This window comes from Pan paniscus, chromosome 21 (assembly GCF_029289425.2).
Source record: "Pan paniscus chromosome 21, NHGRI_mPanPan1-v2.0_pri, whole genome shotgun sequence".
NCBI lineage: Eukaryota > Metazoa > Chordata > Mammalia > Primates > Hominidae > Pan > Pan paniscus.
In genome coordinates, this window is record NC_073270.2 from 52,198,287 (window position 1) to 52,262,084 (window position 63,798).

Consider the following 63,798-nt stretch of genomic DNA (forward strand, 5'->3'; position numbering starts at 1 on the left):
TTGGATGATGACTTTTACACTAAAATTAACACATACTGAAGAGATAAAAAGTTCTCAAAGTTTACACACGTATAGGAATACAAACTGAATACAATTTTTAAATAAAAGATGATTACTTTTCAAATTATTTAAAGGGAAGCCTACTTTCAAACACCCTAGGAACAAGCCACTCAACACTATGTAAACTCAGAAGAGCTCTGAAAGAGTATTTTTCCACCAGCAAACCAAAACACACACCAATTGGCAGTAGACAGAGGCAGGTCTTCTGACTAAGAAATGGATATTATACAAATGTATATTTACAGCATAATTTTACTTCATGTGAATAACTGCTAAAGCATGACACCAGGCCGGGTGCTGTGGCTCACGCCTGTAATCCCAGCACTTTGGGAGGTCGAGGCGGGCTGATCACGAGGTCAGGAGATTGAGACCATCCTGGCTAACACAGAGAAACCCCGTCTCTACTAAAAATACAAAAAATTAGCTGGGCTTGGTGGCAGGTGCCTGTAGTCCCCACTACTGGGGAGGCTGAGGCAGGAGAATGGCATGAACCCGGGAGGCGGATCTTGCAGTGAGCCGAGATCATGCCACTGCACTCTAGCCTGGGCCACAGAGCTAGACTCCGTCTCAAAAAAAAAAGCATGACACCATATGAAGTAATGGTAAATAATTAAAAGCTTATTTAATGAATAACATAATAAATTGAAACTAAGAAATGCAAAACTAAAATGGTAATAGAAAAATAAAGAATTTAATAAAACACTGTTAGAAGAATTACAAAATACTCTTCTGAATACCTGCTATGAAATTATCTATACCCATGAAGAATAGGCATTTTCCATATTAAATTGGTGCATTGTGGTCATACTCCATAAAGATACTGAAAAGCATCATCCGTAAAAATATTTTTTTGTTTTACCTGGGAAATGTACTTCTTACAAAAGGGCGGCTGCAAAATACAGAGACTTTGGCAACTGTTAGTCCAAACTGTACCATTTTGTAAGCCCCCTGCCATTTCGCAGACCTTGGTCAAAGTGAAACACTCCACGGGGGTTCGGGTCATGAGAAATATTCTTACCATACCCTGCCGGGCAAGGGCCCAACTGAAGAGACATCCCTATCATATCCTGCTGAACAAAGGTCCAAGGAACATCTTATCACATCCCACTGGAAAAAGGGCCAAACTGCTTGACCACAGGTACATCTTATCAATATCCTGCCAGGCAGCAAGCCAGATGGCCCAGACCCCTCCTGCCCATACCTATAAGTACCCCAGCCTGTAAGTGGTGGTAGACTCTGGCTTTAAGCTGATCCCCCAACTCTGCAGGTTTTTGCAATATGCCTGTGTTGCTGTTGAGCCCCACTCTCTCTGTGTGTCTTTCTTTAACCCTCACCTTCCCTTCAAAACCAAACAGCAACAATTACTTGTTTTTTTCTTAAAGTTAAAGAATGAGTGGGATCCAAGGAACAAAATGGTAGACCAGGAGCAGGTCCAAGTTATTTTCAGGAAACAGAGCAACAAAGCACAAAGGCAAAATTTCCAATAGAAATTCTTTTAATAACTTAGCTTGTCTCAGGGATTACCATCTCCTCCCCTTTAGTAGAAAAGTGTGACTTATTACTGTAGGCCAATTACTCCACTACAGTGAACACCTTAGAATGTAGTTTTGAATCACATCACATCTTCTACTACCTGAAAGATCAGAAGTGGAATTACGCAAATACCCACAAAAACAAACACAAAAAACTCAACAACAAAACACCTCGAATGGGGACAAAGGTTTTTCAAAAAGTGCCTGGACTAGAAAGCCTAGATTGTAAACAGTAAATACAATTCTGTATCCAAGCCCCAGTTTGTGTTAATATGTAGGATAACCAGATAGTTTTAACTCTATGGCTAACCCCATTTCTTTCTTTATATAGACAGGCAGAGCTAGCACTGCTATATTAACAACTACCAATATACTGCTTTGTCCTTTAAAATCTATCTGCCACAGAAGTCTTAAACCACTAAACCAAGTTTCTCTACTAAGGCTAAGAATACTGCATCTATGCAGGGATGAGAGGCTTATCACATACTCACACTCACACACACCAAGCTCTAGGGAGTCAACTTGCAACTCTGCATTGATTTTATGCCCCTCTATCTTTTATTTACATTCTTTCTCAATTTTCCTATCATTCAAAACATGGTAGGGCCGGGCACGGTGGCTCACGCTTGTAATCCCAGCACTTTGGGAGGTCGAGGTGGGAGGATCAGCTGAGGTCAGGAGTTCAAGACCAGCCTGGCCAACATGGCGAAACCCTGTCTCTACCAAAAATACAAAAATTAGCCAGGCATGGTAGTGCATGCCTGTAGTCCCAGCTACTCGGGAGGCTGAGGCAGGAGAATCCCTTGAACCTAGGAGGGGGAGGTTGCAGTGAGCCGAGATCGTGTGACTGTACTCCAGCCAGGGAGCCTGGGTGGCAGAGTGAGACTCCATCTAAAACAAACAAACAACAAACAAAACACACAGTAGAAATCTCAACACATTCACACCTGGTTCTGGTTACCCAGTAGTATTACTTGTGTACAATTAAGCAAGACACCAAAACCACAGAGCAAGTGGACAGGGTGGGAATTACAGGGTAGGGAACAGATCTAAAAACACAGATGTGCAGATTTCAGCAGAAACGTCAAGGATCCACGTCCTGTGTTGGAGCAGAAGGCTCCTTAGAAGCGCACATCCCTTCACCCATCACTCCTATCCTTGGACCCCAAAGCAGGGCCGCAGCTTTTACTTTCAAACCCAGGGTCCTCAAAATGAGCGTGCGAAGTCCATAAACACAATCTGGTTGAAAACAGATGACACAACACACCTACACGAACTGTCTGACTGTTAAATTCATGTTACAAAACACTAACTTCAGGATTTATTTTTGAAACTTTTTTCCACAGAGAAAATAACACACTCCTTGGGGAAAGGTCACAGATTGAGAAGACAGGCCCTAGGTAAAAATTATTAAGACAGCACCTGGAGTTGATAGGCCTGCCTAGGAGAGAAACACGGGCACTGTCACACCACCACAGGGGACTGCTGCTGTCTGAGGTCAGCAGGCCAGTTCACATGCCACGCAAGGTGGCTACTGAGCCAAGTCATAAAAATCTTCCAGGTCATCATGGAACAAGTCCCACTCATTTTCAAAGTCTGTCAGTTCATCGTCCCCATCTGCCAAAAGCATAAGCAACATCTCACCCAGCTCAAAGGTGACAACCTCTTCTTCATTGTTGTCAAAGGGGTCATTGTTCTCTCTTTCCTCAATGAGCTCCGAGAAGTGGTTCCTTCACTGGGCCCAGTATCTGTTTGCCTGTCTCTGTGTATCCTTTCTGTGGCCATCAGGGAATACCTGCTTGTAAAAACACATCCCCCAAGATGGGCAGCTCCCCTGTCCTTCATCAAAATCCCTGCACGCCTGGCTGCTCATTGCCTCCTTGACTTTCTGGATGAGTTTCTGCTTCTCTTCTTTCTCCCGCCTGGTACTCACTGGGAATGACAAAGTTAGATGTGATCCGGCATTCTGGGTAGGACACTATGATCTTGCTCTCAAATAGCTTAGTGCCCTTCCACTTGTGAATATACTTGAGACAGTAGGCGTGGCTGCAGCTGGAGAGGATCCCAAAGCCACGCTCACTGGGGCTGGCTTTCTCACAGACCACCTCCATGCAGATCCCACACATCGTATCCTTGCTGCACTGCACAGCAAGTGAGAGCTCCGTTTCCTTCTCATGGGCCTCAGGACAAGACTTTTATATGCTGTGGTCTCTGGGCAGCATCCATTGGAGGTAGGACCTGCAGCTTACATGATCACATGACTCTCTGTGGAGATACACACAGTTCTACCCATTTCCATCTCTCCCACTGCAGCCTAGGGGCAAAGCGGCTTCTTTGTTATCACAGCTGTTTGCTCTTTCTCTGATTCTCCCTTGGTCACTGCAGAAAGGGGCAGTACAGCTGCAGTAGAGTTGCCCAGGAACAAACTCAACAGCATCTACCCAGTCCTCTGAACCCACTCCTACAGTTGCAAAGTTTGAGTCTGACTCAGCTTCGCCTGTATTCATTTCCACAAGCGGTCCAACTATGAATGAGAGACTTGAGGAAGCAGCAAGGGATGATTTTGTAGTTAGATCTGTAGCGGTTGCTTGTTCGTTTCAGTGGCTTGCTGTGTTCACATCTGCAGCGGCCTCCATAAACACAGTACCGTCGCTGAAAATACTTGCCCACTACGCCATGTGGACTGTCAGAGAGGGAATGCAAGTAGCGACAGTTATGTCCTTCCTTACAAATCCCATGCACAAAATACCAGCAGGTGACCTGTTTAGTTCAGCTGTTGCTGCAGCTACTGCCACTCCTTCTTCCCGTCCCCAGGGATGGGGGTGGTGACTGTGGGATGGGTTCGGGATAGCTGCTGCTGCAGGTCCTGCTCCTGATATTGTGGCTGTTGTTCTGGGAGCTGCAGCCTCCACTGTTACTGTTTATCCCACATACCTATTTTTGGTAAAATTAACTGATCCCATGGTTAAGATGATATGTAGGCCAATATACTTTTATATCAATTGTTTCTTTTCTGCCGATGATGATATGATAATAATAACTTTAAAACAGTAAGATCCAGCCAGCACGGTGGCTCAGGCCTGTAATCCCAGTGCTTTGGGAAGCCAAGGCAGCAGGATCACTTGAGACCAGGAGTTTGAGACCATCCTGGGCAACATAATATAACCCCATCTCTAAAAAAACAAAACAAACAAACAAACAAAAAACACTAGAAAAAATTAGCTGGGCATGGTGGTGCACACCTGTAGTCCCAGCTACTTGGGAAGCTGAGGTAGGAGGATCACGTGAGTCTGAGTGGTCAAGGCTGTAGTGAGCTATGATCGTGCCACTGCACTCCAGCCTGTCCCAGCACTTTGGGAGGCTGAGGTGGGTGGATCATGAGGTCAGGAGATTGAGAACATCCTGGCTAACACGGTGAAACCCCGTCTCTACTAAAATACAGAAGAAATTAGCCGGGCGTGGTGGCGAGCGCCTGTAGTCCCAGCTACTCGGGAACCTGAGGCGGGAGAATGGCATGTATCCAGGAGGTGGAGCTTGCAGTGAGCCAAGATCGTGCCACTTACTCCAGCCTGAGCGACAGAGCGAAACTGCGTCTAAAAAAAAAAAAAAAAATTAGAATATGAAAAAGATGGAATTTCTGGGGAAGAGGGGGAATTCATGTTAGGAAACTAGAGGTGTTGATGGGAGAGAGGAAGAGTATCCGTCTAGCACATATACCCTATAAATTTCATGTAGACTTTTGGCTCAACATTTTTAACAGTAAACCAATAGGAATATAGAGATAATATAAAAAAATTTTCTTATCTAATCTCTAGGTAAGAATACCAAGCCATCAAAGGCAGTGGCCACAAAAGAAATGACTGCCAAATTTTACTCTAAACAAATTTAAAATCTTGCTTTTAGATAAAAACAAGTAAAAACACACTTAGAAAATACATTTGTTAAGTATATGAAAGAAACGGTTTGTTGACTTCATTTAATTATCTCTTACACATTTATAAGAAGATTACACTACCATAAAAATGATCTATGAATATGAAGGGTAAGTAATAAAAGGGAAATGCAAAGGAAGAATAAATATGTGAAAACAGCCCATAAACTACAAATTAAAAATGCAAATGTTTATTTATTTATTTATTTTATTTTTTGAGACAGAGTCTCGCTCCGTCGCCCAGACTTGAGTGCAGTGGCTCCATCTAAGCTCATTACAACCTCTGCCTCCTGGGTTCATGCAATTCTCCTGCCTCAGCCTCCCGAGTAGCTGAGATTACAGGTACGCACCATCGCACCTGGCTAATTTTTGTATTTTTAGTAGAAACGGGGTTTTGCCATTTTGGCCAAGCTGGTCTTGAACTCCTGACTTCAGGTGATCTGTCCACCTCAGCCTCCCAAAGTGCTGGGATTACAGGCATGAGCCACTACAACTGGCCAAAAATGTAAATGTTTAAATACACTTTTTGGCCTTTAAATAAAGTTGGCAGATTATAAAGAAAAATGATATCTAGGATGGGTATCAGTTTGGGAAAATGTTAATTCTCATAACTTTTTTGAATATAATTTCTAAAACAAATCATGTTTGTGGGAGACCACTCCACACCAAGATTTAAAATGAGCATGCACTTTAATAGAGTAATTCTATTTCTGTTAATGTGACCTAAGGAAATAGTTGTCCAAAATATGTGTGTAGGTCTATTTCTCACAGTTCATGTTAACAGCAATACACTGTAAAAAATCTAAATGTGAAAAAAGGATAAAATAACTTGTAGGAATCTATAAGGTGAGATGTTAGGTACCCATTAAAAATTATAATGCAGGTGTCTTCCTGCTGGCAAGAATATAAAAGAAAAAATATACAATGTAGGGATATTCTAAATGATATGGCTGGAGTTTACAATATTTTTAAATAAAATGCACTTTACACACAAAAATAAGGCATTTTTTTGGAAAAATAACGCGTATTTCCTAAGGGTTTAAAATATATGTAAATACCAAATACAGGGAAAAAAATTGAACCAGAAGAAAAATTAAAAATCTGCTTCACCCTCACACGTAACAATAGTACAGTCTATGCCAGGATTTTGTTTACAAAAGGCCTAGGAAAATTCAAAACCTGTGTCATTCAACACTAATATCCCCCTAGGAGTAGACATGGAATGGAGAGGAGGCATTCTCAGGGGCATAGATTTACATCCTTTGTGGAATATATGTACGCTAATGCTGCCTTTTTAATTTTCTCAGCTTTAGTTCTGATGTTGTATTGAGTCTTCTCCACTAAATTAACTGCACAGTGCATTGTGGTGTTTGTCTAAGCGGTTTTGTAGTATCTTATAACATCTAATTTCCACTTCAAAGTAATTGATCTTCATGAATTTTTTAAAAACCCTCTAAAAGCTCTACTATTTAATGAATATTTGGATGAGACTGGTGTAGTAATTAAAATACTTAACATTTTAATAAAAGCAAATGTTAGCGATCCACGTTACATAATCATTTAGAATATTCTAAAGCATTAGTAACAATGTGTTCATCACAGGACACTAGTAGTCATGGATTTGATTGTTAAATGGGTCTATTTTAGTTTTTAATGCTAAAGTGATATGGTCAAGTGTTACTGACATAACCAAAGAACAATTAGTGTTCTTTACTGCTTATAAGTGATATGACTCCTCACAAATTTTGGAAACTTTGGGAGATCTGTATGATATTGAAATTTGTACCTAATATTGATGTAGGGCAGGCAAGCCCCCAGATTAGGGCTTAGCCTGGGACGGTTTTTGGTGACCTGGTGGTGTTGGACAGTAACTTTTACTGAGGTGGCGGTGCACAACAGCAGCAGAAATACTGCTTGTAGAGTGGGGCTCCCCGATAGGTGGGGTGTCCAGAGTAGCAGCTCAGGGACACTTCTGCAGTTGTGTTTACACCCACTTTTTTTTTTTTTTTGAGACGGAGTCTCGCTCTGTCGCCCAGGCTGGAGTGCAACGGTGCAACCTCGGCTCACTGCAACCTCAACCCCCAGGTTCAAGTGATTCTCCCACCTCAGCCTCCTGAGTAGCTGAGATTACAGGCACCCGCCATCATGCCTGGCTAATTTTTTTTTTTTTTGGTATTTTTGTAGAGACAGGGTTTCACCATGTTGGCCAGGCTGGTCTTGAACTCCTGACCTCAGGTGATTCACCCGCCTCAGCCTCCGTAAGTGTTGGGATTACGGGCGTGAGCTACACCCCCGGGCCTATACCCACTTTTAAATATATGCAAATTAACAGGCAGATTATGCAGAGATATTTAGAAAAAGGGTGGTAATCTCCAGGTTGTCAGGCTGTTGCCATGGAAAGAGGCTGTAACTTCCAGTGTTGCCATGGCAACGGTAAACTGACATGGCACTCACGGGTGGGCATGTCTTATGGAGAGGGGCTTTTGCTTCTTCCCTGTTTTAGCTAGTCTTTAACATGGTCTGCAGTCTGACCTGCCTCTGGAGTCGAATCTCACCTCCTACCTCAATATGAGACATAATTATTAATATGATCATTCTTTGGTATCATTTCAAATTTGTATAATTGAAATTCCTGTACTATAGGTGGCACTGTACTAGGTATTTTCTATAGTTTCATTTGAAATGTATAGATGTAAATACTTGGAAAGAAAGTCAAGAACAATACACGCTGACCTAATGACAGTACTGATTTCTCTAGAGATGATCAACTTAAATGGGACTTATTGCTAATATTTTACTTTTTTATCAACAAAAACATGTACTCATTTTATTTGATATATAATTAAAAACTGACCATGTGAAAATAATGGTATCAGTAGACAACACTATACCTGTAATAAGAAAAACCCAGAATCATAATTGAAAACTATCCCCCAAACTGGGAGGGAGCCAAGAGACCAAAAAATGAGTTAGGCAAGTCCAGTTTGGCAAGTAGATGAGTTTATCAGGACTTACATATGAGGCACTCCCGGACGGTAGCAGGACACCTTTAGAGATCCACCCCGCCTCCCAGCCCTATGCTCCTTTTTTTTTTTTTTTTTTTCAGACGGAGTCTCGCTCTGTCGCCCAGGCTGGAGTGCAGTGGAGTGATCTTGGCTCACTGCAAGCTCCGCCTCCCAGGTTCACGCCATTCTCCTGCCTCAGCCTCCTGAGTAGCTGAGACTACAGGTGCCCACCACCACACTGGGCTATTTTTTTTGTATTTTTTAGTAGAGACAGGGTTACACCATGTTAGCCAGGATGGTCTCGATCTCCTGACCTCGTGATCCGCCCACTTCAGCCTCCCAAAGTGCTGGGATTACAGACGTGTGCCACTGCACCTGGCCCCTAAGCTACTTTTAAGCAAATTTTCTGGCTCTTTGCCGACTGTGTGTGCAATGAGACTGTTTTCTTGTAGATTCTTAGATACTCTCTGGGATGCTTGGGTTCACAGGGACACCTGCTCCTTGGCTGGGCACCATGACCTTGGCTCATTGGCTCGCCTTCAGGGTTCAGGCAGCAGACATACACCCTTAAGCAAACTGATGGGGGACCCATCACACTACAGTACCACACTTGCTTAACCATATTATGAATGGGTTGGAGAATTCTAAGCTGTCTTTTCCCTTGGCTGGTGACTTCTCATATCTCATCCTCACAATTGCTACCCTTAAAATAGGGACAAGATTCATCCCACTCAGGCTTTTGTATTTAAAATAGTAGAGCTCCCAGAGCTCCTAGGACAATACCCACCTAATAAAAAATAGGTGCTCCATAAAAGACAGTTAATTTTAACTTCTCTCATTTTACAGAGAAAGAAACTAGGGCCAAAGAGGGACAGTGAGTTTTTCAAGGCCCTACAATAATTTTTATGAGCTGAGGCTGAAGCCTAGGTCCCCTGGCTGGCTGCCAATTCCCTCCCACTAGGAGATCTCCCACCACCCCTTATTGGCTCCATCTTTCCTCCTCCTACCTTGCCTTCCACCCAAATGGCCCTTCAAGTGAAGCAAGCACTGATTCCAGGTCTTGGTTGTCTCCTTCCTTTGTGTGCTCCATTGAGGTCACCAAATTGCTAGTGATTTCAGCTGAAGGAAACTACCCTGAGATGTGAGGCTTTCTGTGGGGGAGGCAGGAGGGATGCCTTATGGCCAATGGAGTCTAGAACACAATCTCAAGGTATACTGCAGGTGGGAATCACTGTAGCCATTTTATCAGAGAGGAACGCGAGGGACAGAGTGGGTTAAGACAGGTCCAAAGATAAACACTATATTTTTATGCTAATTATATTCTATCTCTTCTTTACACTTTAACCACCCAAGCATGCATTCATAAACACTCCATTTTACGCATCTGTAAACACTCTATTTTAGCTTTGCCTGTTACTTGAAGTCCAGATAAATGGAAAAACACTTTATAAGTTCCCTTGTGTCTATGTTTGTGACATTTGTTCATGCTATCATGTTTAGCATGTTATTTTTATTACTGTACAATATTACAGTATATGAGTATACTGCCATATAATTATCCATTCTACTTCTAATGGATGTTTGAATTTTTCCAGTTTATAGACATTATAGTGCTGCTATGAACATTCTTGTACACAAATTCTGGTGAACAAAAGCATGAATTTCCATAAGATATTACCTAAGACTGTAATTGCTAAGTTATAGGGTACAGATATCTTCAATTTTAGTAGATAATGCTAAAATATTTTCTTTCTGGAAATTGTAAAAATACACTCTTCACCAACAATGTGTGTGATTCCAGTTGTTCCACATTCTTGCCAAAACTTGGTATTGTCAATCATTTTAGTTTTAGCCAATCCTTTTAATTTTAGGTGGTTGTGTGGTACTATGTCATTTTGGGATTCGATTTCTCACAATTACTGATGAGGCTGAGCACCTTTTCTATATCTATTGTCCATCTTGATATTGGGTGTGTGTGACGTGCCTGTTCAACTATTTTGCCCATTTTTAAAATTGGGTTGTCTGCTATCAATTCAAAAAGGTTTTGTGTATATACAGTATAAGAATACTGTGTCAGGTATATTTATTGCCAATACCTTCTTCCATTCTTTGGCTTGCCTCTTTCACTCTTTTAATGGTGTCTTTTGAGGAACAGGAGTTCTTAATTTTAATGTAGTCAAATTTATCAATCTTTTCCTTTCTGGTTAATGTGGTTTTGTCCTATTTAAGACACCTTTTCCTACTTCAAATTCATGAAAATATTGTCCCATTATATCACCTAATGCTTTGTTTTACTTTTCACAATTAGACATAAATTCACATGGGATTTATTTAAGTATACGGTGAAAGGTAGATTTCTTTCTTTCTCATATAATTTCCCACATGACTCAACACCATCTATTGAAAAGATCATTCCTTCCCCACTGCTCTGCAGTATGGCTTTTTTCATAAACTATATAGGTTTATTTCTGGGTTCTATATTTTGTTTCTTTCCTTTAATTATCTGTTCTTATGCCAACACCATACTTAATTACTGTAATTTTAAAATAAGTCTTAATATCTGGTAGTATAAGTCTCTTAACTTTGTTCTTCAAGATTGGCTGGGCTATTCTTGGCCATTTGCATTTCTAGGTACATTGTAATGTTAACATCAATTTCCACAAAAAAGCTTGCTAGGATTTTGACAGGGATTGCATTGAATTTATCAATTAACTTGTCAAATCTTGACATCTGTACAATATTTAGTTTTCTAATTCATGGACATAGTAATCACTACATTTATTTAGGTCTTCAGTTTTCCTAAGCCCTCCAAGTGTCCACTCATGTCTTTCTAGCATAATAGCCAAAGTCCTCACTTTGACTTAGGAGGCCCTAAATGATCTGTTTCCTGTTAACTCTTTTGACTTTCTCCCCTGCTACTCCACCCCTTGCTGAATATGGTCCAGCTATGGTGGCCTCCTTGCTGTTCTAGACCCTGAGGAGACAGCAGTGAACATATGCAAAAAGCTCTCCCCTTATAAAGTTCCCCATTCTAATGAGGAAACAGATAATAAACCATATCAATAAATAAAATACATAGTAAGTTAAATGGTGATGTGTAGTAGAGAAAAACATATACAGTAGGGAGAAGAAATATGAAATGGCAGGAGTTTAACATTTTAGACTGAGTGGCCAAGGAAGGCCTGAGAAGATAGCTTTTAAGTCGATATTTTAAGAAAGCCAGAAAAATAGCCATGTGGATTCCAGGAGGAAGGGTCTCCCAGGCAGAGAAATCACAAAGTGCAAAAACTCTAGGACAGCCTAAATAGCTCCTTGTGTTCAAGGATTGGTAAGAAAGCTACTGAAGCTGAAAAAGAAGAGGGATAAAGGGTTAACAGGAGAATAGGTCAAGTAGGTAGGGTCTCATAAGGAAGAGTGAAGATTTAGGCTTTTAATCTGGGTCACGTGGGGGCCACCAGAATACTTAAGAGCAGTGAGTGACTCTGTCTTAAGGGCAGGGATTGCCCTGACTGCACGGGGGCAAGGGTAGAAGCAGTAATCCAGATGAGAGACGATGGTGGCTTGGACCAGAGTTGTGTCAGTGAAATCATGGGAAGAGGTCAAATTCTTAATATATTTGGCAGGTAATCTGACAGGATTTGTTGATTACTAGATGTGGATATATTAGAAACAGAGAAGTCGGGGTTGACACCTCAGCCTAAGCAACTGATTTAATTCTTTTGGTAGTTGTAGACCTATTCATATTTTCTATTTCTTTCTGGATCAGTTAGTCAATTTTAGTAACTTTTATTTTCTAAAAGTTTATCTATTTGGTCCACTTTTATTGGCATAAATTGTTCATCCCTCTCTTTTATAACATTTTAAATGTATGCATCATTTGTAAATCTTATTTTTATTTGAAAAGATTCATTTCTTCTGTTTATTAGGCTACCCTCGTATTCCAATATTCATTATTTGTACCTTTTCTGTTCTAAGTAAGTTTCATTAGTGTTAATTTTATTAGTCTTTTTAATAACTGAATTTTGACTTTGTTGCTTCCTTGCATTGTATGGTTTCTATTTCAGATTGCTATTTGGTATTTCTTTGTTTATACTTTGTTTTGCTGTTCCAACATCTTGAGATAAGTGCTTCATTATTAATTTTTTCTTGTATTCTTTTCAGTTGTATGCATGTAAGATGATAAACTTCTCCTTAAGAACTGCTCTAACTATACCTTGATAGACAGTTCTTTCTTATGATTCAGTTCAAACTATCCTTTTATTTCCTTCAGTTTGATAACAATCCCATTCAAGATCATTTATTCTTCATCCCCTCCTTTCCTCACTTTCCCAGATTTTAATCATGCATTTAAAAATGGAGAACATATTATCTAAATACAGACTCCTAGCTGCTAAGGATTTATTCGTCAATGAACAAGATAGACAAATCCTGCTCCCTCATGGAGTGTACATTCTAGTGAGGAAGACAAACCAGTTACAAATGTACAGGGTGGCTATAAAGTTGGGAAACATGAGTAAATATTTACTTTATGTGAGCATGTTTTATAATCAATTAATACCTGCACTTGACAGGGTAGGGGAAGGTCACCCAAAGTGAGATTGTATGTGATTGTATATTGGGATTGTATGTGACCCCATTATGCCAGAATGCAGAGGGACTGGTTTGATGATTAATTTTCAAAGATGGATTGGGTGATATGGCCACGTGGAATTGGCTGTGCATTCTCCAGATCTTAAGCTCATCAATTACTTCTTCTGAGGGATGCTAAATGCACTGGTGAGTCTTGTGAAAATCAGAGTCAAGGCCGGGCGCTGTGGCTCACGCCTGTAATCCCAGCACTTTGGGAGGCTGAGGCGGGTGGATCACGAGGTCGGGAATTCGAGACCAGCCTGGCTGACATGGCGAAACCCCATCTCTACTAAAAATACAAAAATTAGCTGAGTGTGGTGGCATGTGCCTGTAATCCCAGCTACTTGGGAGGCTGAGGCAGGAGAATCACTTGAACCCGGGAGGTGGGAAGTGGAGGTTGCAGTGAGCCAAGACCATGCCACTGCACTCCAGCTGGGGCAACAGAGTGAGACCGTATCTCAAAAAAAAAAAAAAATGGAAATCAGAGTCAAAGCACACTGAACCACACATTGCTAACAAGGGAGAAGAATTTGAACATATTGTAACATCAGTAAACAATTATATATATTTATATACTCACCTATATCCAGAATGTATGGCCACCATGTAGATTGATGAGGAGTCAATAGCTGGAATAATTAGATCATGCTGATCCAAATCCACATCTGTAGGAGTTTAAAGTCTTATATAGAGGCCTACCACCTCTGCAAGATGCCTTGAAGTCTTTTTGCTCAAATTCTCCCTTTGCATGTTGGGGCTAAAGCAAATCTAGAACAAAGAATTATTGTTAAGACTAAGTGTAAAGTATGTGAAGTATAAAGAGCAAAATGCTAAACAGACAAAGTCTTCAATAGATACAATAATTGCATAATGTATTGCTCTTTGGGGGCAAATCAGGGTGCAAATAATTTCACCAATTGGCATAAGCTTCTATCACCTTGGTTAAATTAGGAGCTATGGTAACCCCCATCAATAAATGGTAGTTTAGTGAGAGAGACAGAGAGAAGAGAAGAGGGGGTGAAGGGACAGAAAGGAACAGAAACAGAGGCACAGATAGATTATCAAAGTTGACAGGAACTTCCAGTATCATCCAGTACTTATTCTCACCCTGTGATTTACATGCCCTAAGGAAACTGTGGGTCTATTCCAACAAGTAAAGGAAACCACAGGATTTACTTGGCATATCTCCTTGGAGGATAAATTGTACTTAATGTCACATAATAAAAGCCATTACTATTCTATGAAAAATATAAATATGGAGTAAATCACAAAATCATTCATTTTAAAAATAAAAACTAACCTTTTCAACAAATGGTGCTGGAGCAATTGGGCATCCATAGACATAAAAAACCAAACCTTGACTTAAACCTCAAATTTTATACAAAAAAGAACTCAAAATGAATCATGGACATAAATGTAAAACTATAAAACTTTTAGGAAAAAATAAAAATCTTTAGACTGGAAACAAAAACATGATCCATAAAAGAAGATATTTATAAATTAGACCTCATCAAAATTAAAAACTTTTGCTCTGTGAAAGACAAGTGAAGAGAATGAAATGACAAACTACCAAGTGGGAGAACATATTTACAAACTACACATTTGACGAAGGGTTGGTATCTAATATATACAAAGACCTCTCGAAACTCAACAGCAAAAAAAGAAAAAAAAATCCAATTAGAAAGTGGGAAAAAGACATGAAAGGACATTTCAATGGCAAGGATATACAGATGGAAAATAAGCACATGAAAAGTGTTCAACATCATTAGCCAGTAAGGAAATGCAAATTAAAACCACAGTGTGATATCACTACACGCCTATCAAAATGGCTAAAATAAAAAACAGTAACACCACTAAATGCTGGCAAGGATGTGGTGAGACTGGATCACTCATACATTGCTGGTGGGAATGTAAAATGGTACAATCACTCTGGAAAATAGTTTGGCAGTTTCTTATGTGCAATTCCTCTACAACCTGGCAATTTTACTAATGGGCATTTATCCCAGAAAATAAAAACATATGTTAGCACAAGAACCTATACACTAATTTTCATAGTAGCTTCATTTGTAATAGCCCCAAACAGGAAGCAGCTCAGACGTCTTTCAAGGGCAAATCATTAAACAAATGGCATACATCCAAACCACGGAATACTACTCAGCAATAACAAGAAGCAAATTATCAATACATATAGTGACTTGGATGAATCTCCAGGGAATTATGTTGATGATAAAAACCAATCCCAGAAGTTATATACTGCATGATAATATTTATATAACATTCTTGAAACGATAATATTTTAGAAATGGAGAAGAGATTAGTAGTTACCTGGGACAGGAGAGATGCTGGGGAGGCAGTGGGTGTGGTTATTGAAGAAGTAAATGTGGGTAACACCAGAGATCCTGGAGGTGATGACAGTGTTCTGTAACATGACAATGGTGGTGAATACTAGAACCTACACGTGATAAAACTGTATAGAATTAACACACACATACAAATGAAGTAAAGCTAAGGAAATATGAATAAGATCGGAGAATTTTATCAACCTCAATATCCCGGTTTTGATATTGTACTATCATTTTGCAAGATGTTACCATTAGGAAAAACTGGGTAAAGGGTATATGAGGGCTCTATTTTTTCTTGCAACTGCATGTCAACCTACAATTATCTCAATACAAATGTCAATTATACAAAATAGAAGTTAGATTTAATGTCTTTCTTTTTTATATGTGCAGTCTCAGGTTATACCTGCAGAACCTCAGATATACTTGTATTATGCTGCTGACAAAAAAGTGTGAAAGAACCCAATGCCTTCATTTTAAAGATGAGTCACATAAAGGTTAGACGACTATCCAAGCTGATAAAGCTTGTTTATATTAAGCATTTATCATGGTTTCTGCCTTTCCATAGTTATAATGATGGAGAATTTTACGGCAATGTTAAGATGTCCAGTCCTGGGTTCAGACAACTTTGGGATATATCCTATCAGGACTCACCATGTGATCTTAGAAAAATAATGTTTGCATTTTCTACTCATTGAAATGAGATAATAAAATAATCCCATACACCGATGGGATTTCAAGATACTGAAATAAAATAATTCATGCTGGTACAGTGGATGCGTGATAGGAGACTCTCAAAATAATGCCTGTTTTCCGGCATATTAAGTGCTGGACACTAGAGCTAAAGGCTTTGAATACAAAGAGATAAAAGGTACAGCTTCTGCTTCCATAAACAGAGTCTAGGAGAGAGAATAACATAAAGATAATTGCACAGATTAAAATGTGAAAAATAGGAGAGTACAGGGAATTGGTGGTTGATGAGGCTGGATAAGTAAATGCAGCAGGTGAGGAAGGCACCTTTTTAGGAATCCACACTTTGGCTAGGTTTATGTCATCAAAGAGCCTAACAGCCTGTTTTTTGTTTTTTGTTTTTCACGCGACAGGATCTTGCTTTATTGCCCAGGCTGGAGTGCAGTGATGTGATCATAGCTCACTGCTGCCTCAAATGGTGGGGCTCAAGTGATCTTCTCACCTCAGCCTCCCAAGTAGCCTGGACTATAGGCACATGCCACCATACCTGGAATTTTAAAAGTGTCTGTAGAGACAAGGTCTTGCTATGTTGCCCAGGATGGTCTCAGACTTCTGGCCTCAGGAAATCCTCCTGCCTCAGCCCTGTAAAGTGCTAGGATTACAGGTATGAGCCACCATGGCTGGCCGAGAGCCTGGTCTTTTAGAGTTAGATGGATTTGAGGATGGAGCTCAGTGCTATCCCTCACCAGCTATGTTACTGTGGGCAAAATTGCTTATTTTTCTAATCCTCCCTTTTCTCAACCCCAAAATAAGAAGATTGCAATAGAATAATTCCCTCTAGGGTGGCTGTGTCAGTTAATGAGATCATGAATATGGACATGCTTAGCACTCAGTATCTTCCTGCAGCTTGCTAAAATAGCCACAGTGTATGCAAAAATGTAAATATCTTTCGGTATAACTGGGCTACAAATGATGGTAGAAAACATAATCATACCACTCCAAGGTCATTTCACATCTTCATGTTTAAAACAGACTATTCTGAAATAGTCATTTGATTGAGAAATTAAATTATCTGATTTCAACATTCACATGTGCTCTCTGGTACATTCTCTCCTCTCAAGCACTCTCTCTCCCTTTCCTCTGATTTTGTCTCAGAATTATAGTTGTCAATGAAAAGAGTCAAACCCTGTAAAATATTTGAAGAGATTTATTCTGAGCCAAATATGAGTGACCAATGACCCACAACACAGCCTTCAGGAGATCCGAAACACATGTGCCTAAGGTGGTCAGGCTACAACTTGGTTTTATACATTTTAGGGACACAAAAGACATTAATCAGTACAAAAAAGATGTACATTGGTTCAGTCTGGAAAGGTGGGACAACTGGAAGGCAAGGGCTTCCAGGTCATAAGCAGATTCAAACACTTTCTGACTGGCAATTGGTTGAAAGGATTAAGTTATTACCTAAAGACTTAGAATCAATGGAAAGGAACGTCTGGGCTAAGGGGTTGTGAAGACCAAGTTTTTATCATGCAGGCAAAGTCTCCAGGTAGCTGGCTTTAGAGAGAATACATTATAAATTCTTCTTATCAGACTTAGAGAGTCTGTTCTCTCAGTAATTTCAAAAGGGAGGAGGGTATAATGAGGCATGTCCGACCCCACTTCCCATCATGGCCTGAACTAGTTTTTCAGGTTAACTTCGGAATTTACTTTGCTGAGAGGAGGGGTCCATTGCAGTGGTTGGAGGGCTTAGAATTTTATTTTTGGTTTACATAGTCTTTGTGCAGGGGAACACTTAACAAAAAATGAAGGAGCAAGGGAATATGTGTCAGGTCTGGGTGCTGGTGGCTGGGCCCTGCTGGCTTCTGTAGGGGCATTTCACCCCGTTGGGTCTTTGGTTTAGGCTTCAGTCCTGCTGCATCCCCTGCTGGGGTCATTTGGTCCCCCTGGCCTTTGGATGCAAGTGAGCATCTGGGCCCACTGTCCTCCTACAAGGCCTCTGGTCCAGATGTCCTCACCCCGTGCTCACCTCACCCCATCCCTGGCCACCCTCAGTCTCTGGCCCTCTGTATCAGTTATTTATTGCTGCTGGAACAAATGCCTGCAAACTTAGTGGCTCAAAATAAAAACTTTTCTTAGAGGTCTGGAGGTTAGAAGTCCAAAGCAGGTCTCATGGGGCTAAAATCAAGGTGCTGAAGAGACTGTGCTCTTTCTGAAGGCTCTAGGGGGGAACCTGTCTCCTTGCCTTTTCTTGCTTCTGGAGGCTCCTACCTGTCTTTTATTATCTGATTTTCTTGCCTCCCTCTTTTAAGGACCCTTTTGATTATATCAGACCCACCCGGATAATCCAGGATAATTGTCCCAACTCAGGATTCTGTAAGCCAAAACAAAAATCCCAGGTCCCCCAACAGACTGAACAGAGCCAAGAGAAACCTGAAAAATGAAATTCACAATCATGATGGGAAGGGAGGTTGGACACACCTCGTTATACCCTCTCCCTTTTGGAGTTCAGCACAACTGACCAGCATTAACACTAAAATAGAGATCACAAGACTGACAAAACAGACCCTGTGGCAATAAGACATCAAATTCCATCCTGACTCTAGTGTAGCATCACATGACAGATATCAGACCCTGAAGGAAATCAAAGTATTTTACCCCAAAATACATTTCTCTGACACTTTGAAATGGCCCTGCAAAGCTGTCTTGTGTGGGGAAAATTCTACATCTGTAGAGAACCTCCATTAATGCAGCCCAGTCTTTCTGGGATCTAGGAGAGATTAACTAAGAGTCTGACACCTTTAAGGTAGGAAAAGACACATTTACCATCTATTCCCGCTGAAGCCTGCTACCTGGAGGCTTCATCTACATAATAAGAACCTTGGCTTCCACAACTCTTCCCCACCCACTTACCTTAACTAAAGCATTTCTTTCTACTGATTTCAAATAGTTTAACTCTTTCAAACAATTGCCAATCAGATAATTTTTGAATCCATCTATGACCTGTAAGCTCCCCCACTCTTTGAGATGTCTCACCTTTCCAGGCCAAGTCAATATATTCCTTACATGTATTGATCTATGTCTTTGCCTGTAACTTGTCTCCCTAAACTATATAAAACCAAACTGTAATCTGACCTCCTTGGGCACCCTTTCTCAGGACCCCGAGGCTCTTCCTGGAGCCATGGTCACTCATATTGGCTTAGAATAAACTCCTTTAAATATTTTACAGAGTTTGGGTTTTTTGTTCACAATTATTAATCACACGTTTGCCAAGTAAGGTCACATACTCACAGGTTCTGGGGGTTAGGATGTGGACATGTTTGGGGGGCAATTGTTCTGCTTTCCATACCCTCCTATCATTCCCAACCCCTTTCTGGGACAAGCAGCACACACTGGATTCCCCCATGTCACTGATGGGCCATGGGAAAGTGGAGATGCTACTTTACGCCGTCCTGCTGCTGAAAGCGCCAAACTGCCTCTCCTCCTCCATGCAGCTGCCTCATGGGGGTGGGAGGCACCAGGTGAGGCCCCTTATCTCAGAGATTGAAGTGGAAAGAGTGGCACAAGCCTATCTGGGTGTGTGTTATATGACATCATTCCTGGGGTACATAGGAGGCATGAATAAAGAGCACTGGGGAATTTTCAGCCTAAGCCTTGATGTGACAATCCTGCATTCCCCAGTCCTTCCTGTTCCCACTATAATCAGGACCAAAAGAGCTGAATCCTGCAGGTAGTGAGCTGGGCTTGATTAGGAAATGAGAAGGTTCTGGGTGTGATGATCTAAGTTCCATATAGGTAGGCTCAGATGCATGCTGGGCTTGCTAGCTGTATCGGAGTTGATCTTTCTGAGAAGGTGAGTTCAAGCTCTGTTTCACTGGGTGGCAGGGAAAGTTTTGTTCAAGGCAGAAATGGAAAGTAGAGTCTCACACTTTGACACATAGGGAGAGACCCCAGTATCCAAAATCCCAGCTGCTGCGGCATACCCGTGGGCTCTCTTGAGGGCCCAGGAGGAGAAAGAACCTGAAAGCCAAGGTTGGTACCCTGTTATGGATTCCTGGTTTCCTCTGTGTGTGTGGTTGGGGGTAGGGGTTGGAGTACCTGTTCTCACATGCTTCTGTCCTCAATTTTAAGGTGTGGCTTCTCAGGAGTCTGTGTTCCCTGAGAACAGGAGGTGAAGAATGAAAAGGAAAATGGCTCGGTCATTTCTAGAGGTGATATCACAGGTGAACTGCTTACTTCTGATTTCCTTCCTAAAATACCAATTTACAGGGCTAAAGACATTTTGCATTTGTTCCACAAGGATGCAGCTCCCCATTCTGGTGATGAGGTGACAGTCAGAGAGGCAACAGAGGGGACCTAAATAACCCAGAAGCTTTCTTTAGTGACCCAAGATTTAGTATTCATTCAACAAACTGCTCAAGGTCTGACCCAAGATTTAGTATTCATTCAACAAACTGCTCAACGACTGACCCAAGATTTAGGATTCATTCAACAAACTACTCAAGGACTGACTGACCAAGAGGAGTCATTAGCACAGGTCTTCTAGGCATGAATTTGTTTGAAAACTTTTAAGCTGAAGAATAGGAGTCCCTGGGGATAGTGAGTTCAGTTTGAAGTTGGACAGCTTGCATGTGTTGGCAGCGCAGGGAGCAATGGCTTAACTTGCTCTCAAATCTATGGGAGAGCTGGAGCAGGGCACAGGCAGTCAGGTGGATGGGATGAAGGTGGAGGGATGCCGCCATATTTCTGGGTAACAAAAGGGCACTCGTCCTGACAGACTTAAAATCCAACACATCAAACTATGCTAATTAAAATAACATAGAAATGATAATACATTGATGGGTAAACAGAAGAAAATAGAAGGCCAGATACACATTGTGGTAGAATGAACAATCTCCCCCACCCATTGCAAAATGTCCCCATCCTAGTCCCTGGAAGCTGTGAATGTGTTACCTTACATGGTAAAAGGGACTTTGCAGGTGTCATTAAGTTGAGGATCTTCAGATGGGGGGTTTCTCCTGGGTTGTCTGGGTGGGCCTGAAATGTAATCACTGGGTCTCTGTAAGAAACAGGCAGGGGGATGCTATGTTGCTGGCTTTGAAGACAGGATAGGGCTGGCCACAAGCCAAGGAATGCAGGTGGTTTCTAGAAAGCTAGAAAAGTTGAGGAATCAGATTCTTCCTAGAGCCTGCAGCAGGGACACAGCACTGCTAACCCATATTGTACTTCTGAACTCCACAACTGTAAGATTATAAATTTGTGTTGTTTTAAGCCATGAAGTTGGTGGTAATTTGTTATGGCAGCAGTAAGAAACATTAGCCTCTCACTAATCCACATATTTAGGGCCCAATATTTAGAAGAACTGAGTAAATGACGGAGATCACGTTTCCATTAGAGGACAGGCTGATTTAATTGTGGCATCAAATAACAATGTCCAAATATAATAGCTAGAATTCCATTGAATCATAAATGAATTTACCAAAACATCTTTTAAAATGAAGTCTGTGAAGACATTTTCATCCCTCAATCAGGCAGACCTGAGTTAAATTTTACTTCTGTAATTTTTAATTTTTCAAATTATATAAGAAATCTATCAATGTATGATCTTTTTAACAATGCAGATGAATAATTTTTTTAAAGACCTTTTTAATCATTAACCCTACTCAACCACTGTCTTTAGTTTTTTACACAATAGATCTTTTTTTATATCAATAAAATATCAATTAAAAAAGATCTATTGTGTATAGATATGTAAAGTAACATCTCCACTTTCCCATGGCCCATCAATGACACAGGGGAATATGTCTATATTCTGTAAATTTTTAAGTTTTGTAATTTATTTTGGAGATGTTTCCGTAGCAGTACGCATAGATGGCCCTTATTCTCAACATCTGCAACGTGTTCTGCAGTGTGAATTGTCCTGTTTTTGGACCTTTCTCCTGTTTATAGATCTCTATGTTTGCAGTATTTCAGTGGTAGACACAATGTTGCCATGAAGTCTCTGCATATTCTTAAACTTTAAGAAAGCTATCTAGACTTAGAATTTCTGAGTCAAGGGCATGCACCTTTAACCATGTGAGATACTGTCAAGTCATGCTTCAAAAGTGCTATGCTGACTTTGAGGTCCACAAATCAGTGTGATTGATGGCTTGGTTCCATCCCTTAAAAACACTGGATAGTATCCAGGTTTTAAATGTTGTGACTGTCTCGCCAAAACAAGCAAGACTTGCTGCTAATATAATGCGCATTTAACTGAGAAGAGTTTGTCCACTTATTGATCATTTGTATGCTTTCTTCAGTGAACTTTTCATTCGTATACTTTAGGCATTTGTCTAGTCTGCAGCTTCTATTTTTTTTTCTTATTGATCTGTATAAATTCTGAATTAGTTCCTTGTTGGTTATACAACATACAAATTTAAGTTTTTTCTGTGTCCCTTTTATTTTTCACAGAGATTTTTCTCCTTTATAAGGTCGATTTTATTATTTTCTTTTATCTGGCACTTGAGTCTTTAAGACATTTTTCTATTGTAAGTCTGAAAATCCTCATTTTCTAACATTTTAATAGTTTTAATAATTATCTTTTATTTCATCTGGAACATAGTCTCATAGTCAGGGAGGGATCTTGCTCTCCCCCTACTAAGGGATATTCAGTTATTGCCTCAGTATTCATTGAATTGTTTCCCAACAGACTTGCAGGTCATCTTTTTTAGGCAGTAAACATTCCCATATTTGCATCTGTTTCTGGGCTCTCTTTCTTTGATCTCTTCATCTGTGCTGATGACATTCCTAACCCACTTGAATTACTACAACTTGACTCTGCACCCTGGCAAGAACAAGACCTTCATTAACTTTTCATGTAAAAAACTAGTCTGTCACATTTTTCCCTTGTGTGAAAATCATGTATCTGTTTATCACAGTTTATAAAAGTAATCTTAATGGATTTTTTTAATGGAGATACTATTGAATTTATGTATATACTTGGGAGACCTGACATGGTTCTAGTATTACTTGCAAAGAACTTTTGACTGTTCATATTGAGAGACTCTGTCAAATCTTTAGTTTTGACTGATTTATAATACTGGTCCAAAACCCAGTAGGTTCAAGACTCAAGAAGAGCTGATGCTCCAGTTTCAGTCTGAATCAGCAAGAAACCGATGTCCCATCCCATGCAGTCAGGCAGGATGAATTCCCTTATCATTCTGCTTGGGTGGGATTCTGACTTAGAGGTATTTGGTCATAATCCCACAGATGGTAGCTCTACCCCACTGACTCAGCCAAGCATGAACACCAAATGTATGTTTCCTTAGCTGTTACTTTATCATGAGGATAAGTAATTTTGTCTTCCTAAACTCTACAAGAGTAAATCATACTTTTATTGTCTGCACTTTCTATTATAGCTTTTGGTCACATATTCTAATGTATCCTTATATCCTGTGTGATTCCCTAGAATGCCCAATTTGAAAGATATCTACCAGAGGCCACGTGGGGGCATGTATACATATAAAGTATAAATTGTTATTTCAGGAGTTGGTGAGATTTAGAGATGTGGCCGTGGTCTTCTCACCAGAAGAGTGGGATCATCTGACTCCTGAACAGAGAAACCTGTATAAAGATGTGATGCTGGATAACTGTAAATACCTTGCGTCTTTGGGTAAGGAAGGTCTTGTTAGTTCACAACTGCCCATGGGAGAATTTTCTCCTTCTGTGCAAATATCTGCAAAACTCCCTGAAAATGCAGTTGAATTTTCTAACTTCATATTCTTCAGTAAAGCATCGTAGCTCTGTGTTAAGAGAAGACATTTTCATCTTGGGATGATACAAGCTTCCTATTCCCCACTGTCCTCAAAATCATCACACCATTCTCCAAAACTATAGTCTGAGGCTGTCATATGCCTAAGAAACAGCTGGGGAATGGTTTAAAATGAAGATGGTCTTTTATACAAAAACACTGCTTTAGAGGTTCTGGGAAGATTGAGATGTTAATGAGATTCCTCATCACTAAAAATGTGGGTCTAAATTCTGTAATAACCACAGCATGGTCAAGATCATTTATTTTTCTTAGGAAACTGGACTTATAAGGCACACGTGATGTCCTCTTTGAAGCAAGGGAAGGAGCCCTGGATGATGGAGAGAGAGGTGACAGGTGATCCCTGCCCAGGTAACAAGCAGATGGAAGTCATCACAGCTCACACCTCAACTCAGAGTAACCTGGACACTCCCCCTCCAACCCCCACCAGGAGGTGACAGGAGAAGAGCTTTCCCCTGGGCTTCTGTCCATGAGTTTCCAAAGGAATCTTTACCCCACGTTTATCACTCTCCCTGTACCCTTTTTGTTATAATTCTAGTCTTAGGACAGTAAACGGTGTGCTGGGAAAAGTTTGGAATTTAAGTTACTACCCAAATGGATAAAAGGATGAATAGCTGAATAGGTCCAAAAACTTGTCAGTGATTACAATGAATGAATGGGTTAGCTCGGAAAAGTGTCACAGAAGGTTTTTTTTTTTTTTTTAAGAAAATTCTGGAGAGAGACTGATTTTCTCTTCAGATTATTAGTTTAGAGAATGACAAATTAGAAAAACAAATTTACCATCTAGTTGGAAAGAGACGACTACCTTCATTAACAGAAGGTAGAACTCGCCAGAATGTAAGATGATCCAGAGATTTCAGAGAAACTTGTTTCTCGAGTTTCAGTGCTGACATCAGGGAAGGCAGCTCATTCATAGGCTCCTAAAAGTCAGGGGATAAAAAGCTGGGTTAGATGATGATGAATTTCGGTCTGGAGTATCATTTTATCTAAAGAGTAAAATACCAAATTCATTTAAGCTATGGGCATTTTGGAAAGTGGACTGGAATCCACTTATTAAAGATTTTATAAGAATTGTTCACAATAATTCCAAATAACCCTGTTTATTCTTTAAATACTTAATAACTTGGTCCAAACTCCTCTCCTACCCCCAAAATACTTCTTTTCTCTCCCTTAAACTTTCATTTTTTATGCACCTCTGAACATTTTTCTATGAAGTTATAGTCACCTTCACATTTACTGCAAGATGTTTTTCGGATCTCTCCACTGCCGCCTTGTGGCTTTAGAACACAAATCTGTTTACTTTGTTTTGTCACATATTTGAATAAAACCATGTATCCTGTTTAGGGCTGGCAATGTGGTAGTGGGAGGGTTGGAAATTGGATACAAAAATTGAGTCAATCAATTGTCACTGTTGCTCTAGTCAAGATTCCATCGTTATTTTGTATAACCTTCATTTATAATTCATTATGTCATTATGTGCTAGACAGCTGGTCTAATATCTTTTCTATGTTGTTAAATAGCTGGGTGTGGTGGCACATGCCTGTAGTCCCAGCTACTTGGGAGGCTGAGGCAGGAGAATCGCTTGAACCTGGGAGGCAGAGGTTACAGTGAGCCAAGATCATGTCACTGCACTCCAGCCTGGGCAACAGAGTGAAATTCTGTCTAAAAAAATAAAAACGCATATACTAATTGTAAAATATGCACGATTTTATATATGGCTGCACTCTTATTTAAACAGCATGCTGCACAAATCTCACTTCTTACCTTTCTACTTGGCTGTTTCTGAAATCTTTACTTGTTATATCTACATGTCTTTTTAGTGCAATATAGTATTCTTTAATATGCATCCATCACACAGCCAGTTTTAGGGGAAAAAAATCCTAAATCTCTACAATTCCTTCTGACCCAAATCTCACATGCTCCCTTTAGAATGTATAACAATTTTCTGGGTCACAGGGCATATTATAAATAGTTTGACAAAACGTACCCAGATTACTTTCTGGACATCTGTGAATTTTACACTCCACCCACATTACTTGTCTTTCCTGCATCTCACCACTGCTTGCTAACATTTGCATTTTAGTTGGCTCCATTTTGGTAGTTTTGTCTCCTTGTTTTAATTCTCATTTCCCTAATAGTAAGATGAAGCTCACGTGATATTCTCGTCATCCACTCACTATTCAGCTTTTCTGAATTGCTTTTTCATGTTCTTTGCTCATTTTCTAATTTTTTTTCTTTTCTTTGTGGAATTGAATATATTTTATGTTATATATAAGGTATTTTTTGGTTTAAAATGTACGATTACTCCTGTCAATCTGTCATTTGCCTGTTGACTCTGGGGCTTCTCTTGATCAGAAATCCTTAGTTTTCTATCACATCCATAGCATGTTTGACTTACAGCATTTGCTTATTGTCTTTTTATTGTTGTTTAAGAAGCCCCACTGCATCCTAGACCACAAAGACATTCTCCTATCAGCATTATGGGCTTAAAATTCACATTTTAATCTGTCTATATTTGTATATGGCATAATGGACAACCAGCCCCATTTTCTCTGAACAATGAGCCAGTTTTTACAATACCACCCACCAAAGCATCCATCCTGTCCTCACTGACTTATGATGCCATCCTTACACATAAGCCATCAGTACTACACATCTATAGAAATCATCTTCTGAAATTTCTTTTATTCCATTCGTGTATTTGTCTGTTCTGGATGAGTATAATATTCTTTTTTATTATAGCAGTGTGGTTTTCTAGTTATCCATCATAGTGGGTTCTTTTATTTAAAATTAGTTTCGTATTCTTGGAGTGTATTCTTTCACTGATAATCTTGCTTCAAGTATTTTGAAGCTCTGTGGGTGCAAAAACACCTAGAATTATGCTCTGTTAATTCCTTATCCTTATGAAATAAACTTCTTTATCCCTGGAAATACTTATTACTCTAAAATGTATTTTGTCTGATATTAACATAGCTACTCTAGCTTTCTTTTAACTGTTAGCATGGTATGTATTTTCCAAACGTCTACTTTCTAACCAATTGTGTCTCTAAAGTGAGTTTCTTCTAGTTAGCAAATAATTTGGTTTTACTTTCTCATACAAGCTTGATAATCTCCACCTTTTCGTTGAGGTGCTTATACCACTGGGTCTCAATGGGGAGAAGGGAAGATCTTGCCCTCTAAGGGCACCTGGCAATGTCTGGGTAATCTTTTTGGTGGTAGTAACTGGGTATGTAGGCATGCTGCTGGCATCTAGGGTGTAACAGCCAGGGATGCCAAGATCCTACATGCACACGACAGCCCCCATAACAAAGAATTCTCTGATACAAAGGTAAATAGTGCTCAGGTTGTGAAATCTTGTGTTTTTATTTTTACATTTACTGTGATTATTGATATGGTTAGGCTTGAGCCTAAATCAAATAGATTTCTATTTGTCATATCTGTTATTCCCCCTTTTCTCCTTTATTCTGCTTTATTATCCTTACCCTATTTTGGATTTTTTTTTTTTTTTTTTTTTTTTTTTAGGATTCTATTTTATCACCTTTATTGGCTTATTAGCTGTAACTCTATTTTAGTCGTTGTGTTGGGATTTGAGTTTATGGTATCTGTCTTTAACTTATCACAATCTACCTGCAAGTGATAGTATACTCCTTCATGTATAGTGTAAGAATTATACTGTAGCTCTTATTTTATATATATATATATATACTATAATTTATCTCCACCTGCCTTTAGGCGTTGCTGTCATACATTTTACTTTCACGTTATAAGCCCCACAATACATTATTTGTGTTTAATCAGTCAATCTTTTAAAGAGATTTAAGTAATAGTAACAAACCCATACATATTTACCAGTTACATTTCAGTTGCTTTTCATTCCTTGGTGTAGGGCCAAATTCCCATCTGGCATCCCTTTTCTTCTGCCCTGCAGGACTTCCTTTAAAATTACTTGTAGCGCAACTCTGCTAGTAATGAATTCTTTCATTCTCTGTATTTCTGGAAAGGTCTTTTGTTTGTCTTCATTTTTGAAAGCCATATGCTGGGCATAGAATTCTAGTTAATAGGGTTTTTTTTTCTTTTAGTACCTTAAATATTTTGTTCCATTATCTTTTATGCTTGCAGTGTTTCCAGTGAGAAATCTGATGTCATCTTTGTCTCTGTGCCATGTACATAACGTCTTTTTCCCCTCTCTGGTTGCTTTTACAGTTTTCTCTTTATCACTGGCTTTGAACAATTTCTTTATAATGTGCCTTAGTGTAATTCTCTTCATGTTTCTTATTGTGTGATTTGCGCTTCTTGGATCTGTGAGTTTATAGCTTTTACTGTGTTTGAGAATTTTTTGCCCGTTATTTCTTCAAATATTTTTCTCGTCCCTGCCCCCCGACCCCCTTTCCCCCTCTATTTCAGAGACTCTAGTTGCCCAGATGCCCAGTACCAACATGATGAAGTTGGTAAATCTTCTACACATTTTTAATAGGACTCACATTTAATGGATGGTAGTACTTTCTTTTAATCCTGACTTCTCTTTTATATATTCTATTTCTCCAGTTCCTTCCCTCTAAAAGAATTCTCCAACCTGCTATTTCATCTTTGGCTATGTAATTTTGCTATAAATGCCAACCATTAAGTTCATTTAAACATATCTTCAGGGTGGGTGTGGTGACTCATACCTGTAACCCCACCACTTTGGGAGGCTGAGGCGGTCAGACCAGTTGAGGTCAGAAGTTTGAGACCAGCCTGGCCAACATAGTGAAACCCATCTCTACTAAAAATACAAAAATTAGCTGGATGTGATGGCATGGCCAGCTACTCGAGAGGCTGAGGCAGGAGAATCACTTGAGCCTGGGAAGCGGGGCTTGAAATGAGCCGAGATCATGCCATTGCACTCCAGCCTGGGTGACAGAGACTCTCTCAAAAAAAAAAAAAAAAAAAAAATTAAAAACCATATCTTCAAACCAACTGTTCCCACTTTGTCCCTTTTATTACCACTGATTCTGTCCCATGTTGAAATATTTATGTTTTTGAAAATATTACTCATGTATATTTATAAATATTCCACTATATCTATACATTTTTCTAAGCACTTCAGTAGCATCTCAGACTAGAATGAGGAAGATAACAGAAACCTGTGCTGGTTCTCCATCTTATCAGTGGCAGATTTTTTTGTCTGTATTAACATATCTACTATATTTTGTATGTATATAGAAATGCTCAATCTATAATTCATATGTGTGTAGGAATGCTCAAATTTCTTTCTGCAGTTAACCAGTTTCTAGATGTTTTTATTAAAAAAAGTGCTAGAACTCATGACACCACAGTTTTATATAAAGGTAAGTTTGATAGTCTAGGGTTATCAAGATACTGGAAAATAATGGTGTGTTCATGCAATATAAGAACTTCAGTGCAGTGCATGTGTATACCAAAAATATAATTGGGAACTCTCATTTCTAAGAATCGATACTAGAATATACTAGAATATATTTCAAATTAACAAAGATGTAGATTTAAGATTGTTCTTAATGTTCTTAGCAACAACAAAAATAAGTACAACTCAAATATCCAAAGAGAGCATCAGCCCAATCAATAATGACCCTGTCGCACAGTAAAACATTCAATATCAAATTGATAAGACAGATGTGTATTTACTCGTAAGTATCCCCAATTTTGATGTTCAAAGGAAAATATTTAAAGTGTAATCACTTTCACAAATTGCTATACCACACAGAAATATTTTAAAGGGCCTTAATGGAAACAAAACTTTAATCCATGCTTAGGATTTCATATGATTCTTTTTAGGTTCTTTAAGCTTTTCTGTTTTGGTTATTAAAATTTCATTGAGCCATTTTTACAATCACAAGTATAATTATTTCAAGTTTAAAGAAATAGAAAAAAATTCAATGGCCACTGTTGATCACTTAAATCATTCTTGTACGTGGAGAAACAATTCTCTGCCTCTCCACCTCCACAAACTCCTACTTCTCATCCTACCCCTCTAAAGTCTCCAGTCACTGCACTCTTCTTTCCCTCGCTTTCCTAATTAACTTGATGTATGTTGCAGTGTCCAGTTCTGATTTTCTTTTTTTCTCATATTGTTTTCCTACTAGCATGTCAACCAGCATTGGCAACGTTTCGTGCCCTCAATGAATCTGGGAATGTCTTCAGACAAAGCTTTCACCATGGAGAATACCGAACACGTCGTACTTTTGTCCAGCATTATGAATGTGATGACTGTGGCATGGCTTTTGGGCATGTGTCACAACTTACTGGACATCAGAAAATCCATAAGGTAGGGGAAACCCATGAATATGGTGAAAATACAAAGGGCTTTAGGCATCGCTCATCATTTACAATGCTCCAGAGAATTTGTACACTATATAAACACTTTGAATGTAACCAATGTGGTGAAACTTTTAACAGACCTTCAAAGGTTATTCAACATCAGAGCATGCACAGTGGACTGAAGCCATACAAATGTGATGTATGTCAAAAGGCCTTTAGGTTTCTCTCATCCCTCTCTATACATCAGAGATTTCATGTTGGCAACAGAGTAAACCTGACTCGGCTTCAAAAAACTCATACTCAAAAGAAGCCCTTTTCCTGTAACTTTTGTGGAAAAACCTTTCACCGTTTCTCAGAAAAAACTCAACATCTATTAATTCATACTAGAAAGAAATACTATACATGTAATTATTGCAAAAAGGAATTCAATCCGTACTCCAAATTTATTCTACATCAAAGAACTCATACAGGAGAGAAACCCCACAAGTGTGATGTTTGTGAGAAATCCTTTAAAAGCATCTCAAATCTTAATAAACATCAGAAAACTCATACTGGAGAGAAGCCCTTTTCATGTAATGAATGTAAAAAAACCTTTGCCCAGCGCACGGATCTTGCTCGCCACCAACAAATCCATACCGGAAAGAAGTCTTTTATTTGCAGTAGTTGTAAAAAGACCTTTGTCCGTCTGTCAGATCTAACACAACATCAAAGAACTCATACAGGAGAGAGACCTTACCAATGTACGACTTGTGAAAAAGCCTTTAAATATCGGTCAAACTTTACTAAACATCAGAAAACTCATTCTATAGGGAGGCCCTTTGCATGTAATGAATGTGGAAAGACCTATCGCCTTAACTGGGAACTTAACCAACATAAAAAAATTCATACTGGAGAGAAACCCTATGAATGTGGTGAATGTGGAAAGCGTTTTAACAATAATTCAAATCTTAATAAACACAAGAAAATCCATACAGGAGAGAAACACTTTGTATGTAATCAATGTGGAAAAGCTTTTAGCTTAAACTCAAAGCTTTCTCGACATCAGAGAACTCACAATAAAAAGGAAAACTCCTCTAAAAGCGTCTCAAATCTTAATAAACATCAGAAAACTCATACTGGAGAGAAGCCCTTTCCATGTAATGAATGTAAGAAAGCCTTTGCCCAGCGCACGGATCTTGCTCGCCACCAACAAATCCATACTGGAAGGAAACCTTTTATTTGCAGTAGTTGTAAAAAAACCTTTGTCCGTCTGTCAGATCTAACACAACATAAAGGAACTCATACAGGAGAGAGACCTTACCAATGTACAACTTGTGAAAAAGCCTTTAAACATCGGTCAAACTTTACTAAACATCAGAAAACCCATTCTATAGGGAGGCCCTTTACATGTAATGAATGTGGAAAGACCTTTCGCCTTAACTGGAAACTTAATCAACATAAAAAAATTCATACTGGAGAGAAACCCTATGAATGTGGTGAATGTGGAAAATGTTTTAACAATAATTCAAATCTTAGTAAACACAAGAAAATCCATACAGGAGAGAAACACTTTGTATGTAATCAATGTGGAAAAGCTTTTAGCTTAAACTCAAAGCTTTCTCAACATCAGATAACTCACAATAAAAAGAAACCCTAAAAAAAGAGGAAGGTGAAGAAGGATATTTAGAGATGACTTACCCTTTGCTAAACTCGAGATCAACGTAGAAAGAATCTTAGTCGAAGCCTAATTCTTCGTGGATTCATGCTGTATGGAATATCTTGGAAATATAAATACGTAAATGTTGAAGAAATGGAGATGTGATCAGAAATATACTTTTTTTATTGCACTGACTTGAATCTTTGGCCAAGGCAGGTGGTTCATGAGGTCAAGAGTTCCAGACCAGCCTGGTCAACATAGTGAAACCCCATCTCTCCTAAACATAGAAAAAAAAAAAATTAGCAGGGCGTGGTGGTGCGCACCTGTAATCCCAGCTACTTGGGAGGCTGAGACAGGAGAATCACTTGAACCCCGGAGGCGGAAGTTGCAGTGAGCTGAGATCGTGCCATTGCACTCCAGCCTGGGTGACAGGGTGAGACTCTGTCTTTAGGAAAAAAAAAAAAAAACTGTTAAATGTATTCAACTAAATTTGAAATTGGATAAGGCATTTCCTGTGGTAAGCAGTGATAAGCTAAGAGGCAGCTAGAAGGCTACAGTGAACATTCATTTTGCTGTTTGTCCATAATCTACTTTCACTGGATTAACAAATAGAGGCAGCTATCTAAAGATGCAAACTTTTATAGGCTAGATGATGCAACCCTAATTTAAGCATAAGTAAGGAAAACAAAAGCCATCTCTTCTGGATGAATTAGAAGTTTTGGAGAACTTTGCTAGTAGACAGTGAAAAGCAAAAAGCTGATCATGAATCTGAACTAAAGGGTAAAGAGTTAGGAGGGGTAACATGAGAAATCCAAAGGTCTTGGGTCTGTGGACAAGATGGTTTCTGCTGTCTTGTCTAAATGGTCGGGCGCAGTGGCTCACGCCTGTAATCCCAGCACTTTGGGAGACCGAGGTGGGTGGATCACTTGAGGTCAAGAGTTTGAGATCAGCCTGGCCAACATGGTGAAACCCTGTCTGTCCCACTAAGAAATAGCTCATTTGAAATAAGTGAAAGAAAATTGAATGAAGAGACTCTTTACAAAAGTGTGGAAAGGGTTGTGGGAAACCAAGAAGGGATTTACCATCCCTAGCCCTGAAGGGAAAGCAGAAGCGTGGTGCCTTTGTACTAAAAATACAAAAATTAGCATGGCATGGTGGCGTGCGCCTGTAATCCCAGCTACTAGGGAGGCTGAGGCATGAGAATCACTTGAACCCAGGAGGCAGAGGTTGCAGTGAGCAGAGATCATGCCACTGCACTCCAGCCTGGGTGACAGAGCGAGACTGTCTCAAAGCCAAAAAATAAGCGGATATAACTAAGACACCCAGCCTCCCTGAATAGTTTGCACCATTCTTATATGTTTCTAGAGAATCAAGAAGAAATGGAAAAACTGCAACAATTCTAGGCTTTAGATTCAGAATATGGAGAACCTATTACTGGGAATATTATGTTATTTGAAATTGATTTCTTGTTGTATGTCTTAAATGCTAAGCTTTCTAGTATATGCTAACACTAGCATGTAATATTGAATACACTTGAGCCTTGTATAGAAGTCGAATTACTTTCCCAAATTTGTTCTCATAAACGTCGGTGGCAACTTGCCTGTGTTTAGCCAAGTGGGATGGGCATAGTTAGGATTGGCCTCAATCCATAGACACTATTCAGTTTCTTCATGCTTTCACCTTTCTTTGCTTTCTCAGATATGACAGGAGCTGCCACAGAGCTCGTGCTGTAAAATCCCCAGGTGTGCTTCCTTTTCATCTGCTTCATTACTTGTGTGTTGAGGCATCAGTACGTTTATATCTCTAAGGAAAGGTGTATGTGTATATATAGCTCACTTTTTACAAATAACAGACACATTAGTTTTATAGATCTCAAGTTAAATATAAGCCAAAAATGCAACTGAAATAATTTAGCTCAGTACAAAGAAAATATTGTTATGAATATTATAAAAATGGGAATGGCTATTGGGATAAAGACAAAAATTATACACGGGACCTGTCATCCCTAATTTTGCTCCTTAATACCCTGGGTTAAAGTTAAACAGGAACCATTTCATATGTTTCAAATACACGAAGACTTTCCAACACAGCTCCTAACAGGTCAAACTGCTAACTCTAAAGTCTAGAGTGAGAAAAGTTTTCTAGGACACACCAGAACAACTTGTTCTGAAAAGCCTCATATCCCAAATTCACCATCACTAAACTCAAAAATTTTTCATTGACATCTAACACTCTCTTCTTTGTATCTCTGCCATATTTCCTAGGCGCTGTCACTAATTCCTAACCCCAATGTCTCCAGTTTTGTAAAAAAGATAAAAGAATAGCCATCATGTAAATGTTAGGCTATTCATAACATTCTCATTGGAAAGTTTCAGCGGAAAGTTTTATATTTTCATTGGGGTTTTAATATTAAAATCACATAACAGTTCTATTGTTTAAGCAAAAATAACAGATGGAGAGAGAAGTTAAATACTTCAATTTAGGCTCAAAATGTCATCTGCACACCAATGTAAATGATGCATCTTTTGCATTTAATAATTCCTTATATTTTCATTCTCACATATTTGAGGAGATATAAATCTAACAGAGCGTTTGTGGATTGAATGGAATCCCTCCCTAAAGATATGTTGAGGTTTTAACTGCCGGTGCTCATTAATGCGACCCTATTTAAAACTAGGATCATTTTGAAGATGTAATCAAGATCAAATCATACTAGATTAGGGTGGGTCCTAAGTTCAATCACTGTCTTCATAAGAGGGGACACAAGACAACTGGCTGTTGAATAAATGCTTTAACCCTTTTAAAGATTAAATTATCTCTGAAGATAACTTCCATAGAATGCAAAATTGGAGTCAGCACAGAATATGATCCATGTACCTCATATAAACAATGCTAGCCAGTGATTTGATGCAGAGACCTATCTCTTATCCCCCACCTTTTGACCTAAAACATATCTGGCCTGGATAACTTTTAAATTATCATGGAGTATAAGAGTATTTTCTCCATTGTCAGGGAACCAATATGAGGATTCTGCCACTAAGTCTGTCTCCCCTGTGCATTCTGGGACTGAGGAAATAACCATGGGATGCGCGTGTGTTTCCACTGGCAGAAGCAAACCCTCTGGGAGTTGGATTCAGGCCCAGACTCATCTATCTCCCGACCTTCATAAGTCTCCACTCTGATCATAGGCCACTGTAGTGCTTGGGAACAGCAAGAATTCATATAATCAAAGCCAATATCCAAATCCCCATGGAGGTCTGGGTATGTCCTTCTCCCTCATGCATGGCCACGGTGGTAAATGACCACAGATACCCCTGGGAAGGTCTGGAGGAAGATCTGCATGATGCTTCTACGGCTACATTGCAGGAACCTTCTTGAAAGGTCTTCCTGAAGCCACTTCAGGTCTAGGAATTGGCTTAAGTCTCAAAGTTGAGTAAGGTGCTATGAATTCCCAATATAATCCCGAAAGTCATACTTCTGCCTAGGAGACCCAGAAATTGTTCACCTATATGTCAAGCTGCTCCTTCGAAGAAAGCCCATTTTCATTATAGGGTCTCCATGACGCACTAGCTGTACTGCCAGGCCCAAACCTGATTACCAGTCTTTCCTAAGGCATGTTGTAACAGTGTCAGCTTTGTTTCCAAAGGTGAGGTGCTGCTGCATGGCCTCTTCCACTCCCCAGAATCTCATTTTCATTTTGAGGATCTGTTTCCTGGGGCCATTTCTGGTACCACTTACAGAATCAGTCCCATCAAGAAATAGCTCATTTGAAAGGAGTGAAAGAAAATTGAATGAAGAGACTCTTTACAAAAGTGTGGGAAGGGTTGCGGGAAACCAACAACGGATTTACCATCCCTAGCCCTGAAGGGAAAGCAGGAGGTGGTGCCTTTGAAATTTGTCACTTTGGCTTAGCTGATTTTATGTTCCCTAGAACTCCCTTCCCTGTATGTTTCCAGTGAGGGTGGGTCACAGAGGACATTTTGGCGTGAGATCTGGAGGGTGGTCGCAGAGCAGCAATCATCTTGCTTTTATGCTTAGCAAGGCTTCTGCCCCCGACACATTTCTTACCTGCTGGTTCTTGTTGGCGTGGCTCAGTAGATGAGCCTGTGGCTGCTCTCCTTTCCCCAGGATCTCCTCCAGCTCTTCCAGCTCCTGGGCTATGTGTGTGCTTAGCAACACCACAAATGGCACCAACCTCTGTAGGACACCCACATCGTTTAGGTAGAAGACAGTAAAAACTGCCACAGCTTTGTCTGTGGGTTCCAGCTTGTCTTTATTCTCTTAGTGTTCACTTTCACTACTTGCTTGGCCTGCAGAATTAAAGTACCAGCATCAGCCATGAGGACAGTCACATAACAGCCTTCCCGTAATAGCCTGGAGTCAAATCTTGATAACAAATTTGTCATCTACAGAACATACATATGGCTCTGCTGCTCTGATTGAACTCTAAGTGATGCAGGAAGGAAATAACTTTTGGGATCTGGGAATAGCTCTAGCTGCGGAAGAGGGCCACAAATAAGGTCTCAACCAGACACCTGATGGCAAGAGACCTCAGTTGATGCAGTTCATACAGGTCTGCCCCAAGCATGAGGAGTGGGGTAGACAGTGGTTCTGAAGGGACAGAGTATTCAGGAGCATCAGGCTTCTGAAGAATAACACTTGGTCTAGATATGATGGAACAATGTGTTTTAGGATATGCAAAGAAAGTTAGCTGGAGATTTTCTAACCAGTCAGACTGATCTTCAAATATACATAAAGTCCATAGGCAAACCGTTAACATATAATAATTCAGAGACTGATATGTCCATCTTAAAGAATAAGCTATCTTTTAAATTAGACTCCAGGTGAACAGGAAGAGAAGAGGGAAGAAGAGATTACCAACTAATTTCATTATTGACTGACAGTAAGAAACTAATATACTATCTTCCCCTTATTCCCTGCAAATAACAGGGATATTAAGGCATTATATAAAGATATCAGCATATTAGTAACTGACAGAACAAAAATACAAATGCTCCACAACACTGTAGTGAAAGACAAATGGGAAGATAAAATAATCTGGCAAAACTGAAACTAAATGTGTCATATCGATAACACCAATTTATAAAACTCTCTCATTCTCTCATATAATCTTATTCCCCATTTCACTGAAAAATAGAAACAATTCTAAAATAAATTCACAAACTTCTGTCACATCAACCCATATGTGTGAGCCGGCATGGCATGACCATTGCCTGTTTTCTTAAAAAGGCTACCTTTCCCCCTTACACATAGATTCCGACCTATCTCACCTATGCAGAACATTATTCCAACATTTCCTCCTCTCTATGGAACATTTCCCTTAAGTGTATAAACATGCATTTATCTCTATCTCTAGAAAGAAGCCTCCTTTGACTACACTTTACTCTCGAGCTACAATGCCATTTCTCTTGCCTTTAGTACGACTTCTTGAAAGTGTTGTTTGTATTAACTGTTTTCAGCACGTCTCCTCTCACCTTTCTTGAAACCACTGCATTCTTACGGTGGTTGCCTCTGGTAGCTAGCCTGTGAGATGGCTCCAGAGGTCTCTACCTCCTGGTACTCAGGCTCCTGTGTGATACCCTTCCGCAACATATCAAGGTTGGTCTGTGTGACCAATTAAGTACAGTGAAAGTGATAGTTTTCCAAAGCTAGGTTATAAGGGAAACTGTGGCTTTGGATCACTCATTCTGAGGAATCAATGCCGGCTGCCACGTTGTGAGGAACTGAAGAAACCCTATGGAGAGGTCCATGTGATGAAGAACTGAGGTCTCCTGCTAACAGCTGTGGGAGTGAGCCATGGTAGAAGTGGATCTTTCAGCCCCGTCAAGTCTTTACATGACTGCATCCCTGGTCAACATCTTGACAGCAACCTCAAAGACCTTGAGCCGGAACCACCTAGCCAAGTTACTCTACAATTCCTAAACCACAAAAACAATGAGATAGTAAATGTTTACTGTTTTAAGTTGCTAATTTTGGGGATAATTTGTTACACAACAATAAATAATACATTAACCTGTTATGGGGTTGAATTGTCTCCCCAAAATGTGTGTTGAATTCCTATACCCAAGTACCTCAGAATGTGACCTTATTTGGAAATAGGATTGTTGCAGATGTAATTATTTAAGATGCAGTCATACTGGAGGAGGGCAGGCCCTTAATCCAATGACTGGTATCCTTATAAAAAGGGGAAATTTGGACACAAACATGCACACTTAGAATGCCATGTGAAGTTATGCTGCCACAAGCTACAGAATTATCAGAAGCTAGGGAAGAGGCGGGAACAGATCCTTCAGAAGAGAGTATAGCCCTGCCAACACCCCAACCTGACTTCTGGTCTCCAGAACTATGAGATATATCTGTTGTTCTAGAACATCCCGTTTGCGGTACTGTGTTACGGCAGCCCTAGGAGATGAATACACCCTCTATATCATGTCTTTGTTCTTTGGCTACTTTTAAGATATTCTTTATTAAACTAGTTTTGATTTCTTTATGTCTTGAAATTTGGTGTCTTATTGTGCTCTTCATTTTTATCCTGCTTGGGGTTCATTAAACTTCTTGGACTTGTGAATTTACATTTTCCATAAGATTTGAAAAAATTGTTCCAACATTAAGAGATAAATTTAGACAAATTTGGCACAAAAATTAGGTATTTTTGTTTTTCTTTACTCTATTAGTTTCAAAGTGAAAGGTAACTTAATTTCTTTCACAATAGCAACCAAATCTTTGAAGTGACTATTAATACATTTCACAGGAAAAGAGCAAGATCAGTATACACATACACATACATTTAAACATATGTATATACTTACACATATTAACACATGTATATGTGTGTATACATACATTTATCTGTCCTGAAGGACATAAAAACTGAATAAATAGATAAATCATGTTCATATTGGGTTCTCTGAAGGGCCCCAAATAAATAGCACAATTTCCCCCCATCTAAATGATAAAAAATTAAGTAGCAGACAGGGGGCAGGATGAAACTTTTATTACTGATCAAATTGAGTTGGAGGATGCAACTTAGTGTGACCATTCAGCTAATGGGCCAATTAGCTGAATGACAGAATTAGACCAATTTACCAATCACAGGCAATACCTGTGACAAGAAATTGTACTTGCAGGTCAGCCCACAATGAAGAGGGAGTTCAGCTGAGCAAACCCAGTTACCCATCACTATCTTACCAACTAGATAAGCCCACTTCCTCATCCCTGGGGCAGAATGCATAATGTGGCAGAGAAGCTAGGAATGGGTATAGGGAAAATCCCACTCATGGAAATCAGAACTTGAAAGGTAAACATTTCCCAATAACCCCATAAAAGTGGCAATCCTACCTCATCACATATATCCATACAATGTAATCCTAATCAGCATCCCAGGTGCCTTTTGTTCTCAGAATTTGATCAGTGACTTCTAAAGAATACCTCTAATGAACATGTTGATTAGGAAATCCAAGAGATTTTTGAAAACATACTAATTGACATAAACCACTGGTAGATGGGGTTGAGTGGATATTACAGAATACTAAAACCAGAGAAATAAACACTTTTTGGATTCAACCATCATCCAAATTCTCTTTGTTGTTCAAGAATGCTTATTTTCCCATGTTTTTCCTACTGCAATTGCCGTCTTCTTGACTTGGCTGAAAGCTTCAGGATCATGAACTAGTTATCCTGTGCCTATCTTCCATTAGAAAGGTCTTAGGAAGGGCTTTCACTGGCTCAGCTTTACAAAATGCTCACCTGGGGTATAATTACCATGGGTGCATAGAGTACAATGGTTAGTTCTCCTGAGTTGTCACCTTTGCAGATAAAGGTATACAGTCCACTACTAGAAGACTATGGAGTTAGCAGACAACAAAAAATCTGCCAAATCTGAAAATACACCATAAATTGAGAAACTGTAACTTACTCAACTATCAAACAATGGTATTGATTTGAAATGAAGGTCAGATCCTCACACCTCATAACATACACTATCAAGTAACACTGTGGGGAGGAACCAAGTAACAATTTAACTTAAACAATGTTTGTTTCATTATTTTAAAAGGGAGGCACATTTGGCATAACCTTTGAATTGCTGTTGAATATTTTCATAGTTCACAATGAATAATACATTTATTAAACAAATTATTTCTTTCCTACATGATTTCTCTGATGTTACATTAAGGGTTGACTTATGGCAGAAAAATTTTCCATATTCATTACATTTATAAGATTTTACTCCTCTATACATACTCACAGTTTAGCATTGTGTAAGTTATTTGATTTGTTGCTTTGTTGGAATTTATTACTTTGTTGGAACTTATTCCTTGTGGGATTTCTGATGTAAAAGAAAGTTTGATTTGTGGCGAAATGTTTTCTCACATTTGTTACATTCATAAGGTTTCTCTCCTGTGTGTATTTTCTGATGTTCAGTGAGAGTCCACAGGCGACGGTAGGTTTTCCCACATTGATTACATTCATATGGTTTCTCTCCTGTGTGAATTCTTCTATGGACTCTGAAGGCTGACTTATGGCAGAAGGATTTCCCACATTCATTACATTCATATGGTTTCTCCCCAGTGTGAGTTCGCTGATGTTCAACAAAGGAGAACTTCTGACAGAAGGTTTTCCCACATTCATTACACTCATAGGGTCTCTGTCCTGTGTGTGTTCTCTGATGGTGAGTCAGGGCTGACTTCCTGCAGTAGGTTCTCCCACATTCATTACATTCATATGGTCTCTCCCATATAGTTCTCTGATGTACAATGAGGTGTGAGTTTTTGCTGACGGCATGCCCATGTTCACTACACTCACAAAGATTCTCCTTTGTGTTCATTCTCTTACACTGACTGCAGTTTGACTTCACAATGGAGATTCTACCACATTTATTAAACATACCATGTTTCTCTCCTGTGTGTGTTCTCTGATGTATAGTGAGTGTTGACTTATGGCAGAAAAATTTCCCACATTCATTACATTCATAAGACTTCTTTCCTCTATGAGTTATCTGATGTGCAATGAGGGCTGATTTCGTACATAAAAATTTTCCACATTGACTGCATTCATAGGGCTTCTCTCCTGTATGACTTCTTCGATGCACATTGAGGGCAGATTGACAAAAGAAGGTTTTCTCACATTCACTACATTCATAGGGTTTTTCCCCTGTGTGAATTCTCTGATGCGCAGTAAGGGCTGACTGACAGAAGAAGGTTTTCCCACATTCCTTACATTCATTTGGCTTCTCTCCTCTGTGAGTTCTTTGATGTACAACAAGATACGATTTCTTGCTGAAGGCATTTCCACATTCCTTGCATTCGTAAGGCTTCTCCCCTGTGTGTGACCTGAAATGTTCAGCCAGGGCTGACTTCCGAAAAAAGGTCTTTCCACATTCATTACACTCATAGGATTTCTCCCCTCCATGAATTTTCTGGTGTACAATAAGGGCAGATTTGTCAATGAAGGTTTTCCTGCATTCACTGCATTCATAGGGTCTCTCTCCAGTATGAATTCTTCGGTGTCGAGTGAGGCTTGTCTTCACACGAAAAGTTTTCCTACAATCATTACAAACATACGGTTTCTCCCCTGTATGAATTCTCTGATGTACAATGAGGGTAGATCTCTTAGAAAAGGTTTTCCTACATTCATTACATTCATTTGGTTTCCTTTCAGTCTGTCTCCCCTTTTGTGTAATGAGAATTGCCCTCTTGAAGAAGGTTTTCCCACATTTATTATAGTCAAACGGTTGTTTCAAAATCTGAATGTTCTGGTGCAGAATAAGATTTTCGTTTTGATTGCTGGCTTTCCTCATTGGATTGTATCTGTATTTTTTCATTCCCAAATGACTTTTCTCATGCTTCCCAAATCCACTGTATCCATCAGGAATCTTTCTGTTTTCTTTGCTTTTCTTTGCAGCAATTACTTCTGAATTAGTTTTCAAACTGTTTCCTCCTGGATTACATTTATAGGGCATTTTTCTTGAGGGAACACTATTCATGCCCAGATTAAGTGTTTTCCCAAATACATTCTCTCTTTCTGTAATCAGTGTTTTGTTGCTGAAGAATACAGTTTGTGTCAAATGTTTATCTTGGATTTCCTTGTTCTTCTCTAAGGCATCATCAACGTCTAGAAAAAGGAACACAATTAACAGTAATTGGTGAGCCTTTATATGTTTGCTATGAAATGAGAATTCCTTAGAAATGCATTGTTTTAGGGGTTAGACTTCAGGCCCAGCCTTCCAAGATTAAACAAATTTCAAGAGCAAATATCTCTTACTTGGTTGATTTGAAGACATACAGAAACAAAAAATACAAAAAAGCAAATCCATCCATACCAGCCACTATTTAACAGGGGGAAAGGAAGAGGAAACTAGCAAAGAATACAAGTACCTTTGACACTTTACAAATACTACTAAACATTGAGTGGAAAAAGTAAATAGTCACAAGGAATAGTACACAAAGTATGCTGGAAGTGTGGCTGATGGAGTGTTGAATAAAACAGACAAGAGTCAAGTAAGCACTTAGAGAAAGATAGTCATACAGTGAGACCAGGTAAAACAGATATCAGAAAGATGGTCAGTTATTATCAAAACACACAAGAAGGGGTAAATCTGAAATTTTTGCAGTGACATGGAACTCTTGAATTTGTACAGTGCAAAGGGAAGTAAGATTGTGGGCTGAGCAGAGCTGGGACTAGAGGAAGGCAAGCAGGATACCCAGGGCGCCTGTGCAATCCTGAGAGTTGAGTGTCTTCCTAAATTTTGCATGCCAGGCACCTTGTTTGCCTCACCCTACTCCAGATCCTGGTGAAGCTTAGAATGGAAAGGGAAACCGTGTTATTTCTGTTAAGTGATGTAGAGAAAAATGGAAGACAATTAAAAAGATCATGACAGATCTCTGAATGTCTGAAATATAAACCAAGCCTATGACAATGGTGGGTGGGGCAAGGGAGGCAACAGAGAATGTCACAGAAATAAAGTTTAAGGTGTGATAAAAGAAGAACTTGAATTTTGGGGATAGGTAACTTAATGGCAAACATCTTTATAAATTTCAATTATTTATTTGGGGAGAATGTTTCAGATGTCCATAGCATGACAGTTAATCAACCTCAATCACTTCTAAAGGTCTGGGGCCAACAAAAAGAAATTCATGAAAAACATTACGATGCCAACTATTACCACCGACCACCATGGAACTCTCATTTCCATTGGTTCCACCTGCTCAGTTATCATTTACTTACCTGGGTAGTTCTGATTTGAGAATTCCTCCACTATCCATGGCTCTTCTCCTTGCTCCAATTTGAAAATCACATCTGGTTTGCTAACATGATACCCTGTTAATGGGAAATTACAGAACTTGGACCAAGATCTTTGGACATCAGGGACTCTGAAGAATGAAGAAAGTACAGCTTCAGAAGCTGTGCAATGAAGATGCCCAGCAATAGCTCAGTAAAGCTAGAACATTTTGGTGAAGGGTAGGGGAAGGGCAGTGAATACATACACAAACTTCTACTGTCTAAAAGGGTTTAATCTTCTTGCTCCCCTGATGCTCAAGGCTAAATAAATTCTAGAAATCAACATGTTTTTGTAACACAGAAGAAATGTATGCTCTTGGGAGTTGTACAGGGAAATCGTCCTTACCCACGGAGACCAAGTTGCTGTAGTTCTCCAGCATCACATCCCTGTACAGGAGCCTCTGAGCAGGGTCCAGTTGCTGCCATTCCTCTTGGGTGAAGTTCACAGTCAGGTCCTGGAATGAAACTGGTCTCTGAAAGAAAATGTTTAATCTTGGGTGACCAGAATTGAGTGATATCAAATATATGGTAACATAAACTATAAGAAGACCACTGCCATGGCTAATGGAAAGCTATAGAGAGATGTAATTGTGGGAGGGCAGAAAATTAAAAATCTGTCACTGTGTTCATTTTTTAAAATGAATTTTAAAAATGTGCTGAGCTTATACCATGTCCTGGAGCTATTCCAATTGCCTGGATTACTAATCACATAAAATACTAATCTTGCTCTCTAGGAGCATACATTCTGACAGGGTGACAAAAATAGAAATGCACATCTTTAAAGAGCAATGCTGGACATATACACAAGATGAAGGGTGATCACAAAAGAAGAAAGCTTGCTCCATTTTTGTTACCCCTTCTTTGAGGGCATAATAATTTTAGTCCTGAAATATAAACAGTATGTTTTATAGGACTGTAGCCATTAAGAATATACACAGACACAAAACACATATGGGGAGTTCGAGAACTACAATCTCTCCACAGGAAAGGTTAGTGAGGAGCGGGACAGAGGTCAGAGAATAGAGGAACTCTTTTCTCTAACTAGTAGTCTTGAAATTTAGATAGTATGGCACATCAGTAAAACATTCTTGCATATACGCTAACGTACATTTACTTAGGAATTGTAGTATATTTCCAAGTTAGTTCCAGCTATACACTAATATCAATAAAGCTTAATTATTTTTTCATTCTTTCGGCTGAAATACAAGAATAGAAGTCCAGTGAATTGCTGGGGTGCTCCCTATCCTCCACTTTGGAGACCACTGTTATAAATAATGGAAACCCATAAAGAGTTATTTGTAAGCAAGGACTGGAGATTTGTGACCAAATGTGTATTTTGAAACAATGCTCTAGAGCATAAGAGTTGGCAAACTACAGTCCGTGGGCAAAATCTAGGCCACTGGGAGCCAAATGTGGTCATGCTCATTTGTTACACACAGTCTATGACTGCTTTCATGTCACAACAGCTGTGCCAAGGAAATCCAACAGAGACCACAGGGCCAGCAAAGCCAAAAATTTTGACCTTGTCCTCTAAAGAAAACATTTGCTGTCCCCTACTCTAGAAAAATGGAAACTGGCTTAAAGGTCAAATTAGAAGGGAAGAAAACTAAGACACTACTACAGGACATGAGCACAGGTAGTTCCTGGGAAATGGGAAGGAGAGAATCAGTCCTACATAATGGGAGGCAAGGAGAGTTGACCACTACTTGATGTGCAGTAGATGTAATGTGCATATTATTTCACATGATCAGCTGGGCTGACGCTAGTAGTATATGTGGAGATTAGGAAAACAAAACAAAAAAGAGAATGAGCATAGGAAATGAAGGCACTGATCTTTACCATGCTGTGCTTGAAGTGTCTGTTGAGTAAAGAAGTACAGATATCTAGCTGGTAGTTTGATATATGGTTCTGGAGCTCACAGGAGAGATACCACAGTGATCAGAAGCAATATTTGAAAGCATAAATAATGAGGAAGGTCTCCATGAACTGATATGAAGTGAAAAAAGCAAAGTATTAAAGAATATCTATAATATATTACCTTTTATGTAAGAAAGGAGATGTAAGAAAACACACATGGCCAGGTGTGGTGGCACACATCTATAATCCCAGCACTCTGAGAGGTTGAGATAGGCTGATCGCTGGAGCTCAGAAGCTCAAGATCAGTCTGGGCAACACGGCGAAACCCCATCTCTACAAAAAAATAAAAAAAAATTAGCCAGGCATGGTGGTATGTGCTACTCGGGTGGCTGAGGCAAGAGGATCACTTGAGTCTTGGAGTCAGAGGTTGCAGTGAGCTCAGATTGTGCCACTGTACTCCAGCAGCCTGGGTGACAGTGCAAGACCTCATCTCAAAAAAACAAAAAAAACCCACATGTAACCACTACATGTGCAAAAAAAATTATGGAAAGGATACACCAGAAACTCATGAAACTGGTTACGTTCAGGGGAAAGGTGGAGACAGATGGAAAGAATGGACGGATGGGAACAGAGTAGAAAAGATGAGAAGGAGTGACACTTCTCTAAAATATCTTTCTATACGGTTTTGATTCTTAGAACTATGGTAGGCCAGGCGTGGTGCCTCATGCCTGTAATCACAGCACTTTGGGAGGCTGAGGTGGGAGGATCGCTTGAACTCAGGAGTTCAAGACCAGCCTAGGCAACATAGTGAGACCCCATCTCTCAAAAAAAATTTTTTTTTTGCCAGGAGTGGTGGCGCATGTCTGTAGTCCCAGCTACTTGGGAGGCTAAGGCAGGAGGATTGCTTGAGCTGAGGAGGTCAAGACTTTAGTGAGCTATGATGGTGACAGAGCAAAACCCAGTTTCAAAAATTAAGTAAGTTAAATAAGCTTAAGTAAGTAAAAAGGAAAGAAAGAAAGGAAAGAGGAAAGGAAAAGAAACGAGAAATGAAGGGAGGGAGGAAAGACAAGGAAAAGAAAACAAAGGAAAAACAAGGGAAAGGGAAGGGGAAGGGGAAAGGAAAGAAAGAAAAGGCTAGGATGAACCCTGCAAAATAACTAGCCAGCAAAGTGTCAAGGTTGTAAGTGACAAAGAAGGACCATCGTGGGTTGCAAGAGGCTAAGGAGACAGGACATTTAACACAACCTGGGTTCCTAGGTTGGATCCTTGAACTGAAAAAGGATATTATGGAAAATAATAAGCAGAATTTGAATACGATAGATAATAATACTGTATTCATGTGAATTTCCTGGTTCTGATCACTATAATATAGTTTGGAAAGATCAGGGGAAGTGAGGTGAAGGAAACACAGGTATTTTGTGTATGATTTTTCTCATTCTTCGTATTTAAAAATAAAGCAGTAAAAAATAGGCATGCTGCCTCCACCTCTGCAGACACCTGGGCTTTGGCCTGCTGTATGTCTCACCTCACCCACATGACCATCCTAGGTCACCCGTCTTTCTTTTCTTTGATCTGCTATACACCTTTCTACTGACAAATTTTATTAGGTAATTTAATGAGGCCTTTCCCGCTATCACCACTTAACTGTCTCTTAAACTAGAAGTAGTTACATTATCCATTTTATTTCTTCCATGAATTACTTCCTCTGAAGGACCTATAAGCTTCCTGAAGATAAAGAGTATCTCATAATTATAGGCACAACAACAGACATATAAGGTCTTAATGACTAGAAAGAATGACTGGCAAAAATATTAGAAACAAAACGCCAGGGAGAAAGGGTGCCAGGGAAGAGCCCTCACTAGAAAGTTCTGTACTTGCTCAGGCAGACCCGGTGCACTTCATAGCAGAAAGTCCAAAGTAAGAACAGTGAATGTGTTCACTTTGTGAGAAACTGAAAGGTGCTTATGACAAAAGAAAAAGAAACTCGATTCTCCTGGTGACTCAGGTCCATTCTGCAAGCAATACTGTAAGTAGAATGATGATCCATTCAGAGCAGAGGAGAGTTCACCATTTCACACAAAACAAGATTACCCAAAAAAAGAAACGATGAGCACTACTATGAGCAGGGATATGGCTACTGAGGACATGTGCCTACACCTTTAAAGGCTAATAGTCTTACTTGTGAGGTAGACAGATAATGACCAGACCCTACATGTAATGCAGAGATGAAGAGGGCCAGCATTGCTCCGTAACACATAGTCTGTGGACAAAGAATATGGGGACAGGAATGGGTCCTGTGACGAGATGGCTCCTGGCTATGGTCACAATGTAGGCAGAAAAGGGGTAGAAAGTCAAGGAGCAAACAGTAGAAACGCGGTTAAAAGCAAGAGTGTAAAATTTGGGGCATGTTCAGGAGACTAAATGCAGACCACCATCGTTCTTCAGAGGGGCTCAGTGTGGGTGGTCCCTTCCATCAGGGGCATGTGGCACATCTGCGGAGACATTTTTGGCTGTCAGGGTTCTGTGGGATGCTGTTGGCATTTGGTGGAAGGAGAGGGAAGGAAGGATGGTAGAGACACTGCAACATGCAGGACCTTCTCCTCCAGGAAAGAAATGCCCCAAGTCCTGTATAACTTTCTAATCTTAAATATTCATATGAACGAAAAATCCTGTTTATAATGATCTGAGCCTAGAACCTTATTCCATTTGGCACTTGAACACATAGTATTTTTATATATTTTTTATGTATATTAAATTTTCTTCAATGTAATAGTGGATACATCAAGCACAATTTGTATTTGATTTGAACTGGAACTTTAGGGATTTTCACTCTTGAAAAATATCACAAATGGCAATGCTATGTACAGTATTCGAATCATGACACATCAGTCCCATATCAGTGAGAACTTCTAATTATCACATTCATAGAAATTTAACCTAAAAGTAATCTGTATAAACACCAGACTCCTCTTCTTTTACTATAGTTTTATCTGGGCAAGTCTATATTAAGATACATATCATTTTTAATTACTTTGTTGTTATTTTTCCTCTATATTCAAGTTCTATTGATTTTTTTAAAAATTACACAAGTAGGTTGTATTATCTATGATCTCCAAAATAGGATAAAGGGAGGATGGCTTTTAGTTGGGATTTCTAGAAAACAGATCCTAAGGCAAGGACTCAGTCTGCATCATTTCATCTGGGAACTCCAAGCCGGGGTAGTGAGGGTGAGGGAAGTAAGGAAGGGAGGAAAGAAAGGATGTAAACAATGAGATATGAGAGGCATTAGCATGCTGCCCACCACCTCACTACAAGCCCCAAAGAGGGGCAAGTTTCCTCAGCAGGAGCATGGGGTCAGCACGTGGGTCAGCACATGGGACATCTCTGGGAGGACCACCAGGAGAAACTAACCTTGAAATAGTGCACAGAATAGAGAAAGGATGGGGAATTCATCTGCCCACCTCCTTCTCATTTTCCATTTCCCTTCATTCAAGGTTCACCCACGGTGAGTTAACTTGCCCACACTTCCAGGTTGCATCATCTGGCTCTACCATCTGGCCCCTCAGGAAGCTGGTACCACACCTCATGGTGTGTGGTTTCATCCAAGTCTAAAACAGGAGGCAGCCTGGTGTGGGTGGGTGGCATTAACTAAGAGAGATAAAGGGGATGGCAGAATATGGAAGGTTTGCATCCCAATATAGCTCCTAAGAAAGTATGTTCTGTAAATAGATATGGGTCTGGCAGAGTTGAGAACCACCTCAGCACAGTTTGAATTGCTTGTGTAATATCTTTCTCTTTCACTAGCACGTGAGCTCCATGAGGACAGAGACAGTATCTCCTTCATTCAAGCTGAATGTAGACCAACTAGCATAGCGTATCACACACAATTGTTTGATCAATATACAGTTGTTGAATGAAAGGTCCAGAGTGGTAGGAACTAAGAAGAGGCAGGAAACGGTCATGACATACGTAGCCTTACAGGTCATACCAAGGATGCTGAACTTGTATTCTGCAAGTGGCATGGAACCTCTTAAGTCATTTCTGTATTAAGACATGATCACGTTGGCATTTTGGAGGAATTGGTCAGTGTGAAGAACAGACTTGAGGTGGGAAGAGGAAGGGGCCAAGCAGACTGCTGAGAAAGCTACTAAAATTATGACAACCCACGAGAAACTGAGGCAGGAGAGGAGGAGATGGAAGTGAAAGGACAAATTCAAGAAATGTTTATGTGACAACACTAGCAAGCTCGACAAACAGGTATGGTAGGACATGAGGAAAAGGAGAATTAAGATGGACTTCAGGCCGGGCGCGATGGCTCACGCCTGTAATCCCAGCACTTTGTGAGGCCGAGGCAGGAGGATCACGAGGTCAGGAGATTGAGACCATCCTGGCTAACATGGCGAAACCCCGTCTCTACTAAAAAATACAAAAAATTAGCCGGGCGTGGTGGCGGGTGCCTGTAGTCCCAGCTACTCATGAGGCTGAGGCAGGAGAATGGTGTGAACCCAGGAGGCTGAGGCAGGAGAATGGTGTGAACCCGGGAGGCAGAGTTTGCAGTGAGCTGAGATCGTGCCACTGCATTCCAGCCTGGGTGATAGAGCGAGAGCCCATTTCAAAAAAAAAAAAAAAAAGATGGCCTTCATTTTCTGGCTTGTCTCGCTGGTCAGATGGAAGCAGCACTGATAGGGAAAAAAGAAGCAGCAGCACATTGAGCAAGTTGTAAGTATTATTTCCATGTTGGATATGAGGACTCCATGTGCCTTCTAGACATCCTTACAGAGATGTTCAGCAACAATCTCAAGCTGAGGTCCTCAGAGGCAGAAATATCTCAGAGCATAAAGACTCACAAGTTAAAACCACAAAGGGCATGAAAAAAAATCAGAAAGAATAATGGGCTAACAATGGAATAGCAATGTTCATGAAACAAAAGATTGTATAAAAGATATAAAGAAGACATGATTACAAGCTGGGTGTGGCAGCTCACAGCTGTCATCAGTGCACTTTGGGAGGCCGAGGTGGGAGGATCACTTGAACCCAGGAGTTCGAGACCAGCCTGGGCAACATAGTGAGACCTCATCTCAATTAAAAAAAAAAAAAAAGACATGATTACAGAGCTACAAAGAGAATCATGTGAGTGATACCACAGACATTATCAGAGGTGCCTATTAGGGAGGGGGCAGTCATACTGTCAAATGCAACAAAGAGTTTGGTAAAGTATGAACTGAAAGATACTCATTGGGTTTGAAAATATTTAGGTTACTGCTAAATTTTTCCAGAACAGATCCATCAGAATGGTGGGGGCAGACACCAGACTGTATCAAGTGGGTTGAAATGAGACAGGCACGTGAAGAAGTTTTACCTACAGAATATAATATTGAATTGTTCCCTCTAGAACTTGTTTTATAAGTATAGCTGAAATAAAGTTATGGGGCATTATTTGAGGAACATTATTCTATTTGTTATAGGTTTTATCCATTTATTCTAGGTCTTATCACTGGATCATAGACATCACAGAGAACCATCAGAATGCTGCCTGTTCGGATGACACTGGATTGGTTCCCTGTAATTACTGTGCTCTGCCTGGGTATAGAAGTCACAGGAAACCCATACCATTTCTTTCTCAGCTGTTTTTGGCAGAACTGTCTCTACTTCACTTACTCAAAGATCATCCAAGAAAATTTTTAGATATAAATGACGGGAAAACCACACAAAAATCCAGTGTAAGGGCTATCTCATATTGTCTGGGCCTTTCTGGAACCATTTGAGTAACTATAGGAATATATGATTTCTGTATATCTATGTCCACTTTTCCAGTATTGATCGAATACTCTTCTCTGATGCTGAATTTTATACATTTCGTTTCATCTGCAAACTACTCTAAACCTCTTGAAATTCACTGTATAATGTGAGAAGTAAATCCCTGAGCAACTTACCTGAAATTTTTTCATTTTCAGGTTCTCTTGAGAAAGGGCCAAGAGTGTTGAAAGCAGAGCTGGGTAAGGAAGAATGGGGAATGGAATCATGAGCGATTTGGCTCACACAGCAGCTCTACAATTACCTACAAAGCCACACACCCATTTAAAAACATGGCCCTTTGACCAGTCTGGTTCAGGAAGCAACATCTTGAGGAAACGTTCACTTGTCCATTTATAGTTCTAGAATGGTCTCATAGAGCTTTTCTTACTGAGTGTCAACAAATGTTTTCTACTGAATTACTGTCAATCTATGCCTCCTTTGAAAAAAATTGAAAACGTCTGAGTCCAATTAATAGGAGACTAGGTCAACGAAAGTTAGTATATACAAAGCCTGGAACACTATTTTGGCATTAAAATGGACTCTAGGATTAAAAGATTTCTTGGAACAGGAAAATGATATTATGTCACTTACCTGTTTTCCTACTAATGTGTTTAGCCACTTGAGATGACAGAATCCAGAGAGAATGAATGAAAGTGCTTTAAGGTGTTTGTCTTTTTGACAGTTTGGTTTCCCTTAGCTGCAGTTTCACAAGAGGACCTTTTACTAAGAAACTTCTTGTGGTAGGTAACGTAAATGTGGTAGATGACGAAAGCCCTGACCTGGTACTCAAAGGACCAGAATTCAGTTATTGGCTCTGTCACTAGCAAACTGCATTACTGAAAAAAATATTTACTAAGTCGTAATTTTAATATAAGATAAATTGGTTTTTAGTCTTTCCTTTACCCCTATCGTGTAGCTCTGTAAGGGGTAAACTCAGTAAATCCCAGGTGAGGTGATGAACATGGTTGGTGCAGCTCTGAATAAACAGAGGGTGGAGATGGTAGGGAATGACATGTATGTGTTTAGGAAGTGATGAAGACATCATTTCCTTATTTATAACCAGTACGCCTTCCCTCCAACCCAGGACTCTCGCAGATACCTCCAGTGAAGCGTCTTTTCCTGTCAAATCTTGACCCTGCCCATTCCAGCTCACATCCTTCTTCCGAAAGTTGAACTGAACTTTGCTGAGCTATAGTAATCAATGGCTGCAAGACTAAGTGCATCAGCAGAAGTTCTGGAAAGAGGCTCTAGCTACTTGGATGCGTAAACCTTTCACCTTCACCAAGCGCCTTCTTCGGGCAAATCGGGGCCCTAGAGAGAGCTCGCCCCGTGGCCTGCAGGTCAGGAGCCCAATACTGCCCTGGCTGCCTCGCCTCCCGACCACAGGAAACCCTCCCTCCAAAGACAGGGAGAGCGCGCGTCCACCCTCCGCAGACCCGAGGCCAGCTCCGCCCGGCCCCACCGTTCCCTCCGACGCCCGAGTGCTCAGAGCTCGCCGCCAGCCCTTCCTATAGGTTGTGGGTGCACCCGCTTCGCCTCCAGTTCGCACCAGGTCCAAGTCTCGGCGGGACCAGGGATTCACGGGCTGCAGGACCCTCACCCGGAAGAGCCTGGCGAACCGGAAGGGCGTCCAGGTAAAAAACAGGAACCGCACATGCGCAGAAAGGCCCCCGGGCCGCCTTTCCCGGGGCTCTCCCGGGCCCCGCGCCGGCTTTCCGGACCACAGTCACCAGAAGGCGTCGCGGCCACCGCCCTACTCTGAGGGATCTTTGAGGAGCTTCTGCTTTAACTACAGTTTGGGTGACTGCTGTGAATCATCGATACGAAAAGTAAAGTTTCATATCCGTTTCATCGAAGTCTATAGATGAGAAAGGAAAATTCTGCGAAATGAAAATGACTGCTAAAGATATTCCAGCAGAATATTAAGGGAATAATACTAACGACCTGCAGAAAATTTCTCCCAAACAGGATACAAAATCATTGCTGGCTTTCAATACGTGAAGGTTGAAAGTAAATAAGAATATCTCTGAAGAAAATGATCTATTAGCCGTAACCCCAATTCCCAGAGATACCCGAGTTTAACATTAGGTGCACATTCTTCTGACAGTTTTACAAAGAGGAACTCATATGGGTCTAGTAATTTGTTATTTTTTAAATTAGCAATATAGTTAATATACTTTAATACCACGAATTATCTCATATACATTGTGAGTAATATAGAAAATAGTTTTACATCCACAAGGAAAATATATACAATCATGTATGGTTTAACGATGGGGATACACTCTGAGAAATGTGTCTTTAGGCAACCTCGTCTTTGTGTGAACATCATGGAGGGTTCTTACACAAATCTAGACGATATAGTCTACTACACACCTAGGCTGTATGGTATAGCCTATTTCTCCTAGGCTACAGACCTAGGAGACACACAGACAGTGTGGCATGTCACTGTCCTGAATACCATATGCAATGGTAACACAATGGTATTTGTGTATGTAAACATATGTAAACATAGGGAAGGTGCAGTAAACGTACAGTATTATAATCTTATGAGACCACAGTTGTATATGCAGTACATCGTTGACTGGAACATTCTTATATTATGCATGACTGTATATGAATTGTATACATATTGAATAAATAGAACTTTATAAAACTTTACTCATTGGAAGGCATGAAAGTTTCTGACAAAGTTATAATGTATTATTATTCAATTCCAGAAAAGAACAATTAGCGACTGGTGGTAGCTAGTCTTCAAAGATGGCCCCCAATGAACTAAACTTCCCAGTATTCCAGGCTTGTATATTTCCCTCCCACGTTGACTTTGACTGACTCTGTGACTCTCTTTAACCAAAAGAATGCGTCAGAAGTCACACTGTGCCAGTTCCAGAAAATAAGCCATACAAAGTCCTGGCAGCTTCAGCTTTGCCCTTTGAAGAGTCCTTAGACGCTATGTAAGACATGCAGCTAACCTGTTAGACCAAGTGGAGAAACCAGGAGAAGTAGGAAGTGAGAGGCCCTGAGACCACATGGAAAAAGAGAGGCCCATCTTTCCTAGCAATGCAGCTATCCCAGCCTTCCAGTCATCCTTGCCTAGAGACATCAGACATATGAGTGAACATTCCAGGCCAGTGAAGTTCCTGGATGACTTCAGCTCCAGATGAAATCATATAGCTGATCCCAGTAAACATACAGACTACAAGAAATAATGAATTTTATTATTTTAAGCCTCTAAGTTTTGGGTGGTTTGTTACACAGCAATAGCTAGCTAAGCACCAACAAAAGATGATGTCCAAGAATATAATATGAAAAGCTGCCATTTCAAATCATTGAGAAAGGCTTATTGTTAAATAGATTATTGAAAAAGTGTTGTGGGACAACTCACTAACCATTTGGAGTAAAAAACTAAGATTAAATTCCCATCTCACACATTATAATCAATATATTTCACATTGACATATAATTTGAAATGTTAAAAGCAAACTCACAGAGTAAGTGATTTTTGCATTACTTGCTAGGGAAGCTCTTTTACTGAAATTTATTAAAGCAAAGTTTCCTAGTCGTCAAGAAAATGGAATATATTTCTATTCATTCAAGTTTAGATAGTCTCAAATGTTTTGCTACTTTTGTAATTGGGAACATTTTTCTATCTTATTTTCATTGCCGTGTAAAAGTGACACTGTAGAGAAAATTATTGATCAATTTGGCTATGAAAAATTGAAAAAATCTTGCTTCAGAAAAAAATAGATTTAAAAAGAAATAAATGGAGAAAATAAAGTGGTTTCATATATATGAGAAGGATTGGAAATAGACTCAATTTATTAACAGCTCTTAGAAATCAGTAAAGATGAGGATTCAAATTTGTTTAAAAAATGAAAAAAGAACATGAATAAGACAATTAATATAGAAGAATTGTAAAAGAGCCATAACTATACATATGAGGTAATGGCCAATAATACTCTAGAGCAAAGAAATGCAAAAAGTTTTTGATTACGTATTTTTTTGGCAGACTAATTTGGCAAAGATTAAACGGAATAATAAAGTATTGGCATGAATTTGGAAAAAATATTTGTTCCCAGACAGGTTGGGTGGGAGTATAATTCCTATGACATTTCTAGTAGACATTCTGTACCAAAATTGAAGATTGCATGTCCTTTATTCCAGGAACTCAGCTTCTAGGAACATCTTAATCAAATAATTAAATCAGTACAAAAAGATGCATATCAAGAATGTTCCTCGTAATGATTTTAGTCATAATCTTTTTTTTTGTAGATGGAGTCTTGCCGCAATGCCCAGGCTGGAGTGCAATGGTGCAATCTCGGCTCACTGTAACCTCCACCTCCTGGGTTCAAGTGATTCTCCTGTCTCAGCCTCCCAGAAAGCTGGGATTACAGGTGCCCGCCACCATGCCCGGCTAATTTTTGTATTTTTAGTAGAGACGGGATTTCACCATATTGGGAACTCCTGACCTCAAGTGACCTGCCCACCTCAGCCTCCTAAAGTGCTGGGATTATAGGCGTGAGCCACCACGCCCGGCCAATCATAATAACTTTTTAAAAGGTGGAGGGAAGCAACCAAATGTCTACCAGCAATGTGAAGGTGAAGATAGAATATAAGTAGCCATTTTTAATTTATTTGATGTAATATTTGAATTACAAATATAATTTTCATATTTTTTCAGATATAACTACTTGTCTTGATATGATTTATTGAAAACATCATTTTTTGCCCACTGCTTTGCAATGTCATCTAAATTCTTACATACCTCTTGTCTGTACATGTTCCTGCAAGGAACCAGAATTTAACTTTTTACAAATTAAAGAAATTTCATACATATTAACATTAATCTGCTTTTTCTAAGATTTTCTGGATGTATTTTAAATACTCTCTGAAGGAAAACCAAAAAAAAAGCAAAGAAAGCACCAAAATTTGCCACTATTTTAACAGAAATTTTATTAAATAAACAAAATTTCCAATTCTTCAAGCCTGGGTGACAGAGCGAGACTCTCAATAAATAAATAAATAATAAAAGTTACAGGGATGGAAAGCACAAATTCAGAAAGTGGGAGTGATGATGAAACAGGTTAATTCTACTGTCATCACTTCGTTTCCAGCCACTTGAGGATACAATAGCATATATCAGCCACTGGTTCCATACATAAGCTACATCCTGGTGGACAACACCCAAAGCTCTTAGGTTGTCATTCCAAAACCTCTGCCTTAGCTGAGCCTTTACTAAGCAATATCATACTTCTATCAGGATGGCTGTTTTAGGCTGATGCCTTGTATGGTGGGATTAATTGATCCCATAGAGCAGTGGTCCCCAGACTTTATGGCACCAGGGACCAGTTACATGGAAGACAATTTTTCCATGGACAGGGTTGGGGGGCATTAGATTATCGTAAGGAGTGTGCAACCTACATCCCTCACATGCGCAGTTCACAATAGGGTTCCCACTTGTATGAGGTCTAATGCTACCGCTGATCTTACAGGAGGTGGAGCTCAGGCAGTAGTGCTCTCTTGCCTGCTGCTTACCTCTTGCTGTGCGGCCCGGTTCCTAACTTTGTTGGGATAGAGATCTTGGGTCTTGGAGGTGGCAGACAGTTCCACTGGAAATAATGATGAACAAATGTCTTAACATTTAGTCCTCCAGGAGACAATTCTGGGAGCATTCCATATGCTTCTCAGAGTTCTTGGAAGAATCAAATCCCTGTTGTCCATAGCAGGGACCTTACTTTCACCTGCTTACATTGGCGTTTCTCCTTCTTTATCTCATTATCTCCAGTCTCTCATCCCTGCTTCCTGGAATCACCTCCCAAATAAACTGTATAACCCAGGCACTGTATGCACTTTACATAACATGTACATGACATCTTAAACTGTACCCTGCCCTCTCTCTTCCTAGTATTTCTGTTTCAACAGGAAGAGGAAGCAAATGAAGATTGACTTGAAGATTAGAGAGTTGAAGTAATCTTCATTTATTCACTTTGGATGAAGATTGTAGGGTCAATATCTAGGTCCTGGTATTCTAATTACTAAATAGATAATATGTTTATGGCAAATGACTGCAGGTCTGTCTATCCTCAAAGGAAGCAGAAAACCTTGGATTCTGCTGAGTTTTTATCCAGTGGGAGATTCCCTCAAAAAAGTTTAAAGAGTGGTGGAAGACTAAAATTTGCTACTTAAAAATTATTTCTTAAGATGTGCTATTTAGCATACCAGCTACATTGACTATCTGGGCATGGTTCATATGGGTTCTGTCTGTGCTTCAGGGTCTTTTGCTGTAATCCAGGTGTCAGTGTGCTTGCACCTGAGCTTTATAAGGATGTATGAAGTGGTCCGTGGCCTGTTAGGAATCCGGCCACACAGCAGGAGGCTGTGTTAATATTTTAAAAAATTTAGCTTTTGGTTTGGTTAATCCTTTCTATTGTTTCTTTTTGCTATTTCATTGATTGCTTCCTTTTACCTGCATTATGTTCTTCCTCATCATTAAAAAAAATTATTCTGTTCTTTGCTGGACGCATGGCTCACACCTGTAATCCCAGCACTTTGGGAGGCTGAGGTGGGTGGATCACTTGAGCCCAGGAGTTGGAGACCAGCCCTGGCAACATGGTGAAACCCTGTCTCTACCAAAAATACAAAAATTATCCAGTCTCATAAGCTGGACTCAGAATAAATAAATAAATTAATTAATAAATAGATTTTAAAAATTATCCTGTTCTTATTTTAACATCTTCAGTTAGACACAGTCAATATAAGAATTTAAGGCTGGGTGCAGTGGCTCACACCTATAATCCCAGCATTTTGGGAGGCTGAGGCAGGTGGATCACCTGAGGTCAGGAGTTCTAGACCAGCCTGGCCAACGTGGTAAAACCCCGTCTCTACTAAAAATATATAAATTAGCCAGGCGTGGTGGTGGGCACCTGTAATCCCAGCTACTTGGGAGGCTGAGACAGGACAATCGCTCGAACCCAGGAGGCAGAGATTGCAGTGAGCTGAGGTCACACCACTGCACTCACTGGGTGACAGAGTGAGACTCCCTCTCATAAAAAAAAGAAAAAAAGAATTTAAGGTTCTAGATTTCCCTGCAAGCTTTTTTTTAGTGACCTCCACTCAAATCTACATTTTAGTTGATGAGATATACAAAAAAATCTGATACTGCAAAAGATTATTTAATTTAAAATGTAGTAAAGGCTACAAAGGAGAAATTCACATAATACAGGAGTAGACAATGTCTGTGGGTTAGAGAGCGCTTCTTCTGGGAAGAGATATTTGGACAGTGCTCCAAAGGGTGGTGCAGAGGAGGAAGGGGAAGAACACTTGAAGTGTAGTGTGAGGTGAAGAGAATTATAAGGTGTTCCAGAGCTAAAGTAAATGAGGAGGAGAAAGACTTGCTTCCCACACTGGAGGTCTCCCTGAGTCTGGAGGTATCACAACCTCTCCCTGTTGCAAGGTCCCTGGTACCCGAAACAATTTTGTCACACACACCAGCCTGCCCCTTGTGAGTCCTGCCAGCCCAGCTTTCAGGGGCCTGGCCCCTGATTCCTTCTTTTCTTATCAGGGTCATTCAGAATCCGGAATGACTCTTATTTCCACAGAGCTTCAAATCCCACCTCTCTCTGAGGTAGAAGACCAACAGGGCTTGTTTTCTGGTCACAACCCTGCTGATCAAAACAGGATCTGATCCAGACAGGATCAAGTGAAGAAACCAGCAGGAACCAGCAGATGGGGACAAATGTGATCCCTGGCTGCCCTCATTGCTCATAGCGTAAGATACTCCCCTAGTGCCATGACAGTTTTAAAATGCCATGGCAATGACCCAGAAGTTACCACTCATTTTCTAGAAAGCTATAAATAACCTGCCCCTCAATTTGCATTGATCCACTCCTTAATTTACATGTAATTGAAAGTGGGTTTACATGAGTATAAGTAGTTACCAAGAGTCTATAGTTTGCTGACTCAGGGCATACTGCCTATGAGTTAGCCCTGCTCTGCAAGGAGCAGTACTGTTGAATGAAAGATTGTTTTCTGATACCGCCAGCTCACCCTTGAGTTCTTTCCTGGGTGAAGGCAAGAACACTTGTAGGTTAAGCCCTAATTTGGGGGCTCAGCTGTCCCACATCACCTTTGGTGAGAGGAGGACCAACTGTGGGGATTGTGAATTCAAACCTCCTGAAAGCTAATGTTGATGGGAGGTGAGCCAGTGAAATGGAAATGGCACCTGAGGCAAGATCCTGTCTGAGTAGAGTTTAGCCCTTTGCAGGACAGGTGCAATGAGTGCTATGAGGGAGATAAGAACAAGTACTGTGGGCAGAGAGGAGATGGCTGCTCACCCTGGACAGTGGGTTCAGAAGCAGCCTCCAGGAGGAAGCGAACATTCAGTGTGGATCTGATAGATTAGAATTGGCAGCCAAGGGTGAAGAGGATTCCTCTGGTCAGAAGAAACAGTATGTGCAGAGGCCAGAGAGTGTGGTGCAGTTTGCCAGGTTTGAGCTCCAGTCAGGCCTATGAATGACATGGCTGGCTAGTTGGTGCCTTGTTTGTCATGGTGAAGCATGTTGTATTTTCCAAAGATGCCCATTACAATATCTCCCATCCTACTTTCTCTTCTTACTGCATCACTCCCCCATCAAAAGGTGGACTCTATGTCCCCTCCCCTGAAACCTGGATAGACCTTCATGACTGCCTCAACTAAAAGGATATGGTAGAAGTGAGGCCACGTGACTAACAAGGCCTGGGCATAAAAGGCAATACAATCTCCGCTCAGCTCTCTGTTTGAGGATGCTCACTCTTGGGACCTGGACGCCATGCCATGAGGAAGCCCAGGCTACATAAGGAGGTCATGTGTGGACATTGTGGGTAAAATTCCCAGCTAAGGTCCTAGCCAACAGACATGTGAATAAGAAAGCCTTCAAGAGGACTCCAGCCCCAGCCACCACCTGCCTGAGTGTGGACTGCCTATAAGTGAACCTTCAGAATCATGAAAGATAATAATAATAAATGATGTTGCTTTACACCAATAACCAATAAGGATGGTCAAATAGTGATCAAGGCGAGGAATTCCAAGCCAAAGGAAGGTATAGGTAGGGTTTACTACCAAACCAAAGAAGGAGGAGTTCCAGCATTGCAGGAGGGGAGGGGAGGGCAGGGCAGAGGAGGGGAGGGGAGGAAAGGAATGGAGGGAGAGGGACAAGGTAAGAAGAAGAAGGCAGACTGGCAAGCTCACACTGGATAGTGTGGTTTCCATGAAGGCCACTAAGTGGCAGCATTGGCACAGGCCAGTGGTTGTCAGACTGACTTTGTTGTTGCTTTGTCAGGCGACCTCGCTGTGAAGGCTCAGTGTCTGTGGCTGCAAGGTAAAGAAGGGCTGGCTGATAGCGAGTGCTGAGGAAGGCCTGGGAAGGCCTAACTCTTGCTGATACATCAAATAATGTCAACCTCCCACAGCTGTTAACTCGAGTCAATTCATTTGTGGTGGACGTGTTGTTTTTTCTTCTGGTCCTCCTCTTTCTCATAACAAACACTTCAATTTTCCTTTGGGGAACTATACCACCACCACTCAGGTCTACTGTATACACTCTCATAGGCTGTGCACTGCATAACTCCAGAGAATCCATCCATTCAGACTGTGATGAGTGGTGCCTACTGGAATTGAGCAGTGCCCAACCTGTACAACTGTCAATAACAGCCCTTGAAAGATGGTCCAAGTTGCCCATTGTACTCCTGGTCTAGATACAAGCACATTGTCTGAACCAAGCATATCATGGATTTGATTTTGAATCCTGAGCAGAATGTTCATCCTGTTCATCCTGACATGAATGCTGTGAAGCAACTGCCCATTAGCTCCAGCTACATGGATCTCCAGAGTTCTCCCTGGTTCTGTTCTTTTTTTGTTTTCCAACTCCAATAGAAATCAAATTCCCTTTTGATTTAGTTCGCCAGAGATGCTTTCTGTTGCTAGCAACCGGAGAACTCCAAAAAATCACAATCTGTGCCTCAAAACTTTCTCAAGGAACCAGATTTCAGCAAAAGGTCTTGGGTATTAAGATTACAACTAGTCTTTATTCATTATCCATTCATTTATTCATCCAACAAATATTTTGGGGGTACCTACTATGTGCCAGGCATGGTTTTAGATTAGAGGACTCAGTGGTGAAGAAGCCAGACATGCATGGTCACTGCCTACTCAGAATCTGGTGAGAAAGACCACAGTATGTAGATGATTACAGACAGCTATAGAATTCCAAATGGGGGGAAGTATTGTGAAAGAATAGAATGAAATGCATTTTAGGCTTGCTACAAGCAAGCAGTTTCTACCCCTTATAACAGTTAATCCTCAGAACAATGCTACAGGTTAAGTAATACTATAGATCCTATTTCACAAATATGTAAACTAAGCTTACATTAAATATAAATATACATCCAATAATTTATAAATAGAAATAGAAATAGAATTTTCCCAAGACTTGGGTCTTTCAATGCTAGAAGTGGGGCAGTCCTGGGCAAACAGGGACAAGTTGTCACTTTAATAAATAACTTGCCTATGACCACACTGTTAGAGAGTGGTGGGGTAAGTATTCACTTCAGGTCTAGTTTTACCCTGAAGCTCATGCACACAATGACTACCTGACAGGTGCCCTTGGATGTTGTGGGCAGTGTGTGGGGAAAGGGAGGAGAGTGGGAGAGGCTGGAGGCAAGGAGACCAAAGAGGAGACTGAGGCAATGGCCCAGCACGCAGTGGGCATGGAGAAGGAAGTAACTGATTCGATGTGAGGGGTGGAGGGGGCAGGAGATCTGGGATGACCCAGGGGGTTAGGTGTAGGAGGGGGATGGAAGTGGTCTGGGAGGAGGAAGAATTCAGGTTGGCCATGTTGGGTTTGCCATCTGGGTCCAAATGCCAGTAGGCAGTTGGAGAAGAATCTCAGAGTTAGAGAATCCTTGTAGCTCAGCTGGGCATCGTAGGCACTTCAAAGATGATGCCAACAGGGTCCCTGCTCTCAGAGCTTCCTGTTAGGTTTTGAAGGGAAGGCGAGGGTTAAAGAAAGACACGCACACACACAGAGGGTGGCTCAACAGCAACATAGGTATATTGCAAAAACCTGCAGAAGTAGGGGACCAGCTTAATGCCAGAGCCCTCTGCTGATTACAGGCTGGGGTACTTATAGGTATGGGGAGGAGGGGTCTGGGCAGTATGGCTTGCTGCCCAACAGGATATTGAAAAGATGTGCTTATGATCAGGTAGTCTGGCCCTTTCTCCAGTGGGATGTGAATAAGGTTTTCCTTGGACCTTTGCCCAGCAGGATATGATACGGATGTCCCTTCAGTTGGGCCCTTGCCTAGTGGGGTATGATAAGAATGCTTATAGAGGCTTTCGAGGAAGCATGGCCCTACTGACAGCTTGACTTTGGACTTCGATCCTCCAGGACAGCAAAAGAATTAACTCCTGTTGTTTCAAGCCATTCAGTTTGTGTTAATTTGTTACATCATCTCTAGGAAACTAAAACACATGACATGGTCCTTCCTACCTCAGAGCTTGCGTACTTGCTACCCTGTACGTGGAACTCTCTTATTCTGACTCGATAGATGGCTGGTTCCATCTCATCCCTTCAGGTCTCCACTCAAATCTCATCTCTTCAAAGATGGCTCCTCCAACTATTCCAGCTAAAGTCTCTCCCTTAAGTTACTCTGTACCACAATGTCTTCTTTAATTTTCTTTATAATATTTATCACTTTGAAATTATTTTATGGATTTTTTGAGTATGTGTGTGCAGCCTGTTTCATCCCAAGAGAGTGCAGCTTATATAAGAAGCACAGCTGTATACCCAAGACCCAGACATGTCCTTTATATATTGGAGGAACTTAACAAATATTTGTTAAATGAACTGATCAAGCAAAGACTCACAATGGTCAAAAAAGGAAATTTGCACAGGGTTACACCACTAGGAAGCCACAGACTTTTTATTTAAACACAGGCTGTCTGAGTCCAGAGCCCAAGCTCATAACTATTATGCAATTACGCTATACTAACTTTGATGCAAGGGAGAAATAAAGACAATTTGGGATGAGGTCCTATTAATAAGGGAAGAGACAGAAAAGAGATTAATTCTAATTCAGTTATTGGGGTTGAGATATTACACAATCAGCTGGAAAATAAGGTTTGATTTGTGGAGAAGCCCTGACCTGGAAGATCAGCCTTAATTTAGGGCCAGAAGAAATCTCAGTAGAACTCAGGGTAGCTGTCCTTCACCCCTGGTGCTGAATTTAAGGTTAGTGCTTGATAAAGCCACCTCATGGCTTTTGTGTACAAGGTCTCAAGTCATTCCTCCTAGGTATTCATTTCCCCTCCACTACCTGACCTTGTTGGGGCAACTCTTCCTTCATTGCTTCGCTTAATTCCTGAGCTGGCTTATTTAGTCCATTGGGCATCTTCCCTGTCTCCTGTCCCAGCTTCAGTCCAGTTTGGGAGAAGAAACTCCCCTTCACAGAATATCTATAAATGAACTTATGAAAGATTTGAATCTATTAATATACTATAGGATTCAGTTTACAAAGGCATTAGAGAAAAAAATAAGAAAAAATTTCACCACTACTGGCATCGATCATGGGTTTAACTTCTGGTTTTTCTTTCAGCAGGAGAAAGGCACAGCAGTTGTTTTCAGAGAAGTTCAGCAATATCTCCTTGCTGACAAAGCTTCAATTTCAGGTCTTGCAAGTGCTTCAGATCCCCTGAGGGCTTGCTGGGACCCCTATTTGGTCTGCATTTCAGTAGTCCCTACTATAGGCCTTGGATATAAGATCCCTTTATCCCCCATCCCCTGCCAACTGAAAGAGCACACAATGGTCAAAGCTAGAGCAATTCGGTAACAAAATAAAGTGGTATTAGATTATAATCCAAAGTATGAAATAAATATCATGAGCCCATACAGATAAAAAATAAGTGAC

The 63,798-nt window shown here is 40.2% G+C and overlaps 1 protein-coding gene and 1 pseudogene across 6 annotated transcripts; both read right to left on the bottom strand.

The window, feature by feature from the left end:
* Positions 1 to 1,542: 1,542 nt before the first annotated feature.
* Positions 1,543 to 52,538, bottom strand: ZNF334 (zinc finger protein 334). Of its 6 annotated transcripts, XM_057300861.2 has the most exons (16): positions 52,406 to 52,538; positions 51,448 to 51,474; positions 50,994 to 51,052; positions 43,550 to 43,676; positions 43,150 to 43,242; positions 40,172 to 42,036; positions 35,974 to 36,215; positions 31,947 to 32,182; positions 27,843 to 28,900; positions 24,774 to 24,913; positions 23,825 to 23,967; positions 21,145 to 21,245; positions 20,285 to 20,344; positions 15,483 to 15,576; positions 13,738 to 13,925; positions 1,543 to 5,185 (listed from the first exon to the last, which is right to left on the bottom strand). In XM_057300861.2, exons 3-6 carry the CDS (start codon positions 51,006 to 51,008, stop codon positions 40,235 to 40,237), a joined length of 2,037 nt encoding a protein of 678 aa, XP_057156844.1. In that variant the 5' UTR covers positions 51,009 to 51,052; positions 51,448 to 51,474; positions 52,406 to 52,538; the 3' UTR covers positions 1,543 to 5,185; positions 13,738 to 13,925; positions 15,483 to 15,576; positions 20,285 to 20,344; positions 21,145 to 21,245; positions 23,825 to 23,967; positions 24,774 to 24,913; positions 27,843 to 28,900; positions 31,947 to 32,182; positions 35,974 to 36,215; positions 40,172 to 40,234. The 6 variants fall into 6 exon arrangements, with proteins under 6 accessions (XP_057156844.1, XP_063456956.1, XP_057156843.1 ...); XM_063600886.1 differs by lacking the exons at positions 20,285 to 20,344; positions 21,145 to 21,245; positions 23,825 to 23,967; positions 27,843 to 28,900 and having other exon boundaries at positions 51,448 to 52,482; XM_057300860.2 differs by lacking the exons at positions 1,543 to 5,185; positions 13,738 to 13,925; positions 15,483 to 15,576; ... (5 more) ...; positions 31,947 to 32,182; positions 35,974 to 36,215 and adding an exon at positions 45,242 to 45,393 and having other exon boundaries at positions 40,010 to 42,036; positions 43,150 to 43,295; positions 51,448 to 52,482.
* On the bottom strand, positions 3,124 to 19,379 carry LOC106633819 (E3 ubiquitin-protein ligase makorin-1-like; annotated as a pseudogene).
* Positions 52,539 to 63,798: the final 11,260 nt, after the last annotated feature.

What these genes read in the sequence shown, in the direction of transcription:
- ZNF334 (XM_057300860.2), bottom strand. Translation starts at nt 45,278, where the DNA reads ATGTGTGTTTTCTTACATCTCCTTTCTTACATAAAAG. An exon ending in TCTCCTTTCTTACATAAAAG is followed by an intron (nt 43,677 to 45,241) that starts GTAATATATTAT and finishes ATTTTCTTTCAG; the next exon opens with AGACCAGTTTCATTCCAGGA. An exon ending in CTCAAATCAGAACTACCCAG is followed by an intron (nt 42,037 to 43,149) that starts GTAAGTAAATGA and finishes TCCTTTTTCTAG; the next exon opens with ACGTTGATGATGCCTTAGAG.